This window comes from Polypterus senegalus, chromosome 2, assembly GCF_016835505.1.
Source record: "Polypterus senegalus isolate Bchr_013 chromosome 2, ASM1683550v1, whole genome shotgun sequence".
In the NCBI taxonomy this organism is placed as follows: Eukaryota; Metazoa; Chordata; class Cladistia; order Polypteriformes; family Polypteridae; genus Polypterus; species Polypterus senegalus.
Window position 1 is genome coordinate 132,122,036 of NC_053155.1, and position 72,089 is coordinate 132,194,124.

Consider the following 72,089-nt stretch of genomic DNA (forward strand, 5'->3'; position numbering starts at 1 on the left):
TTGAGAATAAACAATTAAAAGAGCCTGCAGAATTCTGGAAGAAGGTCTTCGACAGATGACAAAAAGATGAACCTCTATCATAGTGATGGCAAGAGCAAAGTGTGGAGATGAAAAGGAACTGCCCAAGATCCAAACCATACCACCTCATCTGTTAAACATGGGGATTGGGGTGTTCTGGCTTGGGCATGTGTGGCTGCTGATGGCAGCGTCACACTGAATTCTGAGGTGAACAGAAACATCTTATCTGCTCAAGTTCCAGTAAATGCCTCCAAACTCATTGGATGGCACTTCATCATACAAGATAATGATCCCAAACATACTGTTAAGGCAACACAGGATTTTTCTCAAAGCTAAAAAATTGAAAATTCTTGAATGGCTAAGCCAGTCACCAAATATGAATCCAATTGAGCATGCCTTCTATATGAGGAAAAGAAAACCTAAGGAGCTGAAGATGTCTGCATCAGAGGCTTTGCAGAGCATCTCCAGAGAAGAAACCTAGCACCTGGCGATGTTTATGAATTGCAGACTTAAAGCTGTCATTGCATGCAGTGGATATGCAACAAAGTACTAAATATGACTGCTTTAATATACCTGCCATTGCTATGTTCCAAACATTATGGTACTCTAAAATGGGAAGACCATATATAAAAAGTGCTGTCATTTCTGCTTGGTGTGACCAAAATTTATACAAATATCCTTAAAGTCTTGAATGTACGCTTTAGTCACGTCTGAATTGACTTATATTTTAAACTATGGAGCAGAGTGGTAAATCAAAGAAAAATTAGGTCTTTGTTCCAAACTTTATGGAGGTCACTGTTTACTGTATTGATATTGCATTATAGCTTATATTGTGTGTGTCTGTCTGTCTGGCCCAGAAGTGTGACTGTACAACATGAAGCGAGAAAAGAGAACCTCGCTTAGCCAATAATGCACAACCGATGCAACTGATTGATCGAAGTGCAAGGATCCATTATTTCTAGGACCCCAGGTGTTTTACAGCAACACAAACACATATACACACTGTTGGATGGCTTGGGTCCTTAAATGGCTGGGACACCCTCGTAAGAGAACATGCATGGGCCATTATCTAGCTGCAGTACTATATGGCAGACCCCCTTGGTTGCAGCAGTATCTTGGATTTTTTTCCATGACCTCTTACATGCCAGGACACCCCTCTGAGGGAAGGACTGAGGGAGACAGTATTTGTGAGGCACTACCTCCCATGGGATGGTAGAGGCATCACAGATTCCCACAGGGCACACTGGCAGTTGGAGTTTGGTGCAGCCCTGCTGGGATCTGTGGAGGCCACCAGAGGGAGCTGCACAGCCTCACCTTGAACTGCCATTACATCTGGGAGTGATTCCAGGTAACGCTAATGAACCACCTGGAGCACTCCCAGGAGACACATAAAAGGGGCCGTCTCCCTCCATCCGGAGGGCCTTAATCGGAAGGGAAGTAGATGAAGCTCAGGAAGGAGGAATGGAGGCGGAAGAACTGACTGTAGAAAGACAAGGGACGGTGTTGTGCTAAGTGCTTTGCCTTGTGTTTTGTGGAGTCTACAATTATAAATAAACCATGTGCTGTGTGGCAATTAGTGTCCAGCCTGTCTGCGTCGGGGTTAAGGCAGTAGTACATGACCCCGGGCTTCACAATGTGTACCAGCTATCATCTTGGTTATCTGTTTTGCTCCATCGACCTCCAATCCCCAGTTGTGGTGCTGAAAATGGAGTCACCTCTCACCCTTTCTTTTCGATCATGACACTTAATACATTCACAGAACTTCAAACCTGCTCATTTCCAAACTATAGATATTTTAACATTTGCTTTATCCCGTTTATCTGCTAAAGAAAAAGGCATACATTTCAAATTGCATAGTATCATAAATGACAGCACCCCTAGTGAGTATAAAAGTAGTAGATATACTCATATTTTGAATAGCATAGAATGGAAGACTGAAACAAAGTCATACAGTATGTACATCCATACATTGCCACAGCAGCATAATCCATATCAAGGTCATAGTGGGCCTGAGCACTATCTTGGCACTAGTGAAAGAGAGACAACCAATCAAGTGTGTGATTCAAATGCAGGATCTGTAAGGCAGCAGTGCTAACCTCTGTGCCAATGTGTTCCACAATAAATTCTTGTCTTTGCTTTACAATTCACAGATAGGAGTATATTAAACAAAACAGACACTAGTCTTTCATTTATTGTGTATATGGACAATAGAAATAATGTCCTTCTGTGTTTTTGTTTTTAAAATTACATGCATATTACTTCATACATATTTGAGTATGCATTTGTTTTTTATGCATATGAAGGATTTTTTTAAATATCATTAAAGAGTGTAGGCAAGGAGGAAATGTCAAGATTTATACTAGGTTAAATCATAGAATAAAATCAATTATGAAAAAAGTCACTGTTAAGGAAATAGCTGAAACAGTATGGATTAAAACAAAAGTACAACATTATCCACTCTCATAGTCTCCATGCTTTAAATAAGTACTGTACGCACAGTGAAGTACACATTTTCAGTGGGCTCAACTACAACCTGACAAGCAGTCATATCATGCATCTGAAATAACCCAGTTTCTTAACAAATATCACTGCAACTAAAAATTAACTATCACTGGAATAGCAGAATAAAAAATAATCATGAAACAGCAGCAAACACCACAAGGAGAAATGACTGCCCTACATCGAAGTGAAGGATAAAGGAAAAAAAATTGAAGATGAAGATGGAAATGGCTTGAGAAAATAATTTCAAAAACAAATATCAGATATAAAAACAAAAAAACAGGCAGCTGTTTAATTAATAATTTCTGTATTTATTTTTTATAAAACCAATTACAAAACTAAATGTATTTTTAAAAAAATAAGACAAAAGTCTTCACTGTTTCAACATCACTGTCAACAGATCTTTTAGCATAAATGTTTAACTTCAGTGTGAATTTCAGTTTTAAATATGAATTTTTGTGCCAATTATAAATTAACCACTTATAGGTGGAGGCCCATACAGCATACAGTACCATTTTCATATTAAACCAACACAAAGATTACATATTGTACAAAAAAAGCAACCTCTAGAAATAAAGATGTTCATTGTTCACAACCATTTGAAACGTTACTTTAAAGAAGTGTGCCTGATTAATGTAGACAGGCAGAGGTTATATATGTTTGTACTGATCAGTCAAAAATAACAGCTGCCTTTTCAAACCTCACTGTAATTGATAATGCATCGCAATATTATTTAAGGATTTTGAATAATAGGACAGCGATAAATATTTAAAACAATGCAGATTTACAGGCAATCACTTGTAATATTAATGTGAGGCAGTTAAGAGGTTATTTTAAAAACATGTCTCTCAAATCAGGAGGCAGAGGTCATTTTTTGTAAACTGAAGTTTCATATATGCAACTTGTTAAAAAAGAGAAAAAAAACAGTAAATGATCTATCTTGTCTGAGCACTTAAAGCACGTTATAGCTGTTTATTTATTTATTTTTTTTTTAAGTTGGTAAAAGACAAATTTTAATTTTACAAAGTTTTCCAGTTTAAAAAGCCATGCAGAAAATTATAAAAATCTATTTCAATAAAAACTAATACAAAATCAAATGTAATGTAAAATTATTCTCAATAGTTAATAACAATTTGAAAGAAATATTGCATAATTTTAGTATTTGTGAAACAAAAATGAAAAATTAAAGACTAAAAACAAAATCGAAAGCTGAAATTTGACATCCTTTCACAGAAAAAGTGCAAAACTGTGTTTCTTGCATGGCAAAAATTTATTGAGGTTTTAGATTTATAATTTCTAAAACTGGATTATTAGAAACATTCGCACTTAATTTGCAAGATGGGTAATTTAATGATATAATTGAAAGAAAAAAAAAAAAAGGATTTATTGCTTTTTTTGAGTACTCCAACGAGATCAGAAATTCCTAATAAACTGTGCCCTTGGGTTTATTTGGAGGCAACATAGGTGGGTGAGAACGCTCATGTTCTTCATCGGGTTGATCATCATGGGCTGTTTCACCATGTTCTGTTCTGAGCTTCTCTTCAACATTTTCATCTGGGTATCTACAATGGCAAAGCACATTATTAAAGACAACAATACAAAAATTACAGATAACACACAGAAATCACTCTCTTATGCTGGAAATAGAGAACATGGTGCCTTAGTACCAATTTCAGTCAGAACAGTCACAAACTAAAGTCAGTATACATTTCTGATATTCTCTAAGTCCACTGGCACTTGAAATGCATCAGACAGACAAAAATAGTAATATTTTACCTTTATGGCCAGTACTGTAATTTGAAACTTTGCAACATTAGTATTGCTCCATGAAAATACTTGCATTGCACAGCACAGGGAGAATAAAATGTGTGTAAAAGGTTATAAGCACAATTGCTGTGGAATTCCATTACTTACATGCTAGTTGCAAAGCCCTGCACATTTTACAGAAAAATGAATTTAATTGATACTTGTTACTTGTATAGAATATTACAAGAAAGGATAATATTAAAAAAGGTTATGAAACAATGTTTGTTCATACTCCATTTCATATTCTTCATCCTGGCCTTTGTCACGGCAACAGCAGCAGTAAGCTATAATTCCAATGATAATTAATCCACCCACGGCTAAGGCAATCATTCCTGCAGTAAATGCAATGTTCATGGAAGCTGGAAGACAAAATTTGTACAGAAACCGTTTAAACATTTTTGCAAATAATGCTGACTATGATATATAAAAAATAGATTTATTCTTTTATTTCTGAAACTGATATGAGACATCATTATGTTTCAAGTCTAAAAATTAAACTTTTAATTTCTTATGGAAAAATTAAGGATACATTTTAATTTTTCATTTTAAATTGGACAAGCAAATACGGACAATAAATGGGCATTTGAGTTATTACCATGAATCACTCAAGGCATTATTTTGAAAATAAATAATGGACAGAGGGATTAACTCATTCATTTATAATATAGAATTAACAATGGAAGATGTGTATAAATCAACCTTGAATAACTCAAAAAGAGGGTGTGAATGCTGAATGAAGTAGAAAAATAAAAATGTAAATATTTTATATACCAATTTTTTTAATGGCAAAAGATTACGTGAGACAGATGGAGAAAGAGACAACAGGATACTTTTTGACTACAAAGACTGCAGCTACTTTTGATAGATTCGGAAACTGAAAAGAAGAGCATGGCATACAACAGCAGAAAAAATCAAAACAAGCTTTTTATTATATAACTTAACATGCGGTTATTACTGTAAACATATTGTATTAGCTTTCCTTAGTGCAGACTGCAGTTGGTGCTGAAAACAATACTAATTTAGGCCTTGCAATAGTGTGCCCTATGAAGGTTGTGATATATCATACAAATTGCTTGATATTTGAAATCTACAAATTTCCACTCATATGGTAAAAGTTAACGAAATATTCTTGTCTTTTCTCAGTAGCAAAATTATACGTTATTATAACATGATCTTAAACTTGTTGAAATTTTTTCATCATTCTTCTTTCTTTAATATATAGTATCTGTGACTTACTTGGTACATTAATAATCTTAAAATATCTTGTAACTCCATCAAGAAATTACATTAAATTTGACAGGATGCAAGAGGAAGAAATATTTTGGTAAAGTTTTTACATTATTTAATACTTTCACCAAAATATATGTGTCGCTTTAAATATGTGTAACAAAACATTACTCAGTAAAACACTAGAACAGGACAAGTAAAGGAAAGGTTTGGGAAAATTGAGCATGTTACTCACGTGGGTATATCGCAACTGTCATATTACACATAGCAGATCGAATTTTATTTGCTGATGTGCACACAAAAAATCCAGATGTATCCATGGAAACATTCACAAGGGTCAGTGTTCCTGTATCTGCAAATGAACAATTCTTAAATTTTAATTATTCTTTATTAATAACAAAATGAAAAATGAAGATAAAAGTTTAGAGAATTATTAGCCATCTTCTTTCTTTAACCAACATCATCATAGGTAAAACTGTAATATTGTTACATGTCTTGTGCATCATACTTCTGTTTAAACCTCACATTAACAGCTCTGTTTTACATATGAAAGTTTTTTTGTGAAAACTGAGCAGATGTATAGATATATATATAAAGTTGATGTAGCAGCAGCTGCTTAGGATTATGCTGCAAGATAATTTGTACTGGTGCACAAACACATTTGTTCTGCTTGTTATTTATATGCATTTCCTCTTCTTAGAAATATGCAACAACCTCCCATTCAACACCAATATTTTTATCTGTCAACATCAAGTCACCCCCTATCTGACCTTGAATTTGCTAAAGGGTTTTATTTGACAAAGTTCATATTATTTTATTTTTTGGGCTAACATATTACTGAAATGATAAAATAAAAAAGGAGCAATACAACCTTAAGTAAAATCAAGAAGCTTGAATGATCATTGTTTTACTCAGTATTATTTCAAAGTCAGGGTTCTATGGTGCAGAGGCTAACGTTTTATATTTCTTATAATAAAATACAAAACGTATTTTTATAATTAATTGATGCATACATAACTTAATTATATAAGTTAACTTGGTTATTCTCTGGACTTGGAACTGCATTGTTTCCATCAGTGATAACCACATTTAACATGAGTGGAAATGCAAATGTTTTTTCTATTCACATATGTTTTAGTGTGCAAAATCTGCAATATTTTGTCACTATTTCCATTATATTGTGCTCAAACCAAACAAGATGAATTTTAATACAGGACACTTGCATGGGCAGTTTTAACATCAAAGCATCTTGTTTTCCTGAATTGCACTACTAAGCACAGTAACATCTGTTGCACCTAGGACTGAATTGGTTTACAGCTTAGGAAAGGAAAACATGCCGATGCTTCAAGCTGTATCTGATTACTTTATAAGCTGTAAACGGATGGGCAACTGTAACAAAAAAAAAAGCCAAATTGATTTTACAGTTTGGGAAAGGAAGTCATGCCACATGAAATCTTAAGATAAATATGCCTTGTCTGAAAGGCAACGTCAAAAGAAGGAAGAAGGAGAAACCGCGAAGAGAGCAGCATCAGAAGAGAGTGACAGTGATGTCAGAAGGAGAAGACGGAGCAACGGAGGAGAGGGTGCCAGCAATGTGTGACACTTTTCCTCTGATCATCAGCTAAAGCATTCCATGAATACCAATTGCTAAATCAACGCTGCCCTAGGACATTCATCTTTGACATCTTTAACTTTATCACAGGCTTTTCTAAAGACTATAACTTTTCTCTACTGGTGCTATTGTTCTTTAATGAATACTACGGCTTTTAACTTTATTTACTTTGTCTTCATATCTAGATTGATTGAAGTAATAAGGTCAATTTTTTTTAAAGTACCTGGAGCAATGAGGAAATGCCACATGATCCAAGCTGCAAAATTTATCGCGTGGAGGACGAAGAGCTCTGCCAAATAATTCATTAAAGTAAGACATTCATTGGTAGATAAATGGCCTATAGCCAAGGATGTTGAGCTTTGTATGTTCAAATATATTCTTGGAGACCAAAAGTAATTTAGGTCCGAGATAGATCTAAAACATTGCACGTTGTTTGTGCTCATGAGAAGTAAGTCTCTTGGAGTACTAGGGAAAGCGGACTGTGTATGTGCTATTCCACTGCCACATGCAAAAGTTCGCTGACAACACTGCTATTGTGGGCTGCATCAGGAGTGGGCAGGAGGAGAAGTATAGGAACCTAATCAAGGACTTTGTTAAATGGTGCGACTCAAACCACCTACAACTGAACACCAGCAAAACCAAGGAGCTGATGGTGGATTTTAGGAGGCCCAGGCCCCTCGTGACTGTGTGCAGAGAGTACAGACCTATAAATACCTGGGAGTGCAGCTGGATGATAAATTGGACTGGATTGCCAATACTGATGCTCTATGAAAGAGAGGACAGAGACGACTATACTTCCTTAGAAGGCTGGCGTCCTTCAACATCTGCAATAAGATGCTGCAGATCTTTTATCAGACGGTTGTGGTGAATGCCCTCTCCTACATGGTGGTGTGCTGGGGAGGCAGCATAAAGAAGAGGGTTACCTCATTCCTGGACAAATTGGTGAGGAAGGCAGGCTCTATTTTAGGCATGGAGCTGGACAGTTTGACATCCGTGGCAGAGCGACGGGCGCAGAGCAGGCTCCTGTCAATCATGGAGAATCCACTGCATCCACTGAACAGTATCATCTCCAGACAGAGGAGCAGCTTCAGCGACAGACTGCTGTCACCATCCTGTTCCACTGACAGATTGAGGAGATCGTTCCTCCCCCACACTATGCGACTCTTCAATTCAACCCAGGTTGGGGGGTAAACGTTAACACTACACAAGATTATTGACTGTTATACCTGCCTTGCACTCTCCACCTTGCATTTTTTAACTTGCACTGTATTTTTATCACTCTTTAATTAACATTGTTTTTATCAGTATGCTGCTGCTGGAGTATGTGAATTTCCCCTTGGGTTAATAAAGTATATATCTATCTATTCATGCTGTACTTATCTGTGTCAAAGTGCTAAGGAATAATGCACATGTGTATACATCTTTCATACAGTACTTTTCTGGTTAGGGTTTGTGTGTATGCATATATCTATGTGTGTGTGTGTGTTAATATTAAGGAGCAACATTAGACCAACCTGGCAATAGACTTGAGTGCACTTATCCCTGAAGAAAATTGGTAAAGGGTAAGTAGAGGGAAATATCAAGATAATACAACATAAAAAAAATCAAGTCAGAGGAAAAGACAAAAGAATAATGGAGGGTGGTGTCAGAAGTCAGGCAAGCGACAGAAGAGCAACCAGTTCTGAGACCTGAGCAGCTTTAAAAAAAATTAGCAGAGTGTAGTAGCAATACGAGTTGACTGACATCTCCATATTGAGACAAATCACATCTTTAATAGGCATCATGCTAAAACACTAAAGTTCTTAATGCAGTTTGGCATGTCATCTTCTTTTCACATTTTCTGATCAGGACATTACGAACTACAGATTTCTATTCTAACTTTCTGCAAAGCAATTCCTTGTTTTGCTGTCCCTTCTTCCTAAACCAAGTACTGGGTTGCTAGAATATGCAACATAAAGTGCGCAATGACTGTCAGTTTTCTCAAAGACCATATTTAACAATTATTTCATATATAGATTGTACCCAAGTATAATTTATCAAGATTACACTTAACTTACAACTACCATTAAAATTCTTCTTCAGTGTCTGTTACCTATAAACCCTCACTTTTCTAGTCGTGAGGGAGCCGTGACCCACTGAACTACTCTCCAGAACTTTCTATTGGATGTACAGCTGTACCTCCTCTTCTAGGCAGGCAGTGTGATGGCTTTGGAATTCAAATCCTGAGGTTGTGAGTACAAATCCTGCTACTGACACTGTGTGACCATGAGCAAGTCACATGACCTGCCTGTGTTTCAATTGGAAAACCAAACAAAATGTAACCAACTGTACCATAAATGTTGTAAGTCGCCTTCGATAAAGGAGTCAACTAAATAAGTAAATGTAATGTAATATCCTCTACTGTTGGTCTTCTGCTTGGTGTCTGGCTCTAGATCACACCACCACCATCATTGTTCACTTTTATACTCACCATGGAATCCACAGAATGTAATGACAACCTTGCCTCTCTGTTCTCCACAGACAAAAATCTAGACTGTACACCATTTCAACTTGCCTACCTTTCCAAAAGAAAAACTCCCACTCCAAACCTACTCTTTGATGTTTACTTTACTTGGTTAACAGGACACGACCTATTCTCCCGACTTCCATGATTTATATGACAAGCAGCTCTCCATTGTGCTCTCTGCCTTGCCATATCCAACAGTTGCACAAGCTTCCTTCATGCAGCCAGCAAAGAGGCTATATTATTTTGGATATTGATTGGGCAGACTGCTTTAAAAAGGCAAGTTTGACACCTCTGCTGTAGCTTGATTTTTGGTCATTTAAGTTTACTGCACCCCGCTTGAAAATCGCTAATCTAAACCATGAGTCTGCAAAGTCAGTCCTAGAGGACTGTGTGGGCTAACTAGAAGTCAATTATTGCTGTATACACACATATATACTCACTCATTCAATCAATATTGGTAATTAAACGCTGCTTAAATGTAAATATACATACCTATATATGTTTTAATCATTTTAAATCATTAATAGTACTACAGATTTTTGCTGTTAAAATATACATTTACTGTATTTATACAGGTGTTTTTTTCTTCAGTGTATTAACTAGACATTTCTGATAAAATACGGATTACCATTTTAATTATGTAGTATTTGTTTCTTACCAAAACATGTGCTCTGTAACACACAGCAACCAATAATAAACACAGTACAAATCTTCAAAACAAAAACAACCTACTGTTTAAGCAGCAATTTCAAATTCATCTTTTTCTTTTCTTTTTCCAATTAAAAGATTAAGCTGCTGCATTTTAAACAGGCAGGCTGTCCAGACTCAGATGGTGTCTGTTTTAAAGGACAAAATAAAGTTCTGAACTCCTTTAAGAAGCTTTTCTTGCCGTTTGCCTAGTTGCACAAGACAACTTCATCGACCCCTTTCTTTAATGTAAAGGCTAATATACCAATCCCCTCTCCTTCACTGATAAACAAGCTTCCATTTGCTTACACTGCAGGAACTTTGCTGCAAAAGAAAGAAAAAAATGCTTGCTGGCTCAACTGCCATAATACCATGCATAGAGGAGTACAAGTAAATTACCATAAAGCTTAATAAAGCAGGGGCTTTGTGATTAACATTTTTACCAAGTCTTATTTCAATTGGAGCATCTCTACTTCTATAAAAACAAGTCTGTTAGAACAGAGGAAAATACTACAATCAAAAGTATCCTGCTAATAAAACAATATCAACAGACCCCGTCAAAAGCCATTCATTCTTTCTTCAGCTTCAGGCCACAGAAATGGATCCACATCACACCTTAGTGTTTGTCTTTCAAGGCACAGGAGTAAAAATCTTTTAGCATGTTGCATCCACCCCATGACATGCTTCTGGTGCTATGCCTTCACACCCAGCCCTCATTACCTCTAGCAGTGACATTTGGTTATGGGGCTGGTGCTAATACACCTTCCACCTCCATGCAGAAAAACACTCCTTAATTAGGTTAAGGGTAAATATGGTGGCAGAAACAAGCGGAGTATCCTTGGATTACCATCAAATCAAGCTTGTATTCGAGTAGAGTTGCGCATTCTTAGTTGCCGGGTGCAACTATTCCTCACTCAATTCCAGGAATGACAGGACTGAATAACCCGTCATGACCAACAATTGTGGCATTCATTTCTGGACCTACTCTAGGGTTCCTTTGATCGATCTTCCCCTTTCTCTTCCCTGTCTCCCATGCCCTCCATGTGTTCTTGGACCCGTTGCACTCAACATACCTTGTTCCTGTGTGACAGCTTGTGAAACCATGAAGCACTACACACTGCAGTAACTCACAAAGAGGCAGACTATACTGTATGCATGAGAGTAAATTAGTCTGAGGACATGTACCTGTGAGAGAGGTTGGCAGCATGTGTTTTCACTGAGGAAATAACATTTACATTTCTTTGTCTAGGTTTCTTCTCAACAGCTTTGTCCTGTGTGAATGGATTATGCAAAAGCTGCATGTATGAATTGCTTTATATGATGTTATTTACAGTAATGAGCTGCTTCAAAGTGAGTGAATTGGCTTTTGAGTTGACTGATGAATGTTCTAACCATTATGAGGCGTTTCTTACAGTCAAATGAGAAATGCACTACATACGGAAGAACATGTTTAGAGTTATCCAATATGTGCCCCAGCACTTCCAATTTGTATAAAAAAAAGTGAAATGCGAGTGTGTTGTGACCACATGCATTGTTGCTGAGAGGATTTGGTGAACAGTTGTGAGAATGACGTTCTTGGTATAAGAAAAAATGTCAAATTGATTGAGAAAAAACAAGATAAATGACAGTAAAAGCAAACAATATGCAGTATTTTTCAACATAATCCCACTGAACACTAATACACTTGTTACAATGCTCACAAAGTGTCTCTGTAGCGCAAAACCAAAATATTTTTCCTGCCTTGTGCGACCACTGTTCCATAGCACACTTGCCACTAATGTCATGTGAGCAGGGGCACCATCATGAAGCAAAGGGGGGCGGGGGGGTGATTAGTTGACAGCTTTCTTTAATGCCGTCTCTGCACTGACTGTCATCCTACATTTACCCAGATCGTTGTAGACACAGATCACACATGAAATGCATATATTCCAAATAACATTATATTATTTACTCTGTACAACTCCAGAACTTAGCATGGAACTGATAAACATGTAAAAGATATGAACTCGGTGCATATGTGGTAAATGCTTGTGTGTCTTGGTGTCTTTGTGGTTACTATTGTTATGTTTTTGTCTTATTTAAAACTCTTGTTTCATCTTTGACTAGCAAAATACCCGCACTTCGCAGCGGTGAAGTACTGCCTTAAAATTTTTATTAAGAAGAAAAGTAAACCTTTTTAAACTGAGGGAAAAATATACCAATAATTATTTGTTAAGGATATCTTTGTATGCCACGTTGTCAGTTCGGCCCTCTTGTTGTAATATGACCAAGCTGTGCGCTGAGCTTACTCTTGAGCATGCAACGTACAGTTGGCCATGTGAAAAAGCAATCAAATCTCACAGCTTGGATTGCTGCCATCATAATCGGTTTGAGTTTCATGATTTGTTTCAATTAAGTTAGTATTTGCTGGACTTGTTGCGTTGAAGTGACAATCTGCATCTGTCAAGCGTTGTAAGCATACAACCGGTTTCATCGATAACTTTGCATCCAGCTTTTGAGAGTTTAAACATTCATAAACATCAAAGTGTCCACTACTCAAATCGTCACCTGTGAATCTAAGATGTTTAAGAGGCATTGGTGGCTGTCCAAAGGTGTAAAATATTTGGCCATTTGGTACACTTGAAAGCGACAACCAAACAATTCAACGGCAGCCTTCAACTCACATGCAGAACCATAGGTGAAGGGCTTAAGCATTTCACTCTTATAGTGCTCCTGTGTAGTATAATTATCTCCTGTACCGTCATCAGTCCACACCTTGAACCTGTCTCAGTCATTCAATACATAAGACACAATGTTCCTCCGAAGAGTGAGCCTGATATGGCCATGCAATATGTAACACAGAGAATGGAAAAGGCAGGCGCCATCTCCGGGCATGGAAACCACTTGGTAAGTGACAGTTTTTTGATCGATGGTGATCACCTCGATAGACATGTTAATGGGGGTACGGTTTGAACGATAAAGGAAATGGGTACCTGAACAATGTAAACTATGTCTAAAAATACCTATACAATAACTATAATCGTAATAAATGAACAATAAAACAGCAGAGAAGCCATGGATTAAATAAAAAGACTGCGGTTATCAGCCGGGAGACATGAATACTGTGGCGAAGTAAGGAAGGGAATGAAGAGACCGGAGTGACGGACGGCCTTATATAGGCTGACAGCCAACAACGTGGGAGGCGTGGTGATGGGGGACCCAACGCTGCCTCACATGGCGACCAAGCTGCAGGCTATGGACGTATATATGTACATAAGTAGGATTCAGTTAGCGTTGGGAACCCGCATACCAAATTTCTTGAAGATGGGCCCATAGGTAACAAAGACCATTGGAAAGTTCAATATGGAGGCCGACATTGGTGCCATACCACCGAAATAAGTATGTACATCGGTTTCGGTTAGTGCAGGGAAGCCGCCTACCAAATTTCGTGAAGATGGGGCCATAAATAAGAAAGTTTATCATGGCGGATGTTGTCGATCGTTATGACCGTTACGAGTAGGATTTCAAAATTAAACCTGCTTAGCTTTTATAAGTAAGCTGTAAGGAATGAGTCTGCCAAATTTCAGCCTTCTACCTACACAGGAAGTTGGAGAATTAGCTATGAGTGAGTCTGTGAGTTAGTGAAGGCAACAAAGACTGTTGGAAAGTTCAATATGGCGACCGACAGTGGCGTCATAACACCGAAATAAGTACTTACATCGGTTTCAGGTAGTGCAGGGAAGCAGCCTACCAAATTTCTTGAAGATGGGGCCATAAATAAGAAAGTTTAACATGGCGGATGTTGTCGCTGGCAGACATTGTCGACCGTTATGACCGTTACACGTAGAATTTCGAAATAAAACTTACTTAACTTTTGTAAGTAACCTGTAAGGAATGAGCCTGCCAAATTTCAGCCTTCTACCTACATGGGAAGTTGGAGAATTAGTGATGAGTGAGTGAGGGCTTTGCCTTTTATTAGTATAGACTAGCAAAATACTCGCGCTTCGCAGCAGCGAAGTACTGCATTAAAATTTTTATTAAGTAGAAAATTAAACCTTTTTAAACTGAGGGAAAATATGCCAATAATTATTTGTTAAGGATCTCTTTTTATACCATGTTGTCAGTTGGACCCTCCGGTTGTAACATGACCAAGCTGTGCGCTGAGCTTACTCTTAAACATGCAACTTACAGTTGGCCATGTGAACAGTAATCTTGTCTCAAATCTCACAGCTTGGATAGCTGCTTTCATAATCGGTTTGAGTTTCATGGTGTGTTTCAATTACGACAGTATTTGCAGGATTTGTTCTGTTGAAGTCATCTGTCAAACGTTGTAAGCACACAACCGGTTTCATCGATAAAATCACATCCCGCTTTTGAGAGTTTAAACATTCATAAACATCAAAGTGTCCACTACTGAAATCGTCACCTGTGAATCTAAGATGTTTAAGAGGCATTGGCGGTTGTCAAAAGGTGTAAAATATTTGGCCATTTCGGTAAACTTGAAAGCGACAACCGAACAATTCAGCGGCAGCCATCAACTCACATGCAGAACCATAGGTGACTGGCTTAAGCATTTCACTCTTATAGTGCTCCTGTGTAGTATAGTTATTTCCTGTACCGTCATCAGTCCACACCTTGAACCTGTCCCAGTCATTCAATACATAAGACACAATGTTCCTCTGGATATCAAGAGTGAGCCTGATATGGCCGTGCAATATGTAACAAAGAGAATGGAAAAGGTAGGTGCCATCTCCGGGCATGGAAACCACTCGGTAAGTGACAGTTCTTTGATCGATAGTGATCACCTCGATAGACATGGTAATGGGGGTTGGAATGATAAAGGAAATGGGTACCTGAGCAATGTAAAGTAAGTCTAAAATACCTATACAATAACTATAATTGTAATAAACAAACAATAAAACAGCGGAAAAGCCGTGGATTAAACAAAAAGGCTGTAGTTATCAGTAGGGAGACGTGAATCCCGTGGCGAAGCAAGGAAGGGAATGTAGAGACCAGAGTGACGGACGGTCTTATATAGGCAGGCAGCCAACAACGTGGGAGGCGTTGCTACAGGCTATGGACGTATATATATGTACGTAAGTAGGATTCAGTTAGCGTTGGGAACCCGTGTACCAAATTTCTTGAAGATGGGCCCTTAAGTAACAAAGACTGTTGAAAAGTCCAATATGGCGGCCGAAAGTGGCATCATACCACCGAAATAAGTACGTACATTGGTTTCAGTTATTGCAGGGAAGCCGCCTACCAAATATTGAGAAGATGGGGCCATAAATAAGAAAGTTCAACAAGGCGGACATTGTTGACCATTATGACCATTACACGTAGAATTTCGAAATGAAACCTGCTTAACTTTTGTAAGTAAGCTGTAAGGAATGAGCCTGCCAAACTTCAGCCTTCTACCTACACGGGAAGTTGGAGAATTAGTGACGCTGGAAAGTTCAATATGGCGGCCGACAGTGGTGTCATACCAATGAAACAAGTACGTACATCGGTTTCCGTTAAAAGTTCAATATGGCAGCCAACAGTGGCATCATACCACCGAAATAAGTACCAAATTTCAGCCTTCTACCTACACGGAAAGTTGGAGAATTAGTGATGAGTCAGTGAGTGAGTGAGTGAGTCAGTCAGTCAGTGAGGGCTTTGCCTTTTATTAGTATAGATATACATTTTTTTTATTATTTCTTACACTATTTTGGAGTTATGTGCTTTATATTGGGTGCATTTTGAAGTTTGAATTCTGTGTTGTCAGGGCTACTACCCAAGAAAGGGAATTAGCATTGAAGTTAGACTATATCTGTTTACCTTTTTGCTGACCCTTTAAAAATTGTCATTATACCAGTTGTGTGGGAAACCTTGTTTGTATTGAGGGGTTTGCTACAGTCTACCAGGTTTGTTCTGAATTCATGTTTTATTCTACAAGAAATTCTCCAAGATCCCAAGTTGAAAGACTTGAATGTGAACCTCCTAATGTGCAGTGGTCTTTTTTTTAAATATTCTTCCAATGTGTATGCCCTAATAACTGAAGACAGACTAGTGAACACAAAAACTGGTGACAGATGTCGAAAAATGATGGGTCTCTCACATTGTCAACATCAAAATTATTTTACAACTCTTCATCTGTACTAGACATAAAGCAAGATTTTCAGACCTCCTAAAGCAGTTGAATCATGCAAAACTGTGTGATATGTGGATGAAAATTTTCGAATTTGCAAAGTCTTCACAGTTTGGAACTGAAGATCCTGCGAGTCTGCCACTGTGGGGGGCTCTACAGCTAAAAAATGTGCCACTTGGATAAAGAATGAAGACCATCTTAAAACTGCTGCAGCTACAAGAGTCCAGGTTTTGTACTTTATGTAATGCTTCTGCTTATTGTACTGCATTTGTTTATAAGGAAACATAAGGAAAAATCTCTCTTCTGGGAATTAAGAACTAATTACTAATTCTACGACAGTAGAGATTAGAGTAGACATACTCAGTAGGGTCTGTGCATAGCATACTCTTAGGGGAAACAGCACCATATGAGCAAGGGTACACCTTAGAGGCTGAAGCCCCGACTGCTATGATCGACAATCATCGAATATGGTTAGCAGAAATATGAACATACAGGTTTTATAGTCATTCTGTAATCCTGGGTGAAACAGTATTATATGTAAAGACATATGAAGTCCCATCTGCCTAGTGGGCACACTGTGGCTTGACATGACAATCCTTACAATTTGAAGGTGCTATACAATACTACAGTTTGGAGTATATGCTCCCATATAGCAAAAAAACAGAGTGAAGAAGCTAAAGTTTAGGGTCATGGTGAAAAACAAATGCATTTTCCTACAACATTATATAGTGTATGTTTGCTTTTCTGCACTTTAGTCAGACGTTGTTGAAAAGTACAGGAGAGCGTTTTCAAATCTTTTTAAAGAGTTTGCACGTGTACCACAGTGGATTCCAACCAAAAACCAGGATTTTTTTTTTTTTTGGCTAAAGTATCATTTCTTCCATGCAGCAGGTAGTACCATGTGGTTTCACATTTTGTATAACTCATTTTAATCTTTTCAGGACAGAAATGGTGAGACATGAATACAGTGGACAGCACTGTTGTCTCACAGTATCCAGCACTCAGGTTAAAGTCCTATTTGGTCATTTTCTAGATGGACACTGCATTTTCATTCTATGTTAAGTGGAATGATTGGTGGATATGTGTAGGAATGCCATATAATGGGATCCCATGCTGTCCAGAGCTGGTTACTGCCTTGAGCCCCATATGCAGGAGGAATGGGCTGGCAATTTTAAATTGTGGCAATTCCAGTGAGGGCTGGCATGGATGAATGATTCCTGTAATATTTGTACACTGAACAAGTTGCAAAAAGGTAATTTTTTATAACACACGTAATAAGATTATATGGAGCAGTTGTGTTAACGATTTTTAATTTGCATGTCTTGCCACACTATTTCCCAGGACAGAGGTTCTCACTACAGAAGGATACAGATGGGAAACTATATGTGGACATACACATACTGTACCTCAACATGCCAAAATGAAGCTTGACAACATGTCACTCTATTTCAAAATGTCCCTTACACTAAGATGCTTAAGACTCATACATTAATATTATTTCATCCTCTGTCTTCTTCTATACTACCCTGTAGTGGCTCATATGTAGTGGCTCTTATGATTATTTTTATAAAACTTCACCTATTAATCTTGCATTTTTCACCTAGTTGACACAAATATTGCTTTGACCAGAATCATTTCAGGATGCGACTTGTTTTCCACCATTATGTTACTGGTTTTATTATACTGATTTTGGAGTCCACCCACCCTAACACTAATCTCACTTTTATAGATTTGCTTTCCATGTTTAATGAAGTTGGTTTCTTTTATTAATTGTGTGAAGATTTAATAAGTTTCTCTTTTCTTTAAGCCATGAAAGGTTTCTTGTGTTGGTTTCAGATTAGTTTAGTGGTGTTATGAACCATTAAAAGGTGAACAAAACAGTGTCCAGCACCTGCTAAGATATAACAAAGAATGAGCAACAGTTTCCAAGACTTTATATCCACCTTAATCTACCAATCTCGATTTGATCAACCACACACTTCGTCTTAATAACTGAAATGTGGTTTTGATCCAATTTTTCCCAGCCTTTGGCATTGCTCTTCTTTTTCACCAGGTTTGCCAGTCTCCATAGACACCTTTTACGTTTGTACCCAAATTTTCAGCAATATCTAGATGAAGACCCAATCTTGCAGTTTTCTACTTAGTCAGTAAAGAAAGAGACAAATTTCAAACCATTGGCAACCTTGATGTACAAAACTCTGGACCAATTGTAAACCAAAAGGTTAGATCTGTGTGCATTGAAAAAAGCAATGGCAAAATATCCATTACTTTCTTTACAACACATTGCAAGCACTGACTTTTTCCTCTCTGCCCAGCTTAACTTTCTGCTCTGCAGCAGATAGTCTTCGGTTTTTACAGTCTGACACATCCTAGGCAGAAGAGTATCTGTAACAGAGTTGGAAGTGTCATATTTAATCTAGCATTGCTAATGGGAAGCAACGTGTAGAAGCAAGAGGGACACTGTATGTAAAGCAATGTGTTCAGCCTGCTGAAGAAGGGAGTCAAACTGTAAACTGCATTACAGAACACAGTAACAAGGTAAGAGAAACTAAGAGAGTAAAAAGCATCTGGGATGAGAAAGAAAGACAAAGCACTCTGAACATACTACCATATCTGCCCAAGAAATTTTCTGTTGATCTTGAGGGAAAAGGCATCATTCCACCCATTGACAGCAACCAAACCATAAGGATACAGACTTTGATTCGAAAACCACAGCCTGTAATTTTATAGATCCGACAAAGCAAGGTAATTTTTTGTGGTTTTTAGTATTACTGCAACTAAACATAACCTGTGTGAAGGATAAGTCTTTAGCTAGCATAAGTTTCTCTTCATAAACTCGGTATGAATTTCAGAACAGCATCTCAAACACACAATCACAGAAGAGCCGTATCAAGTGTGTGGAGGCAATCATTGATTAAATCAACATCATCATTTAAATGCATGCACTAGAAACTTTATATCTAGCTTAGAACTTATCTGTTCAACTGGCTAAAAGACCAGAATTGTGTCAAAACCCTTTATAAGCCAGTCCTGAACAGTGTTTCTTGAATTAATGTTTATATAAGAATTAAGGAAATAGAATTCACAAATGTACTTTTTCTATAGGACAGAAAAGGACAGACTAACCCAACATACAGTACATTCATGTTGTTTTTTTGTCCTCTTTGTTTGTGTGTACAAGCATATAGAATATCCATTTTCTACTATCCTTATGTTACAAATAAACTATGGCTGGGCAAGTTAACATATTAATTAATTAACACCAACAATTATTTTATTGCGCATTAACACTGTTTTTGTTATTATTTTGAAAGCTCCGTCTCACTAGCAATCGATAAAGATCAGTGATCTTCTTGTTATAGATATGCATTTGTTAGAAAGAAAGTTCCCTTTGTTGATTTGACTTCGATTCTCTGCGCGTGCATGAGTAGCGAACAGCAAACAGCTTCTAAAATGGCATCTGGAGAGATTCCAAAGTGAATACTCAAAGCAAAACTTTTTTTGTGTTATCACTGAATTGAACTCTAATTTTTGATGCAAGTGATCTAGAGATGTAGGTCAAAAGCGAAAGTGAGATACCTGCATCAGCTGATCGGTCCCCAGCTGATCGTGGTGCTGAACATGTTCGTGTAGCTGATACACCTATGGCAACGTTTGCCTGGGAGGACAGACGCAATGACAGGAGGTGAAAACCATATTGTGTCTCACTGCAACTGCCACCCACCCACACCTGTCTCACAACAGCAGCCAGCCCACCGTGCATTCCTGCTGGCTGTCGATCCGCTGCTGCAGCAAACAGGCGCCAACAGCAGGCAAAACAAGCAGCAACAGATGTTTTATGTTGATTTATGTGTGAAAGTATTGCTTTGTGTGCTTTTCAGAAAACTGAGTTTTTTGGAAAAAATATTAGCCCTCAAAGAGTTGCTACTAACCATAGACTATTTATGCTACTCTCTGATAAAAAAAAATATATATGTTTCTGCTGGTATCTGTTCAGATAAAAAAAAAATCAGATTTAGAAACGTTAACTTGCTGTTGCCCGGAAGGTGCCTGTTACAATGTTATGATCGTGGCTCTGGACTCTGAGGGAAACTTGTTTTTCTGTAACAAACTAGATAAAAGTTAATGCCCTGGCAGTAGCAAATAACTTTGGTTTTATATTTGATTACATTAATGTTTAAGTTGAGATTTACAAGAAATATTTTAACTGCTACTAAGAGAATACTGCTATTAAAAAGCACCTTATTTGTTTAAAGTGTTTGCAAACCAGATACACTACTTTTGCACATAACAATATGATCAAAGTGACTGCAGACAATCATACGATTAATCAAGATTAAAAATTTTAATCATTGCCCAGCAATAAAATAAACCTTATTATTTTGTTTACTGCAGCAAACATGTTTAGGTTATTTGTTGATAAACAGTCTATTGCAATGTCCAAACCACAAACAGAGAAAAGTCAAAGCTAATTTGTGGTGAAGTTGAACAGATCTCTTCATAGTTCTAATTTCCTGGTCTGAAGATTAAACACAGATATCCCGCACAAGATATCTGCATTCACAGGATGATACTTAAGAAGGGGCTGTGTACAATACCCTACACAATACAACCTCTGCATGATTTACTTAACTGACAAATTGGTCACTTCTAATATACAGGACAATTATGTTATTTTTAAGAATAACATTTGACAAATTGAGACTAATAAATGGTACTTTCTTGGGAACAGATCATCACCATACATATAAGGAATTTCTAATGTTTTTGACAAGGTATATAATGGCATCTTACACAGTTGCCAATATTATTTTGCTGACTCAGTATCATCTTACAGGTATTGTTACACTTAAGAGGAATTATTTCATGATATTTTTTCTAACTTAAAAATGGATTATAGTTATGTGTGTTCAAGATATACACTTTGGAATTCCCACACTGCTTATTGTAACATATTAACATTAACCTGCCAAAGAAGTCTCATGGAAGAATCAATAGGACATTTCATCTAACCACAAACCAGTCTTGGTTCTCACTTTTTTGTTCATCAGAACATCTCTCAATTATTATGTATTACATATGTTTTATGCAATATGGAAAAAAAAAATCACAATGAAACAATAGGATGAAGAGCTATTAAATATATATCAAACCTATGGTTTACTTGCAGCTGACATAAAGCAATTTATTTCTGATATAAGTACATTCAAAATGATCTATTACCAAGATATAGCACATCTAAATAATAAAGCAAAATAACATTCCAAAACCTGCTAAATCTAGTTTAGAGTTGTGGGGACCAGAGTCTGACCCAACAGCAACAGCACAGGGGTAGCACTGAGAGCACATGTCCATCACAGGTCCCATTTCATCTCTCCTTCTCTCTAACACTCACACACAAAACCTTCAAAACCACAAGAGCACAAGTTGGAATTTTCAAATAAACCCAAATGAATTTGCTCATTATACTGTATGTAAAATGCAAATTCATTGTATTTTAGATGCAACGTATGCCACCTTCACTGGACGATGAAAGCTACTTGCTATTACGGTAAAACATCGAGGTATACCATTTTATTACAGCTTACTTTGGAGATGTGTTGTTTTTGATCACTTGGATTGCCAACTACTCCTTTACTTTGTTGGAAAAAAACAGTAAATAGAAAAGAAATCATTGCACATGTTAAAAAATGTTCACTGCATCTGTGATGGTAGTCTGATTTATTAATCACACAATGCATTTTTTTTTAAAGACTAAACATCATATCTACAAAGACCTTAACTCAGCCCTGCACTTTTACAACATGTTCACACTCACTCGAACTCAAACTCATTGAAAGGTATTTGTGAATATGAAATGGCTCTTTATCCGACATGAAACTTTAGCTAGCTCAGGGGAAATATGACTACTATATTCAATTCAAGTTAGGACTGCTTTTTCAACTTGTTCTAGCTTGTTTGTTTCTTAATAAATACGCACAAAACAAAATTACAATGATTCAGAAAGCAATAAAGACACAACAGAATTTTTATCAAACTGTATAATAAAATCTTGAATTCACTAGACTTGTGAAACATAAAAATCACAATTGAGCACAAAATAAAAACAAGAGCTGAACAAGGTGCCAATGCATTAAATGGCACATACCAACCCTCACTTATACTGGGTCACATGAGAACTATCTTGGTGTCTGGGGCAGGATTCATACCCATTCTTCTTGAGCCATTAACCAGCAGTGTTATTACTGTGCTACAGTGACCATGAAATTTTCTGTTGAAAGGTGAATAGAAGTTAAATAAAAGAATGAAATTAATTCATTCACTCTCTTTCAACCCACTCCATCTTGTTACAGCATGCCAAGCTGAAAATACCAGGCCACAGTATCCCTTGCAAGAGCTTTAGCCTACATTGGCAAATCACTAGATGTTCCCTTGACTAGCCAAGAGACTAAATCCCTCCAGCATGCCTTATGCCTTCCCCAGGGTCTTCTCTCACTGGGCTGTATAAGATGTATATGTAGAAACTTTGAAAACTAATTTCCACCTTAACATTTGGCTTGAAAAGTAGGTACACTGGGCTTACTACCAAAATGTGTACTTTGCAGAACATGAACTTTCTTGTTCGGTTTACTGAAGCAGTTAAGCAAACAGAGTAATTTACACAATCTGCATTTCTGAGTTCAAAAACTTACTTGCCCTCTGTAGTTCTTAGTGAATAACTCCCTCTTGGTCGGTCTTCTTGCTCTATATGTCATAATAGACTGCTGTTAAAAAAATGTTACTTGCCTTGTGTAGTTTTAGGGGGCAAATTTCTCATCTTGTTTTCAGCACTATAAGACTGCCAGGTATAAGTTGGTTCTGGAGATCCCTCTGCAGATTTGCACAACAAACGGATGTCTTGCCCATACTCAGGCTTTCCTTCCAGTGAACAGACTGGGGTTGAAGGAGCAACTGTGAACAACCAAAAAACAACACTTTTATATAATATATGTTTGCAATAGCTTTCCGAAAGATTCCATTAAATCTGTAAAGACTAAAGGTACTTCTATCAATAGTCTAATTATATAATAAATCTAAATATTAAACTATATCTGCAAAAATAGACATCAGTTTTGCCTGTTCATCACCTTCAGTGACACATGAAATGAGAGAATTCTAGCCAATTCTTTTAATTAAAATTAATTCAGATGTGTTAGGGGAAAGTATGTGTTATTAAAACTTAGACAATTTAAAAAAAAGTTATCAAACACTTTGCATTTCATTGCAAGTGTGGTACCTGTGGCAGGAATAAGAGATTCACTTAAGTGACATTCAAAGTTGCTACATTTGTACATGCATGCACTAACAAATAAATATGAATACACAAACATACAATACATATATGAACAGGGTCTATATATGTTGTATATATTCAAAGCAAAGAAGACTAATAAAGTATACATTTATAATAAAGCACATACTCTGAATAAAAATATAATGAAAATTCAGTCATAGCCAATTAAATAAATAAATAAAAAACAATCATTTTAACTTGCATGTCTTGGGATTGATGAGAGTAAAATAAAGTAACCAAGGAAAGCCCATGCAAACACATAAGGCACATGAGAGAACATGCAAACTCCAAACTGGTTAAGAATTCTGCAGGACTTAATTTTAAAAAGATTAAAAGCTTGTGCAAATTATCTGAGTTCAAATGGTGACAAACTTCAAAGTGTGTATCCCAAAAACTAATTCTGTATGAAAAAAGAGAGTATATTGAAAATTTTATGAAACACTCACCACAAAGCTCCAAATGTTTTAAAAATAGACAGAGAAAACACACACACAAACTTAGACAGACCAAAAAAACCAAAAAAAAAAAAACCAAAAAACACTGCCCTTGTAACATTCTAGTTGTTTTTTTAAATGGTGCATCACAATACTTCATATACTTCCCTGAAACAAATAGTATGTGGTATCTTTAAGGTAAATATTTTGCAATGTAATTAAATCAGACACTTAATATTTAATGCTCTTGCATTTGTAACGCCTGTTTACTGCCCCTTTGCTGGTTTCGTGGGAAGTGAAATCGCTGGCTGAGCCACAGGTGATATTAATAACTGATTAAGCCTCTGGGAGGGTCATGATGTATAAAAACCTGTTTTTTTCCTTTGGAGGGGAGTCGGGTTTTGTGTTTGTTTGTGTGATTTCTTTCCCCTCTTCTTAGCTTTTCCATTAATTACTCGCGCGTGTATAATTTTATTTTACACCCCTAGACGTCTAGTTTCGTTATGTAAACTTTTCTTATTTTGGGTAAATAAATGGAGTTTTCCCCAAGAATGTGGTGTTGTGCCAGTTTTATGTTGCGACTTACGAGCCAGCCGTAACACATTTCTATTCTAATAATATGCGTTTCAAGACAATTAATGGAAGTCAGCACTAATGTAAATAATATCTTCATGAATATGTGCAAAATGAGGGCTAACTCAACTCAAACTTGTATACTACACACATTTCTCTAGAATCTCACTATCCAAAGTATTGTATAATATAGTTAAAACCCTACTTTTGACACCTGTTGGCTGATACATTGATCACTTGATCATATTTGTCTTCAATCCTTTATTATCTCTATTTGGAACAACAGCCCAATGGAATCAGACATAGCACATATTTTAGGAGGAAAAAAAAAAGTTAATTTTGGAATATTAATTTAAACCCAAGACAGCAAACATAATGGTACACTAGTTTTATTACTGATGACTAGATTATGGACATTAAATATTTATTGAATCCTTTCAGTATGGCAGGGAAAAAAAGACAAAAAACAGACATTATATCTGAAATGTAACTTCGGCATGTCAGGAAAAGATAAAGAGCAAGGTAAATCCTTCTTGTGGCTCTTTCATATTTGTTTGGGAGTTTCAAAGAGACATGTGAATAGGTTGCAAGTATGAAAGTGTGAGCTTGGGACTTGAAAGTGGAAAATCTGTCGCTTATGCTTAAGGAGGAGAAGAGTTTATTGAAGTATAAAATTTTTAACAGAAAATATATTTTTGTCCAGGTCAGGATTAAGTTATTAAGGGGAATTTTGCTAAATATGTTTTTCTGAATGAAGTCCAGTTCCCATAACTCAGCTACCAGATAATTGCACCTGGATGACTGATAATCTTTACAGACATGTTTTTCTGAAGTAACACCGTTGTTTTTTGCTATAAGTAAACAAAAGGAGCAGAATAAAACATAAAATGTATGACTTGGGAAAACCGTTCAGAACAATATTATTCTGAAAAGGTACTCTCATCTCTGTTATATTTGTCTCTTTGGCTGTAAAAGGCTCTCTGCCTTCACTATCAATGTCAAAAATAATTGTCTCAAAACTTTCTAACTAAACTCAATGGTGCATGTTCACATCAAAATGAAAAAGGGTGTTTTAAAAAACATTATACATACCTAATACAACTAAACTTGTAATGTCCTGGATTTTCCCACTCACATCTTTTTTTATATTAACATTGCACTCAATAGTGCCATTATCAGCCATTGATATTCCACTGATGTTAACTGATGCAATACTCCTAGACATGTCTCCTGCGAAGACAGCTCGATTTTGATACTCATCTGCTATGTCAGTATCTTTGTCTGGCCAGTAGTACATTAAAATGAGTGCCTAAAAATAAATAAAAAGTAAATCTTTATGTGTTGTACCTTTATCATTTATATACAGTGGCTCTGAAGTGAAATGCACCAAAACAAATTGAATCGCGGAAAAAATAAATAATAAATAAATAAAAAAAATCGGAAAACGCAAAAGAAAAATAGCAAACAAAAACAAATCAAAAACTGTAACAACAAACTGAATGCACAAAAGCAAAAGGGAAAACATAACGTTTGATATTGGCATTTTTTCTATTGCATTACTGTGAATTTCCCCTTGGGATTAATAAAGTATCTATCTATCTATACATGCTACTGACGTGTTCTATTTAACATGAGCAATGTAGTGTTTGCATAACCCAGCCACAGTGGATGCACAAACCAGTGTTTCTTCGTGCCGGTCCCAAGCCCGTATAAATGGGGAGGGTTACGTCAGGAAGGGCATCCGGTGTAAAATTTTGCCAAATCAATATGTGGACAACAATACAAATTTCCATACCGGATCAGTCGAGCCCCGGGTTAACAACAACCGTCACCAGTACTGTTAGCAGACAGGGTGCTGGTGGAAATTGGGCTTGCTTTGGCCGAAGAAGGAGGAGGAGACGAAGAAGAGGGGGGAGACGTATCTGCAGGCAGGAGGAGAGAAGGAAAGTAAAGAGAGTGGAGCTGAGGGTAGGAACTTTGAATGTTGGCAGTATGACAGGTAAGGGGAGAGAGTTAGCAGATATGATGGAGAGAAGGAAGGCTAATATATTGTGCGTGCAAGAGACTAAATCAAAGTGGAGTAAGGCCAGGTGGATTGGAGGTGGATTCAAATTGTTCTATCATGGTGTGGATGGGAGGAAAAATGGAGTAGGAGTTATTCTGAAGGTACTGAGTGTCAAGAGTGTTTTGGAGATGAAGAGTGTCAGGCAGAGTAATGATTATAAAGCTGGAAATTGGAGGTGTGATGATGAATGTTGTTAGTGTATATGCACCGCAGGTTGGGTGTGCAATGGGTGAGAAAGAAGATTTTTGGAGTGAGTTGGATGAAGTGATGAACAGTGTACACAATGGACAGAAAGTGGTGATTGGACCAGATTTCAATGGGCATGCTGGTGAAGGAACAGTGGAGACGAGGAGGTGATGGGTAGGTATGGTGTCAAGGAGAGGAATGAAGAAGGTCAGAGGATAGTGGATTTTGCCAAAAGGATGGACATGGCTGTGGTGAATATGTATTTTAAGAAGAGGGAGGAACATAGGGTTATGTACAAGAGTGGAGGAAGATGCACACAGGTAGATTACATCCTATGCAGAAGAGTTGATCTGAAGGAGATTGAAGACTGCAAAGTGGTGGCAGGGGAAAGTGTAGTTAAGCAGCATAGGATGGTGGTCTGTAGGATGACGTTGGAGATCAAGAAGAGGAAGAGAGGGCGGCCAGCGCCAAGGCTCAAATGGTGGAAGTTGGAAAAAGGAAGATTGCAAGGTTGAGTTTAGGGAGGAGGTGAGACAGGCACTGGGTGGCAGTGAAGAGTTACCGGACAGCTGGGAAACTACAGCAGATGTAGTAAGGGTGACAGCAAGAAGGGTGCTTGGCGTGACATCTGGAAAGAGGAAGGAGGAAAAGGAAACCTGGTGGTGGAATGAGGAAATACAGGAGAGTATACAGAGGAAGAGGATGGCAAAGAAGAAGTGGGATAGTCAGAGAGATGCAGAAAGTAGACAAGAGTACAAAGAGATAAGGCGCAAGGGGAAGAAAGAGGTGGCGAAGGCTAAAGAAAAGCATATGATGAGTTGTATGAGAGGTTGGACACTAAGGAGGGAGAAAAGGACCTGTACCGATTGGCTAGACAGAGGGACCGAGCTGGGAAAGATGTGCAGCAGGTTAGGGTGATAAAGGATAAAGATGGAAACGTACTCACAAGCAAGGAGAGTGTGTTGAGCAGATGGAAAGAGTACTTTGAGAGGCTGATGAATGAAGAGAACAAGAGAGAGAAGAGGTTGGATGATGTGGAGATAGTGAATCAGGAAGTGCAACAGATTAGCAAGGAGGAAGTAAGGACAGCTATGAAGAGGATAGAAAATGGAAAGGACATTGGTCCAGATGACATACCTATGGAAGCATGGAAGTGTTTAGGAGAGATGGCAGTGGAGTTTTTAACCAGATTGTTTAATGGAATCTTGGAAAGTGAGAGGATGCCTGAGGAGTGGAGCAGAAGTGTACTGGTGCCGATACTTAAAAATAAGGGGGATGTGCAGGACTGCAGTAACTACAAAATAAAAATTGATGAGTCACAGCATGAAGTTATGTGAAAGAGTAGTGGAAGCTAGGTTAAGAAGTGAGGTGATGATTAGTGAGCAGCAGTATGGTTTCATGCCAAGAAAGAGCACCACAGATGCAATGTTTGCTCTGAGGATGTTGATGGAGAAGTTTAGAGAAGGCCAGAAGGAGTTGCATTGCATCTTTGTGGACCTGGAGAAAGCATATGACAGGGTGACTCGAGAGGAGCTGTGGTATTGTATGAGGAAGTCGGGAATGGCAGAGAAATATGTGCGTTGTACAGGATATATACGAGGGAAGTATGAGAGTGGTGAGGTCTGTGGTAGGAGCGATGGATGCATTCAACGTGGAGGCTGGATTATATCAGGGATCAGCTATGAGGCCTCTCTTATTTGCAATGGTGATGGACAGGCTGACAGACAAGATTAGACAGGAGTCCCCGTGGACTATGATATTTGCTGATGACATTGTGATCTGTAGCGATAGTAGGGAGCAGGTTGAGGAGACCCTGGAGAGGTGGAGATATGCTCTAGAGAGGAGAGGAATGAAGGTCAGTAGGAACAAGACAGAATACATGTGTGTAAATGAGAGGGAGGTCAGTGGAATGCGGAGGATGCAGGGAGTAGAGTTGGTGAAGGCTGAGGAGTTTAAATAGTTGGGATCAACAGTACAGAGTAATGGGGACTGTGGAAGAGAGGTGAAGAAGAGAGTGCTGGCAGGGTGGAATGGGTGGAGAAGAGTGTCAGGAGTGATTTGTGACAGACGGGTATCAGCAAGAGTGAAAGGGAAGGTCTAGAGGACGGTAGTGAGACCAGCTATGTTATATGTGTTGGAGATGGTGGCACTGACCAGAAAGCAAGAGACAGAGCTGGAGGTAGCAGAGTTAAAGATGCTAAGATTTGCACTGGGTGTGATGAGGATGGATAGGATTGGAAATGAGTAGATTAGAGGGTCAGCTCAAGTTGGACGGTTGGGAGACAAAGTCAGAGAGACGAGATTGCGCTGGTTTGGACATGTGCAGAGTAGAGATGCTGGGTATATTGGGAGAAGGATGCTAAGGATAGAGCTGCCAGGGAAGAGGAAAAGAGGAAGGCCTAAGCGAAGGTTTATGGGTGTGGCGAGAGAGGACATGTGGGTGATGGGTGTAACAGAACAAGATGCAGAGGACATAAAGATATGGAAGAAGATGATACACTGTGGCAACCCCTAACGGGAGCAGCCGAAAGAAGGAGAAAAAGAAGAATGTATTGTTTGCATGACAAGTTGTATTCCTAGCATTAATAACAACTTTTCATGTCAACACCACTGTATTATTAGGCGTCAGCCTAAAATGTACAACATACGACTTGGGGGGTGAGAGAGAGAAGAAGAAATAGAATCAGCTGCTTTAAGCCAGACTTGTTGGATGTGGCCTAATAAATAAAAATAAAAAAATTCACCATTAGCTTCTTCAGTTCATACGTGCCATCTGGTTCCGTGTCATTTTGCTTGTCCAGGGGTCAGAGGCAAACCCATACACCTCACTTTCTCCCAGTTCCATGAGCCAATCTAAGGCCAGGGTCAACGTAAAATACCCATCGGAGGCCAAGCATCACAATCGATGTGCTTTTGCTGCTGGGGGAAGCATGGTTGAAAGTGAAGTGTCTGCACCCCCTTGTACCTGCTACTCACGGGGCTGCTTTTATTGGCAGCTTCTCCAGGTATTTCTGCTCCTTCAGACAGTACATAACCACTGGTAAAGCGTGTCACTCTCGCATTCGGACCCGGGGCACTACAGCATTTTGATTACTGTGTATTTGTTGAAGAAATAAAACTGTTTTACTTTGTAGAGTCTCTCATAGCAGGTTGTTGCAAGAGCACTTTTGATCATTTCAGTCCTAAATCTAGTGCAATTCAGGTACTTTGCACTATACTTGTATATTTCACTTTCAGCATTTGATATCACCATATTTAGAAAACGAGTATGAAAAGAGACAGTCATTCCATTAAGTGTATGATAATTTTATGTTAAATCCCAATGTCTTTCATGTCTGGCTTCATATTTTAGTCTGGTCACTCTTTGAAATGTTACCACAAATGCCTGCATGCCAAAGGTTTTAAAATAAAAATTAAAAAAAGCTAGGTGGCAGTACGTCAAGTATTAATTACTGGGTCTTAACGGGTGGCGTGGTGGAAACAGTGACACCAAATGTCTGCAGTCCATTTAGCTATTTTTAATGATTGGACATTAAAACCTTTTGCATACCTGCCGGAGATCCATTTAAAGTATTACACATACAAGTTTTTCTGTCCTGTACTGACTGGTAGTAATGCTAAGAGCGTGACGGCCAGCACACATAACCAACCAAAAGCAATTATCTGTGACACATGCAACAACTGATCTTTTTAACACAATTTGTTAGTTGGCCGATGCATCTACTTCATTCTGCTATGCTTGCAGTAGACCTGACAGATTTCTACTGGATATAGACCAGTGAAAGGCAACCTTTGTCCAAAACTTTTCTTTCACGGCGCACCGGAGGGACTGCCCATAAATAAAGTCGTGACGACACAATCTATGGACAATCACTAATAAAAACAGTTAATTTTACAAGTTTGAAAGACATTTTATTAATAAAGGAATCAAAGGATAAATCTTAAATTTAATTAATGTGAACGTGAGTTTTTCAGCACATATGAGATTGATGCGAGGATCAATTTTCAAAAGGCAGACGCGCATTTCCTTGTCGATCATTTGAAGTCTCTTGAAGTTATAGAAATGTAATCTTTTCCTCTAAAGTATATAAAATACCTAAAAAAAACCCCAAAAAAACATATGAGGTCTCATTTACCTTTCAACATTCTCGCTTCTACCACACCACTCGCTGAGAAGCTGTGATTAAATCGTGATGTATGTTTAGCTCTCATTGTTTTTTCTGCTTCGATTTGTGTTATGCGCTGCTCTTTTGGTTTTCATGCTTTTCAATTTGTTTGCACAGTCTGTTTTGTTTGCATGCTGCTCCATTTCCATTTTTTGTTCCTGATTTGTTGTTGCGTATTCAGTTTGCTTTTGTGCATTTAATTTGTTTCAGTTTTCTGATTTGTTTTGGCTTTTCTAATTTGTTTTTGCACATTTTGATTTACTTTTGCATATTCAATTTCTTTTTGCGCATTCGATTTAGTTTTAGAGTTTTTTAATTTCTTTTTCCGATTTGTTTTTGCATATTGCACTTTAGGGCCTCTGTAATTATACAATATGAAAAATACAAAAAAGGATACTATAAATAAGACTATTACCTCTTGAATGACTCATACATTTATTATGCACGTACTAGATTAAGAGGAAAGATAGATTTTTTTTTTATACTAAACTAATACAAAACTACACTATTATAAAAATGTACAACATATGTTTATTTTACATTATCAAAGACTTTTCTTAGACAGGACCATAAAGTAGCATACAGATTGTGAAGCAAGTAAATAGCAAACAATACAAAAGAAAGTAAAACAACAGTGTATAAATGGCTACATAAGATAAGAGAAAGGATATTTAAACCTTAGTGCCATCTTTCGAAATACGTGACCACTCAACAGTGGCTGTAGTCACCACAGGTAAAGCTGATTGGAAAGTACAAGGTATTGTTATATTGTCTCCTCTAGCCACATCATAGGAAGCTGCAGGGATGTCCACTTTAATAGACCAAGAAAAATATAATACTGGGAAAAGAAAAATACAAAAAACAGTTACTTTACATCATGACTGTATGCTCCCAGAAAAAAAAACCACATTCATACACATGTAATACTGGTAAATTGAACAATTATATTGTTATATTCACATTATTACCTTGTTTTTATTATTTCTGGGGATAGTTAGCTTACCTCTTAAACATCAAAACAAGAAATATAAGAAATAAATGGAAAGATTGACTGTGAAATAAGTACAGCATAAAATAAACTACACAAGGCCCTAATAGTAAATTAATAAAGTGAAAACAAGAAACTATAAAACCTCTCCTTTTGCATTCACAATAGAAAAGCTTGATCATTAAGGCTATTCATTCAATTTGGACGGTAACAGACTAGGATGAAAAGGCCATTAAACACCATATCGATGCAATACTTTCACTTTAGTGCTGTTTTTGCTAATCAGAGACTTTATCTAGGTAACATAAGGTAAGAGTGCAGAGCTCCAATGGTGTTGTAAGACATTGACAGGACTGATTCAACTGAACCATAAAAATACATAAATCAATAGATTTTAGTCAAGGATATGGCCTTGGAATAATTCTGTGTGATGATCTGCAAAAACACTTCTACAAATGTAAGCAACTTTACATGCTTTGAGGCACTCATCTTCTTTCGGCTGCCACAGCAAATTATCTTCTTCCATATCGTCCTGTCTTCTGCATCTTGCTCTTTTACACCCACCAACTGCATGTCCTCTCTCAACACATCCATAAACCTTCACTTAGGCCTTCCTCTTTTCCTCTTGTCTGGCAGCTCTATCGTTAACATCCTTTTCCCAATATACCCAGCATCTCTCCTCTGCACATGTCAAAACCAACGCAATTTCACCTCTCTGACTTTGTCTCCCAACCGTCCAACCTGAGCTGACCCTCTAATGTCTTCATTTCTAAACCTGTCCATACTCGTCACACCAAATGCAATCTTAGCATCTTTAACTCTGCCACCTCCAGCTCTGTCTCCTGCTTTCTGGTCAGTGCCACCGTCTCCAGCCCACACAACATAACTGGTCTCACTACCATCCTGTAGACCTTGCGGATACCCGTCACAAATTACTCCTGACACTCTTCTTCACCCATTCCACCTTGCCTGCACTCTCTTTTTCACCTCTCTTCCACAATCCCCATTGTTCTGTACCGTTGATCCCAAGTATTTCAACTCATCCACCTTTGCCAACTCTACTTCCTGTATCCTCCGCATTCCACTGACCTCCCTCTCATTTACACACATGTATTCTGTCTTGTTCCTACTGACCTTCATTCCTCTCCTCTCTAGAGCATATCTCCACCTCTCCAGGGTCTCCTCAACCTGCTCCCTACTATCGCTACAGATCACAATGTCATCAGCAAACATCATAGTCCTCAGGGACACCTGTCTAATCTTGTCCGTCAACCTGTCCATCACCATTGCAAATAAGAAAGGGCTTAGAGCCGATCCCTGATGTAATCCCACCTCCACATTGAATGCATCTGTCATTCCTACTGCAGTTCTCACCATTGTCACACTTTCCTCGTACATATCCTGTACAACTCTTACATACTTCTCTGCCATATTCATTGTTCATGGCGGAATTTGGCAGCAATGCATCTAATTATGATCAAATAGTGCTGATGGGAAACTTTAATAGACATGAAACTGAAACTCTTACAAAATGATCTGTTAAGCACAGTAGAAGTTTTTCCCGATTGCTCATTGTTAAAATCACACATTAGATCAAATTGTTTTTATCATTGAAAATTTAAATATTTTATTAAAAGAAGTTCTCTCTTATCATTGCTAAATTACATTTGGTTTGGTTTTGCCTTTAACAATATAATTAGATTAAAACGAGCACAGTATAAACCAGTGTAACACTGCATCAAAATATGTACATATTTTGAGAAAAATAAAAAATAATTTTGGACAAAATCTAGATCAGCTAACATCTTATTATAATACAACAGCTCTCCTTAAAATAAAAGTGATTAAACTCCTTAGAAACACTCTGGTTTAATGAGCACTTATACTCTTAAATTACCATGTACAGTGACAAAAATTGCAGTGCAGGTGGAGAGCACAACAGTTCCCTATGACTACTAATGTAGATTATTGGATGACAACCTGGAATAATTCTCATGTTTAGAACAAATGTTAGTCTAACAAATGGAATATTGAAAAACAGTGGAAAATGCCTACAACGATGAACAGTGCAGATTTTACCTTCTTCAACATAAAATTGACAATATAAAGATCCCAAATTTCAGCATCACATCACGTTCCATGGCAAATAGGCTACTTGCATAAAAGACAAGCCTATTTCATACCCATCTGTAAACAAACAGATGGGAGCTGCAACCCTACTGTGAAAGGCAACATGAAAGATGGTCAAAGAGGCAAATACCAACAAAGTTCAGAAGCAATGAGAGAATGAACACACAAAAAAAAAAGTACCACCATATAGTGTGCAGGAGTCGCTCACAGACTGCAACACAATAATGCAGACTGCTGATGTGGACAGTATTATAATAAGTTCATCATGCTGCTTGTTGTTTTCCTACATACAGTATTCCACATGTAAATAATGATGTAGTTTTTACAAATGATTTACATTAAAAAAAAAAATCACTTTTTCTTCATCATTATTATATTTTGAGTTGATTAAAAGGTGTTATTTTGATTTTTATGATTAAATATTAAAGTGATTTAATGCCTAACAGCATCACTACTATGGAAACCACTCATGTCACAGCAATCATTTTGCTCCCACTAGAACGAAATAGTGCAATGTGTGAAGATGTATGCACAATAAAAGAAAACTTTGTAAAGTACACTGTAAAGATAAACTTTAACTTAGATTTAACAGTTTTCACTATTTACTAATGAGCAAAAAGCTGATACTTAAGTATTTGCAGCCTTTCAGCATTTAGTGTTGTGAAACTGGTGAGAACAAAAACATTTAAGCCAAACTGAGTTGACAGTACCGAGTTTGAGAACTACTGTTATATTAAATAAATTTACCCAACTTTAACAGCTAATTGACTGGAATTCATATCATGTAAGCATCAAAAACATCACTCTGTCAAAACCACCTTTTCCACGCTCTGAAACATACACAGTTTTTATTGTCTAAAAAACATTCAGGATTAAATCACTTCGAGATCTGTACATAGACAAAGTCTTTGCATTCTATGAACAATTACACTCTAAATTTAACTTTCTAGCAACACATTTCTTTCACTACCTTCAAATTAGAAACTTTGTTAAACAAAACCTACCCAATTTCTCACACCTCTCACCTGCCTCTATTCCGGAAGAAATATTGATCAGTCTTGAGGACTCAGACAGCATTTCCGTAATATATAAAAACATCTTAAAGTCCCTCTCGGTCAAAGATCCCAGAGTACAGTGGGAAAGGATCTCTCACTCAACATCTCAGAAAAGGAGTGGAGGTAGCAATGCACAGAATTCACTCAAGCTCCATATGCGCAAAACATACAATTATTCAACTTAAAAATTATATATCGAGCACATCCGTCTCATTTAAAATTGTGCAAAATATTTCCAGGGAAAATCCAAGCCTCACCGAGCCATATGTTTCGGCCATGCACCAAATTAACATAATTCTGGACTAAAATCTTTAAATGCCCTTCAGACAGTAACATTTTAGAATAAGCATTTAAATTGAGGAAGCAGATTCTCTCCCTCTATTTATTTATTTATTTACATATTTTTACTATTATTAAAGTTTTACTCTGCTGACCTAGCTCTCTTTCTCATTGGTGGGGGTCGATTTGTTTCGAAACTAGTTTTGTTAAACTTGACTTGCTTGTATGGAATGTTATTTGATTTTAAGAAAATTAATAAAATGTTAAAAAAAGGTCTTTTATTGTTTATATCAGTTTACTAAAATATTGCAAATTGTTTAGTTATAGAATGCTTTACTTTTGGAATATGAGAAAAAAAGTTAAATGAGGTTTATCAGACCTTTATGATAATGCATGGATTCCAGAAGAGATGCTGGGTATATTGGTAAAGGAAGCTAAGGATAAAGCTGCCAGGCAAGAAGAAAAGAGGAACGCCTAAAAACGAACGTTTATGGATGTGGTGAGAGGACATGCAGGTAAAGGGTGTGTGCACGCTGGCCCCGGCACAGACAGACGGACAGCATATTTTCAATCCACACACTGTTTATTATGTACACTATTTACAAGTTCGTGCTCACGTGCACCCCCAGTGCCTTCTCGCACCGATTTCCCCAAAGTCCAGGCCCACAGTCTCTTGTGCCTTCCTGGCCGCCTCCAGTCCTTCCTCTCGCTCAGTCCACTTCCTCCCGACTTCCACCAATGACTGGAGGGAGGGGGCCCCTTATATAATGCTCCCGGATGAGCCCCAGGTGTTTCCGCATCTGCTCCTTAGCCACGCCCAGCTGGCGGAAGTGTCGGCTGCCTTCCTGGCAGCTCTCCGGGCGCCACATAAAGTCTTCCACCCGGCACTTCCTGGTGTGGCGGAAGTGCCAGGCTCCCGGGATAATTAGGCACTGGGGCGCCGCCTGGCGGTGGCCACGGGTCCCTACAGGGCTGGGCTTCCATGCCCTGTACCCGAGGCCCCCTGCCTAACCAGGACGGACACCCCCACTCTGTCCGGAGGAGGCACTCGCCTCCTCTGGTCCTCCAAGGCGCCCCGCCGGCGACTGCATCGGATAAACCGGCATCGGGCGCCGCCTGGCGGTGACCACGGGCCCCTACAGGGCTGGGCTTCCATGCCTCGACCCGTGGCTCCCAACAGAACCAGGACGGACGCCTCGCGGTCTGGAGGAGGCACAAGCCCTCCTCACGCCCTCCAAGCGCCCCGCCAGGCTCCAGCCCCAGCCGAGGACCCCATGGGATAAACCGCATCGGCGCCGCCTGGCGGTGACCACGGCCCTACAGGGTAGGGCTTCCATGCCCTCACCCGTGGTCCCCAACAGAACCAGGACGGACGCCTCGTGTGTGGAGGAGGCACGAGCCCTCCTCACGCCCTCCAAGCGCCCCGCCAGGCTCCAGCCCCAGCCGAGGACCCCATGGGATAAACCGGCATCGGGGCGCCCCCTGGCGGTGGCCACGGGCCCCTACAGGGCTGGGCTTCCAAGCCCTCCACCCGTGGTTCCCAACAGAACCAGGACGGACGTCCCCTCGCGGTCTGGAGGAGGCACAAGCCCCCTCCTCTCGCCCCCTCCTCCAGCCGGCCGGAACAGAGCAAGATGCAGAGGACAGGACAGGAAGATATGGAAAAAGATGATCTGCTGTGTCGACTCCTAACAGGAACAGCTGAAAGAAGAAGATTGTACTACACTTGTTACTAGGGCTGTGCGATATGACCAAAATCTTATATCCCGATATTTCATTTCATATCCCGATATCACGATATAGTACATTTTCTTTGTATTCAGTGAATAGTTTATATAATCACCACTCCTTTTTTTTTCATTTAAATTAAAAAAAATCAAAAATGAGAAGTACTCAACTTGTAATTATTTCTGTTCTTTTATTTAGAACATTTGAGCAAATGTTTGACTTAGAATGTAAACATAAAATGTTAATGTATAAAATATAAAACACTTTTCAAAAACAAATTACTAAAGGCCCAATATAAAATACTGCTATATAAAATGCCTGACATAAACAAAATGTGAACTGTAGCAGCAATAACTCTCACAACATATATTAAATATAAAAGGATCAAAGCACTAACAACTAAACTATATAAGGCCAATAAACCCTTTAAACAAAATAAATACAAGTCTAACATTAACTGTCAAAACCAAATGTAAACATTGTACTTCAAACTGTAGCAGCAATAAGGCTTACTTACAAAAATATATTAAATATATAATATTAAATATAATATTTTTTAGGCTACATTCTAGTAAAATGTTAATTTGCACATTAGGTGGCAAATCTCGCTAATGAGTTACAGCTGATCGCCCGCGCGTGGACTGGACGGCGCTTAACGTGTTGATGCCGCCCAGCCCCAAGCACGGGCATCCGCGTAACTCGTTAACGGAGATTTGCCGGTTAATGCAGTTGTGGCAAACGTAATTTTAACAAGATTAACGCTGACAGCAAACGCTGCAGGGAAAATTATGCCTTAAGCAAATTGTTTTGGTAGCAATTAATCTTCCAAGCATTTAACATGCTCGTTTAAATAGTACCTTTACAACTGTAATATCCTACGTGGCCTGCCTCTCAGTTGTAAACTCTCTGCATGCTCGCTCACGTGCTTTTTGCGGAGGTGTAGAAGAGGTTTGTCGTGTTGGAGTCTGTGGTAGCGATCGGTCTGCAGCATAATTTGCACAGTACCGTTTTCTGGTCCGTGTCAGAATTTTCAAATCCAAACCATCTCCATACTACAGAGGTAGCCCCTCGTTTAGGAACAAGGTCCTTCTGTGTGGAGCTACCTGGTGTTGCCTCGTCTTCATCAGCCATGCTAGTGTGTCTGCATCCATGTGGTGGCCATCAAAACCATGAAAAAAATATTGCCGTAAACAGTTTATTTTGCGACACCACGAAAACAAACGATAGCGTAATGTGCAGCGATAGACGTTTTCATATTGTCATCCGATATATATCGTTATATCGAACAGCCCTACTTGTTACTATTTAGTAATGCTGTGTGAAACCCATGGAGTTTGCTTCACCATTAGTTTGGTGAAATCACAAAAAATTTTTGGGAACTTTGCCAAACCATGAAAAATGCATTGAAGTCAATGGGAAAGGCAGAACTGAACTACTGTAATTTTGAGTGGATTAAAATGGTGAAATTGTCTTTTAAGTGTCCTTGAGGGCTAGAGAAGTGCTTGCAAACAATTACTTTATCCAAAACTATGATCTGCACTGCGAAAATCAGTGCTAATCACTGTGCCTCAAACAAAAGATACAGATGAATACCACAAACAAAATATAATTAAATGGCCACAAACTAGCAATAAGAAAATACAGTACAGTAATCCCTCGCTATATTGCGCTTCGACTTTCGCGGCTTCACTCTATCGCGGATTTTAAATGTAAGCATATCTAAATATATATCATGGATTTTTCGCTGGTTCGCGGATTTCTCCGGACAATAGGTCTTTTAATTTAAAGTACATGCTTCCTCAGTTTGTTTGCCCAGTTGATTTCATACAAGGGACGCTATTGGCAGATGGCTGAGAAGCTACCCAATCAGACCACGTATTACATATTAACTAAAACTCCTCAATGATATACGATGTGCTTCCCCGAGCGGATTGTTTGCTTTTCTCTGTCTTTCTCTGACATTCTCTGCGCCTGACGGAGGGGGTGTGAGCAGAGGGGCTTTTTGCCTAGAGGACATGGACACTCCTCTAAGAAATGAAAGCACATATTGATTTTTTGATTGTTTGCTTTAATCTTGCACGCTCTCTCTCTCTCTGACGTTCTCTGCGCCTGACGGAGGGGGTGTGAGCAGAGGGGCTGTTTGCACAGAGGCTGTTTGTTTAGAAGATACGGAGGCTACTCTAAAAATGCTGAAAGACTTACCTTCACATTGCTCCCTTCTTTGCGGCTGCTTTATCGCGGTGCTCATACTTAAAAGCCCAACAGCACGTATTGATTTTTTGATTGTTTGTTTTTCTGTCACTCTCTATCTCTCTGACATTCTCTGCTCCTGACGGCGCTCGCTTGAAGTGAAGATATGTTTGCATTCTTTTAATTGTGAGAAAGAACTGTCATCTCTGTCTTGTCATGGAGCACAGTTGAAACTTTTGACTAAAGGGTGCTATTTCATGTCTAGAGGGCTCTAATAATGTTAAAAGTGTGGGTGAGTTTATAAGGGCTTAAAATATATAAAAATAACCATACAAACATGTGGTTTCTACTTCGCGGATTTTCATCTATCGCGGGTGGTTCTGGAACACAACCCGCAAGATCGAGGAGGGATTACTGTATACATAAACTATATACAGTGATCCCTTGCTGTATCGGGCTTTGACTTTCGCGGTTTTGCTCTATCGCGGATTTTATATGTAAGCATATGTAAATGTATATTGCGGATTTTTCGCTGATTCATGGATTTCAAGGACAATGGGTCTTTTAATTTATGGTACATGCTTCCTCAGTTTGTTTGCCCAGTTGATTTCATACAAGGGACGCTTATTGGCGGATGGCTTAGAAGCTACCCAATCAGAGCACGTATTACATATTAACTAAAACTCCTCAATGCTATAAGATATGCCTCCTGCGCGGTGCTCGATTGTTTGCTTGTCTCTGCCTCTATCTCACCCTCTCTGACATTCTCTGCGCCTGACGGAGGGGTGTGAGCAGAGGTGCTGCTTGCACAGAAGCTGTTTGCCTAGTGAATACGGACGCTCCTCTAAGAAATGCCGCTTATCGAGGTGCGCCCAAAAGCACACTTATTGATTTTTTGATTGTTTGCTTTAATCTCGCGCTCTCTCTCTCTTTGACGTTCTCTGCGCTTGACGGAGGAGATGTGAACAGAGGGGCTTTTTGCACAGAGGCTGTTTGCTTAGAAGATACGGACGCTCCTGTAAAAAATGCTGAAAGGCTACCTTCACATTGATCCTTCATTGCCGCTGCTTTATCGCGGTGCTTGCATACTTAAAAGCGCAACAGCCCTATTGATTTTTCATTGTTTACTTTACTCTCTCTCTGACATTCTCCGCTCCTTACGCGCACTTTGAAGAGGAAGATATGTTTGCATTCTTTTAATTGTGAGAAAGGACTGTCATCTCTGTCTTGTCATGGAGCACAGTTTAAACTTTTAACTAAAGGGTGTTATTTCATGTCTAGAGGGCTCTAATAATGTTAAAAAACGTATTTAGAAGGTCGTAAACAGGTTTTCTATGCTCTAACTGCGAAAATATTAGATTTATAAATAAAGAATCCTACTTCGTGGAAATTCATTTATCTGTCTGGAGCGGATTAACCGCGATAAACAAGGGTTTACTGTATAACTGTGCGGAGAATATTTATAAACAGTGTGGGAGAGTTTCTAAGGGCTTAAAATATATAAAAATAATCATGCAAACATATGGTTTCTACTTCGCGGATTTTCACCTATCGCAGGGGGTTCTGGAACGCAACCCCCGCGATCGAGGAGGGATTACTGTATGTTGTGTTCACAGAATTCCAATCATGATGCACACATTGGCCATGACCAGAAGAGATAGTGTGGGTCTCTGTCTTTGCATTGCTTGAAGCTCCAGGCACCGCTTCCCACATCAGTATCTGTACAGATGTTTCACACTTTTTCTTCCATCAAGTAGAAAGAAACATCTTTTAAAATAGTAATAAATCATTATTTTTATTTAATGGGGTCTCATTCTGACAATAGAAGGTGAAGGATTCCTTTAAGGCAGAAGTAAGCAACATTGGTCCTGGAGGGTTGCAGAGGCTGGAGGTTTCGGTTCCAACCCAATTTCTTAATGAGAAGTTAGTTATTGCTGAGGAAGCACTTACTGCTGAAGCAACATTTTTATTCTTCACTTTACTTGTCTAGCTTGTTTGGGTTTCTCACTCTAAATCTCTTCTTTTAGTGTTTTAATAGCCACATTCACTACTTTTAATTGGTCCTTATTAACATTAAAATGGAGGTGACAAAGTAACCAACAGGTTTAATTTAACCTGTTTCTATTTATATCTGTATTAACTATGACCTATTTGGTTTAATCAAGTATTTGGAGAAAAAACTGAAGAGAAAAAAGTGAAAGACTTATCTATTTTATACTTCAAATCATTTGAATAGTATCCATGGGAAAGGAAAAAAAAAAATCTACAATACAACAACCTAACCTTGCAGAGATAAAACAATAACAATCCGTACAAGTAAATATCAGTTATTGTCAAGGATTAGTTTCTAATTAAGCAACTGGGTTGGGACAAAAACCTGCAGTCTTTGCTCATCCCTGCTTTAATAAGGTTTGTTTTGAGATAGTAGTTGGGTACATGGCTAATTATGCATGCGAATTAGACATGCAGAGCAGCTGCTAGGGTTAGTGTTCTACTGTATACCCTGTGGCAGTACTCAAATATTCTAATTATGGTCAGATAATGCAGGGTTTTTCTCAACCATTATGGTCCTACAATCCAGTTTCGCCTTTTTAAATTCATAAACAACCTTTTATTAGAATATTTGAGTATGCCACTGGATATAGAACAATTCAAACCACCCCTTGGTGAAATGGACATGGTTGGAACAGCCAGGGTATGGGTCCTCCTTCGTGAAACAAACCCACTGAGAAACGAGGAAACATATTGTACAATAATGTTAATTGCTTAGGGGACCCACCGCTCCCCACTCCCAAACCTAGAGCAGCAGCCTGCAACCCCAGTGTCTGAGAAAGACTGAGCTAATGTACCCTTCAAATTTATTTATTTTTTAAATATAAACACAAACCAGATGTAAATCCAGCTGGAGTGCTGATCCGATTGCAGGACTCAAATATTTGGCAAACAAGGTTACCGATGAGCACAGCATACACGTTGCGAAAAACACTTTGGCAAATTTCAGCAATCAACACTGCTTTTTAGATCTACCTTTGATTTATTGTACTAGTTCTTTTACACTGTACTAATAAGTAATTTCTAATCCTTGAGGTATAATAATAAATATGAATTTTACTGAAGCAGTAGTTGTTTCTTAATCTTATTCTGCAGGACACAGAAATAATGAACAGTACAAACCCTTTTTATTTCTTTTGCACAAAACTGTTGACTACTTTAATAAAATGTCTATTTGTAGAGCAGAGTGTTCAATCAGTAGAACTGTGTTAGTGAGTTATAGGGGAAGTAATGTTTTACTCTTACTGTAAGTGCACTGCACAAGATGCATTTGATAACAGGAAAAGACCGTCTCATTTTGTATGTCATCATTACGACAAGTAACAGATGCAGCTTTTTTTGTATGTGCTTTTGACACATCGCTCATCAGATACTAACAGTTAAAAAACACAAAAACAGCTATTTTCTGTATGCAATAGTGCCTCTTTTCTGTCTTGTCTTTTTCTGAACAGTGTACAGTAGAGCAAAACCAAGTCCACTGGCAGAATAATAACAATTCTTGAATCGCCACAGGTTGACCACATTTTTCACAGTCAGAAATAAATTTAGTATTGTGAAAACTGGCATCAGCAAAACAAGGACCTGTGAGTCTGTAAGCCTGAACTGTATTTTCAAAAATCATACAGTACAAGAATGGTCAACCCCGATATCTGTGCAGCCTTAAAAATGAGCACAGTGACATCTTGCTATTTCTCGATATTCTTCATGAGACCATCATATCTTTCTCATTGTGTTAAAACACCAATGTTCTGAATGGCAGTGTGGCATGTCATCTTACTTTCACATTTTCTTCTGTTGGGTCATTAGGAACAATTTCTTGCCTTTTGAGAAAACCAACCCATCATCATGGACCATATGTAATATGTTTTGATATGGATAACAGGGGCTGTATTAAAATGATCTGGTCCATGACACCTCCACTCCAAGTGCTAATGATATTCACTTTTTTGAAATCAGAAACTTCATTTTACATACACAACATTTTATAATTTAATTTGATTTGTCCTTTAACCAAGATTACAAGAAATAAAAGCATAACTAATGTGAATATCCAATATTATTTTGGGATTTTAAAATGCGGTCCATTAAACATTCACTCATTATGAAACAGGAAGTAAATGGTATTTATTTCTTTGAATGATTTTACTTAAAAAGTGTGATACTTGCTCTGTCACTGAAAGAAAAAAGATACAGCTGTTATTCTTAAACTGGGAGCTTGACCTTGTTTTTTTTTTATCTAATTTGGTAACTCACAGAGATGTTTCTCTCCTACACCTTCTGTGATTTTATTAAGTGCAGTAATACTTTTTAAATGTTGTCAAGGTTCCCACTTTGGATACATTGTCTGTAGTTTGTTTTAGATTATCACTATCCTTACTGTGAAGGCATGACTCTCTTTAAATTTTCAATGGAGTCCTCAAGTATGTGATTTACTGTATAAATGAAATAATTCTACTTCTTCAGATTTGTTAAAGTCTTTGAGAATTGTAAAGATTTAAATTAAGTAAAACTACTCTACTAAGAATAGGAGCCCTTTAGTCCAGAAAGGCACCAAATAAGTAAAACAAAAAAAAGAAATTGAAAAAACAAACAGATGCAGATTTTCAAAATAGATTTATAGCGATTGTGTGTTGTGAATAAAACAAGTTATGGTTTAGGACAGTATTAATGAAAGACATCAACATACTGTACTGAAAAGCATGAGGTGTTCCTGGCTGAGAAAATGTATGTTTTTTTACCTAATTACAATTAATCCAACACAGCACATTCTTACTATAACATAACAGACGGGGTCAGCGAGCAAAATTGGGTTCCTACTTAGTTGTGAAGTAAAGATTATCATGTTTGGGTGCTCATAAAGCAATGGTGCTCTAGCTGGTATTAAACTTGAATCCCTGAAGCCTATGAAATTCCTTTGCACCTCTCCATCACCATATTTGTTTTGCAAATATTCAATCAGCTCAAGCAGCCTGCTATCTCATCTCCGACACAGTTGAAGTTCTTCCAGCTCAGGTCGGTTTATCTGGGTATAAGGTGCCTGGAGTTGTATAAGGTAAAAACGAGGAACCGGCAATCTTTTGGTTATAATGCAGCAGCCCTTACCACTGCACCATCCAAGAAGACACGTCAACTTTGTCGATTGATATTTGAGCTTGGGTTTTTTACTCATTGACAGAAACATGTAAACTGAATGTGTTTTTTTTCCCCTTTGGTTATATTCTTGAATAAAAGTGCACGTTTATTTGATATTTGGACTAAAGTCTTCACACATTATACACTTCATGTCATTATTACTATAACATGGAAAAAGTTTCTGTTATACAGTGGTGTGAAAAACTATTTGCCCCCTTCCTGATTTCTTATTCTTTTTGCATGTTTATCACACAAAATGTTTCTGATCATCAAACACATTTAACCATTAGTCAAATATAACACAAGTAAACACAAAATGCAGTTTTTAAATGATGGTTTTTATTTTTTTGGGAGAAAAAATCCAAACCTACATGGCCCTGTGTGAAAAAGTAATTGCCCCCTGAACCTAATAACTGGTTGGGCCACCCTTAGCAGCAATAACTGCAATCAAGCATTTGCGATAACTTGCAATGAGTCTTTACAGCTCTGGAGGAATTTTGTCCCACTCATCTTTGCAGAATTGTTGTAATTCAGCTTTATTTGAGGGTTTTCTAGCATGAACCGCCTTTTTAAGGTCATGCCATAGCATATCAATTGGATTCAGGTCAGGACTTTGACTAGGCCACTCCAAAGTCTTCATTTTGTTTTTCTTCAGCCATTCACAGGTGGATTTGCTGGTGTGTTTTGGGTCATTGTCCTGTTGCAGCACCCAAGATCGCTTCAGCTTGAGTTGACAAACAGATGGCCGGACATTCTCCTTCAGGATTTTTGGTAGACAGTAGAATTCATGGTTCCATCTATCACAGCAAGCCTTCCAGGTCCTGAAGCAGCAAAACAACCCCAGACCATCACACTACCACCACCATATTTTACTGTTGGTATGATGTTCTTTTTCTGAAATGCTGTGTTCCTTTTACGCCAGATGTAACAGAGCATTTGCCTTCCAAAAAGTTCAACTTTTGTCTCATCAGTCCATAAGGTATTTTCCCAAAAGTCTTGGCAATCATTGAGATGTTTCTTAGCAAAATTGAGACGAGCCCTAATGTTCTTTTTGCTTAACAGTGGTTTGCGTCTTGGAAATCTGCCATGCAGGCCGTTTCTGCCCAGTCTCTTTCTTATGGTGGAGTCGTGAACACTGACCTTAATTGAGGCAAGTGAGGCCTGCAGTTCTTTAAAACGTTGTCCTGGGGTCTTTTGTGACCTCTCGGATGAGTCATCTCTGCACTCTTGGGGTAATTTTGGTTGGCCGGCCACTCCTGGGAAGGTTCACCACTGTTCCATGTTTTTGCCATTTGTGGATAATGGCACTCACTGTGGTTCGCTGGAGTCCCAAAGCTTTAGAAATGGCTTTATAACCTTTACCAGACTGATAGATCTTAATTACTATGTTCTCATTTGTTCCCGAATTTCTTTGGATCTTGGCATGATGTCTAGCTTTTGGTCTACTTCTCTGTGTCAGGCAGCTCCTATTTAAGTGATTTCTTGATTGAAACAGGTGTGGCAGTAATCAGGCCTGGGGGTGGCTACGGAAATTGCTCAGGTGTGATACACCACAGTTAGGTTATTTTTTAACAAGGGGGCAATTGCTTTTTCACACAAGGCCATGTAGGTTTGGATTTTTTCTCCCTAAATAATAAAAACCATCATTTAAAAACTGCATTTTGTGTTTACTTGTGTTATATTTGACTAATGGTTAAATGTGTTTGATGCTCAGAAATGTTTTGTGTGACAAACAAGCAAAAGAATAAGAAATCAGGAAGGGGGCAAATAGTTTTTCACACCACTGTAGGTATGTGTTCAGCATTTCTTTCCTCACATTTCCTGTCATCCTGCATTTACCTAGATTGTTGTAGACACAAAACACACATGAAATGAATGTATTCCAAATAACGATATATTATTTACCCTATACAATTCCAGGCACCTCACACCCAGATAAACAGACTTGAGCTGGGAAAATTTCAGCTGAGTCAGTGGGGGATGGGATAGCAGGCCGCTTGCTGCTTGTAATGATTGACACATTTGCAAAACAAAGACGCTGATGGAGAGATGTGAAAGAATTTTACATGGCCCAGGATTGCAACTTTTTTCGTAGGCTTCAGGGATTCTAAAGATTCTGTTAAAAGATAATTCTTATGGTGAACTCAAAGCTGATTAATAACCAAGCAAAAACTGTAGTCCAGTACACTTGCATTGCCATAAATATTTTCTGGGAAATTTTAAATGCAGGTAGTCCCCATGTTACGGACAACCGACCTACAACATACGAACGGGGCAGCAGCTGCGATGCATGCACCTCAGTAACTGCCGCTCCGTCATCTTCAGCCTGGGGACCTGGGAGGTGGGCAATTTCGCTGCTTGCGAAGTGTAGTGTGCCTCGGGCGGAGGCCACTGAGGGTGAACAGGGCGGCGCGGGGTAGCATTGCAGTGTGCCTCGGATGGCTGCGTGTTGAATGGGGGCAGTGGTGTTGCAGGCAGCATACTGTAGTGGAGGGGACTGTGAGGTGGGCTGGTGATGAACTGCTGGTACTGTTACACACATAGCAGGAAGTTGTCTCTTGTCAGTACAGTGTGGCCCAGATCTAATTATGCAGATCCAGATCGTTTTGGATGACTTTGATTTATGCAGGGACGATTCCAGTTCGGTGCCAAGACAATTTCTTCATGTTATCAGTTCGCACACTTCTCGATGGTCCGGGATTTTTCGGGCGATTTTCTACGTAATAAACTGAATAAGTTATAGCGTAATGAAAATTGCATAATTATATTTGGACCACCCTATACATCAGACGTGTTGATGACTATGATATGAAAAAATGGAATTCTGTTTTTAATTGGTCACCTTTATGATTGGCCATTTAGAAAATATTCTATTATTGTTCTGGCTGGCTACATTGTGTGCTAAATATCTCAAATAATGTTTGCTGTATTCATTTGCATAAAATATTGTGTAACAGTGATTCAAATTCAACCCAGCCACATGGGATTCACAAACCAGTGTGTTTCTTTGTGCCAATCCCGGATAAACGGGGAGGCGTTATGTCAGAAAGGGCATCCAGTGTAAAATTTTGCCAAATCAATATGCTGACAACAATACAAATTTCCATACCGAATCAGTCAAGCCCCGGGTTAACAACAACCACCACCAGTACTGTTAGCCTAAAGGGTGCTGTCAGAAATTGGGCTACTGTTGGCCAAAGGAGGAGAAGAGGGGGCAGACGTGTCCAGAGGCAGGAGGAGAGGAGGAAGGTAAAGAGAGTGGAACTGAGCATAGGAAATTTGAATGCTGGCAGTATGGCTGGGAAGGGGAGAGAGTGAGGGCAGAGCCAAGGATCAAATGATGGAAGTTGAAAAAGGAAGACTGCAAGGTTGAGTTTAGGGAGGCGGTAAGACAGGCACTGGGTGGCAGTGAAGAGTTACCAGAGAGCTGGGAAACTACAGCAGATGTAGTAAGGGTGACAGTAAGAAGGGTGCTTGGCATGACATCTGGAAAGAGGAAGGAGGAAAAGGAAACCTGGTGGTGGAATGAGGAAATACAGGACAGTATACAGATGAAGAGGATGGCAAAGAAGAAGTGGGATAGTCAGAAAGATGCAGAAAGTAGACAAGAGTACAAGGAGATAAGGCGCAAGGTGAAGTGAGAGGTGGCGAAGGTTAAGGAAAAGGAGTATGATGAGTTGTAGGAGAGGTTGGACACTAAGGAGGGAGAAAAGGACCTGTACTATTTGGCTAGTGAGAGGGACCAAGCTGGGAAAGATGTGCAGCAGGTTAGGGTGATAAAGGATAAAGATGGAAACATACTCACAAGCGAGGAGAGTGTGTTGAAAAGATGGAAAAAGTACTTTGAGAGGCTGATGAATGAAGAGAACGAGAAAGAGAGAAGACGTTGGATGACATGGAGATAGTAAATCAGGAAGTGCAACAGATTAGCAAGGAGGAAATTAGGGCAGCTATGAAGAGGATCAAAAATGGAAAGGCCGTTGGTCCAGATGACATGCCCGTGGAAGCATGGGGGTGTTTAGGAGAGATGGCAGTGTAGTTTTTAACCAGATTGTTTAATGGAGTCTTGGAAAATGAGAGGATGCCTGAGGAGAGGAGAAGAAGTGTACTGGTGCCGATATTTAAGAATAAGGTCAATGTGCAGGACTGCAGTAACTACAGGGGGATAAAATTGATGAGCCACAGCATGAAGTTATGTAGAAAGAGTAGTGCAAGCTAGGTTAAGAAGTGAGGTGATGATTAATGAGCAGCAGTATGGTTTCATGCTAAGAAGGAGTAACACAGATGCAATGTTTGCTCTGAGGGGGTTAATGGAGAAGTATAGAGAAGGCTAGAAGGAGTTGCATTGCATCTTTGTGGACCTGGAGAAAGCGTATGGCAGTATGCCTCAAGAGGAGTTGTGGTATTGTATGAGGAAGTCGGGAGTGGCACAGAAGTATGCAAGAGTTGAACAGGATATGTACAAGGGAAATGTGACCGTGGTGAGGTCTGCGGTAAGAGTGACGGATGCATTGAAGGTGGAGGTGGAATTACATTAGGAATTAGCTCTAAACCATTTCTCATTTGCAATGGTGATGGACAGGCTGACAGACAAGATTAGACTGGAGTCCCCATGGACTATGATGTTTGCTGATGACATTGTGATCTGTAGCGATAGTAGGGAGCAGGTTGAGGAGACCCTGGAGAGGTGGAGATATGCTCTAGAGAGGAGAGGAATGAAGGTCAGTAGGAACAAGACAGAATACATGTGTGTAAATGAGAGGGAGGTCAGAGGAATGGTGAGGATGCAAGGAGTAGAGTTGTCGAAGGTGGATGAGTTTAAATACTTGGGATCAACAGTACACAGTAATGGGGATTGTGGAACAGAGGTGAAAGAGAGAGTGCAGGCAGAGTGGAATGGGTAGAGAAGAGTGTCAGGAGTAATTTGTGACAGACGGATATCAGCAAGAACCAAAGGGAAGGTCTACAGGATGGTAGTGAAACCAGCGATGTTTATATGGGTTGGAGACGGTGGCAATGACCAGAAAGCAGGAGACAGAGCTGGAGGTAGCAGAGTTAAAGATGCTAAGATTTGCATTGGGTGTGACAAGGACAGATAAGATTAGAAATGAGTACATTAGAGGATCAGCTCAAGTTGGACGGTTGGGAGACAAAGTCAGAGAGGTGAGGTGCATAGTATATTGAGAGAAGGATGCCAAGGATAGAGCTGTCAGGCAAGAGAAAAAGAGGACGGCCTAAGAGAATGTCGATGGATGTGGTGAGAGAGGACATGCAGGTGATGAGTGTAACAGAAGATAAATAGGACAGAAAGATATGGAAGAAGATGATCCGCTGTGGCGACCCCTAACGGGAGCAGCTGAAAGAAAAAGAACTGAAGTAAAAAACGTAATACATTAGAATTAACGGATAAAAACCAGAGCAAAAACAAACATGCAGCTAAGATCAATGCCTGACAATTAACACTAGAATTACCAGAGTCTACGAAAAAACTCGTAGATCCGGCACCTCTCCACCACCGTCTTTTGTCTTCTAAATGTACCGATTAAGATGAGCAGCAAGCAGCCGGCTATTCCATCCCCCACCATCACAGAACATTCACTAAGTTTTCCCAGCTCATGCCTTGTTTGATTATCTGGGAGTGACTCAACTGCTGGAGTTTTAGAGAGGAAATAAGAGTTGGGGAAGAAGGGCCTTAGTCAGGGAGGTGACCAAGAACCCGATGGTCACTCTGTCAGAGCTCCAGAGGTCCTCTGTGGAGAGAGGAGAACCTTCCAGAAGGACAACCATTTCTGCAGCAATCCACCAATCAGGTCTGTATGGTAAAGTGGCCAGACGGAAGCCACTCCTTAGTAAAAGGCATATGGCAGCCTGCCTGGAGTTTGCCAAAAGGCACCTGAAGTACTCTCAGACCATGAGAAACAAAATTCTCTGGTCTGATGTGACAAAGATTGAACTCTTTGGTGTGAATGCCAGGTGTCACGTTTGGAGGAAACCAGGCACCGCTCATCACCAGGCCAATACTATCCCTACAGTGAAGCATGGTGTTGGCAGCATCATGCTGTGGGGATGTTTTTCAGCAGCAGGAACTGGGAGACTAGTCAGGATAAAGGGAAAGATGATTGCAGCAATGTACAGAGACATCCTGGATGAAAACCTGCTCCAGAGCGCTCTTGACCTCAGACTGGGGCGACGGTTCATCTTTCAGCAGGACAACGACCCTAAGCACACAACCAAAATTTCAAAGGAGTGGCTTCAGGACAACTCTATGAATGTCCTTGAGTGGCTCAGCCAGAGCCCAGCCTTGAATCCGAATGAACATCTCTGGAGAGATCTTAAAATGGCTGTGCACCGACGCTTCCCATCCAACCTGATGGAGCTTGAGAGGTGCTGCAAAGAGGAATGGGCGAAACTGGCAAAGGATAGGTATGCCAAGCTTGTGGCATCATATTCAAAAAGACTTGAGGCTGTAATTGCTGCCAAAGGTGCATCGACAAAGTATTGAGCAAAGGCTGTGAATACAGTACTTATGTACACGTGATTTCTGTTTTTTTTAAATAAATTTGCAAAAACCTCAAGTAAACTTTTTTCACGTTGTCATTTTGCAGTGTTGTGTGTAGAATTCTGAGGAAAAAAATGAATTTAATCCATTTTGGAATAAGGCTGTAACATAACAAAATGTGGAAAAAGTGATGCGCTGTGAATACTTTCCAGAGGCACTCTATATTGTTAAAGCAGACTGTCAATGTGGCTTTAAAAACAAGCTTTTTATTAAGTTACAGCTGAATTGAGTAAAGATGTTTTTAATAGAACTTGACAATATCAGGTACAGTACTGTAGTCAAAAACTGAACCAGGAAATGGAGAGCAAATTCTAATTTAAGTGATGTATAAATTATATAACTTAATGTACTACTGTTAGTTCCTGAGAATCTATAGATAATTGTAGTTCATATTTCAGGATGTACCCAATTGAGATTTCAAGTTTTTGTTGAAGTCTCAAGCTAACTATGATGGATAGTAGTGCATAATGCAGCAGTGATTTTGCTTTCAGTGTAGCAAATACTGAGTACATGTCTGTTTACTGTATGCAACATACTGAACCATAATTAGAGAGCTTGTTTCCCCTTTAAGTTAGCTTGCTTCAACATTTAACTTTAGAGTAAAGATGATATGACAGAGGTTTGCACAAGGTGGCATGCCCACTGTAGGAAACACTCACAGGCAAACACAGGCATACGCTGCCATTGCACACAAGTCTCTCGAAGAGGAAATTTGAAAAAGAAAACTACACTCTTAAAAATAAAGGTGCCAAAGATGATCTTCAGAGAAATGAGGGCAGGGGTGTCCAACTTTGATCCTGAAGGGCTACTGTGGCTGCAGGTTTTCATTCTAACCACTTTCTTACTTAGTGACCAGTTTTTGCAGGTAATTAACTTCTTTTGCCTCAATTGTAACTAACTTGCTATTAAGACTTGGAACCTCACTTGTTTCTTTACTCTTTAATTAACAGCCAAATAATAATGAAACACAAAACGAGCCAACACATGACCAGCTAACCTGTGTCCATCATGCAATATCTAAAAATAAAGGTGAAGATTTTAGTAATGCTGATCTGCTTAAGTCCACAAAAAAAAATTCACAATGCTCTTATAAAAAAGAAAAACAGCTGTTTTTGAAATTTCTGCTGTGGCAGAATGAAAGCACCAACAAGCTATGAAATTAAATAATGGGTTTAGTTATTTGGCTTCTCATTAAGAAACTGGATGGATTTTTAAGCTCCAATTTAGCTGGTCATCCGTTGGCTCATGACACATGTCATATAAGTGAAGAAAAAAAAAAGTTGCACCAAATATTTCACTGTTTTAAAACAGACAAGGATGAAAACTCGTCAATGCTTTTCAGTGTGAGGTTTTACAATTTAAAACATATATAAAACATGCTGTATTCAACATATTGTATCTCAACAAAAATGGAGCCATTTTAATCAATTTCATTGAAGAATAAGACACACTTCAAAAAAAAAAAGGAACCAAGCTATTACATGTGACCAGACAGACATCATTAGGACTACAGTAAGTGCTTTTGACATTATATGTGAAAGTACATACAGTAAAACATGGAAATCTTAAACTTGGGGTAATTAGACTTTTCATAAAATGTTGATAATTTACATAAGAACAAAATTTCTTTACTTATTCAAAAGCCATTTAAAGTTGCTTCTTTGTTTATGGATAGACTGCACTTTATATTTTTATTACGGTTTAGAATGCAGACATTTATAACAATACAGTACATTAAATAATTTGAGTATAAAGAAAGGCAATTATATTTTTCAAAATAAAAATGTGAAATAGAAAAACTGATTCCATTTGATACCCACTTAAAAACACAAACCTTGTTAAATTTAAACAACAAAAATATGAATTTTGAGTTAAAGGTGACCATGAAATAGGGACTAATATTATACGACCATTTATGTACCTTTGGAATAAAGACTGCATTGTAAATAAACGAAACATTATTTTTAACAATGCAAAAATGTTTGTTGCAACACAAAATAATGAATTGTTAAACATTCCCATTAATTAAAACCATATTTGTTTTAAATGACATATTAATTACATATTATCATATTTGATTTAAATTACAATTGAAAGTACACATTAAAAGGTTTCAGTTATTGATACCAATCAAAAAATATGTACAATTGTTAATAATACATTTTCAGTTTTTAAAATGTAATCTTCTGTTATTCTGTGGTTAAAAAGCAGGATAACTATTTTAATCATTATTTCACTGTAGACAATTGGTCCTAAATAATGTATTAGATGTATTAAGACTGTCTTGACCTTATTTTATATTAGAAAGGAACACAAAAAACTTTGATAACATGGAAGGACCTCTAAATCCAGGGAAAAGGAGTGAGAAACCCTTATTATAGGCAGCAATGTCAAACTTGTTTATGCCCAACATAATATTTAAACGTGTATCTGCAGAGTATGTTTAATGATAATTTCTTATTGTTTTCAGTTAGAATATTCTTTACCATTTCAACAATTATATGAATAGATCAACATCTTAATGGCAAAATGATGCAAAATTACCTACTGTATGACTTTTAAAAGTGTAAAATAACATTAGCACTTTATAACAGAGAAGGAAATTACATATTTGGCCAAGTTACTTTGAAGAATATAAAAAAAACTATATAAAAAGTATGTATGTAATATTTTTCAACATGTTCAAAATTATCAAAGTTTTCAAAACTAACTTTTCTCCCGAACATTTATTAGTTAATAGTTAGCAAGTATGCTACCTACCAAGTAGATTGTTTTCTGTAAAAACGACGAAGATTGTTTGTATTTATTTACAACAACTGCAGCCTTCTGTCGATTTTTAAAAAGACGTTTTTAAACGTTTACATCTAAACAATTATTAGCCTATGATTTAACATAAATGAATAATGTTTACTGAAAGATAGGATCTCAAACTTGGTTCCTGCAGGTGTCACTCTTAAAGATAAAGGTGCCATTGTGGTGAATTATTCCATTTTTGTTTCCCTAAAGAACCATCCATATCTAAGTTCCAAAAAGACCCTTTACTTATTAGGCCATGAATAGATAATAGCAGAAATATAAAATACTGCTGGGTTCCTGACTTTAAAAGTACTCTTACTACATACAATCCCACAGGCCAAGCTCACTTTTTCTTGATCTGTTGCATCCTGCTAGTAGGCCCACTATACGTTACTTTAACTTTTTTCACATATTAGGAACCTTTACAACGCCCAAAGAAACAATTTCATATGCAAAGAACCCTTAATAGGATGAAACGATTCTTTATCGAATCATGGTTCAGTAAAGAACCACACAAACCAATACAGTGTAATTTTAGAACCTTTAATTTTAAGAGTGTATTACGGGTTTTCATTTTAGCCACAGTAATAAATAAGCTTGTTACTACTAATACAGTATGTTTATCCAGGGTAGGTCTATATTAGCTTGATTTTACAGACTTCCTTTTTCTTTAAGCAACTGCTACTTAGTGAGATGCAAAGAAGCCACCAGCTACCCATTTTAAACTTGCTAGAATACTAAAAAGTCAATTAATTAAATAGCACGTTTCATCAACAATTACCCTTCTCTTAAGAAATGATTGGAGCGAAATCATGGACTGAAAGGCACCACGAGTATGAGGGCTTCTGAACTGGACCAATTCAACTTTGACTGAATTATGCGTCACCTCATTCCGTGTATCAAAGAAACCTTTAAAATGCAAGTGTCCATTTAGTTCAACCATCTTGCAACATGTCATTACATGTTGCAGTGAATGGAAGGCATAACACGTCAATTTATAAAAGCAATAAAAACACAGCACTAAAATATATCAGACAGTACCAAAACCTGTATTATCCGATTCCGATTATTATCCGAATATACTGCAGCTCTCATTAAAACCCCGCGTGGTCTGTCCGACAGTGCCTGATCCGTAACGCTTCACTATCTTTCTAAAAAGCAAGACGTCCGCTTCTGCAATTGAGCTGCTCACTCGATTAACAAGAATAGAATAAAGAAAGTAGAATTTTACGGAGAAATACTGATCAAACATAGATACTCGCTTTACATGTCGTTTAAAACAATGAATTTCAATTAACTTGCTTGTAATATACTTTAAAAAATCTGTAAAGATGTCTTCTAGGTGTGTCGGCTTCCTGTTTTTTTACTCAGGTATGACCATCAATACAAACAAAGTAAGCAAACATACCTGCGGAGAATACGAGTAAAAATCCAACAGCCATTCCACGAAGACAACTTCTTTAATTATGAACAGAAACTTTTTTTGGTAAATATTTACAAAATATAATAGAAGTACATCCAATTCCTTTCAATTAGTAAAATCTACCGCCGCTCCTGCTTAGAGAAAACGCAGAAACTGGGCGCGGGCGGCACAGGTGAACTGAGGACCCTTCCTAAACCCTCCCCCTCCTGAGTGACAATTCTCTGAATCAATGACAGTGGCGCTTTCGTCATAGCGAAACTTTTATTCGAGAGGGCAACAGGTATTTCGGTTAGTCCATACTTGTATACATTTTTAAATACATAAATTATATACATATTTTTGTATATAGTTTTAAATAGAAAATGTAGTTTTAATTCTAATGTTTGCAATTTTTGTTCGTTGATGTATGATGTATGCGTGTTAGACAGTTGCTTACAGAATTTCTAAGTTGTACTTAAAACGTTCACTAGAAGGATCTGAAGCACAGTAGCAGCGTACACCGAGCACATTGACTTTTCTTCCAGTTTGCAAAATATGCTTAAGTTGAGCATGCCTATACTGTATATATGATTCTTATTGATCTCGGTTATTGTAGCAAGGGCCGAAGTATATCCTGGCAACATCGGACACAAAGCAAGAATTAACACACAAATAAATAAATAACGAGGGAGAATCTGCAAGCTGGACACAGAATGTGAGCTGGGATGGGGGTTCTAACACCATCATTATGTTTTGCGGATGACACAGTAGTAGTGGGTCTTTTCAGCAATGGGGATGAGTCAGCTTACCTAATGGAGATTCAATGATTGGCAGACTGGGGCAAGTGCAACAATCCATCTCTTAATGTGGACAAGACTAAACAGATAATTGTTGACTTCAGGACGGCCCATGCTGTCCACATCTCAAGAGCACTGCTGTGGAATTGGTCAAGTGTACGAAATTCTTGGATGTGCACCAGACAGCCAAAATTATTTGGTCATTTAACACCACCTCCATAACCATGGAAGCACTGCAGCATCTCCACTTCCTTCTATGGCTGAATAAGGCTTGCCTCCCTCTCCCCATTCTCACCACATTCTACAGTGGCACCATGACAATATCCTGACCAGCTGCATCATTATTTGGTTTGGGACCCACAATGTCTCTGACCAAAAGGTCCTACAATGGTTAGTGCACAGAGCAGAAAAGATCACTCTCTGTCCTCTATTAAAGACATGTTTATAAAGTGTTGCATCTGCAAAGCCTTTAGCGCTATGAAGGACCACTCCCAGCTTTCCCACGGTCTCCTTGTCCCACTTCCATCTGGCATAAGGTACTGTAGCATCTGAACCAGATTTGCCACGTTTTGCAATAACTTCTACTCTTTGGCTGTCTGGTCTCAGAACTCTATGCTGTCTTCCTACCATCAAATCAATCAATCAATCAATCTATAAGAATTATTATCTATCTATCTATCTGTTTTATATACTACCTTTCATGCCTATCTATCTGTCTATCTATCTACTGTATTTATAGTGTAGTTTTTTTACATGTCTTGAATTTGTTCTTTGTTTATGTATGTTTTACCGTGGTCCAATAAAGCCACTTGTCTTTATAATGAGTGTTTCTATTTTACTGGCATACCCTCAGTTACAAAACTGTTTGCATTTTTAATATCTTACTTTTGAAAAAAAAAGAACAATTATAGAAATAATAAAGATGTTATGTCTATTTAATTAATTAAGTGTGCAATTGAATCTATTTAATGTATGTAACTCTTAATTATTTTACAATGGTGTAAGAGAATGAGAAGACCATGATAAAGAGTTGAGGGTACTAATCTTCTGATAATCCTGTGTAATTGATGGAATGAAAAGAAAAGAAAAACACGTAACAATTGGAGAAAGGTCTTTTCAGACATGAGTTTAGGACAGAACCGATCTAAGATGGTGGATCTTACAGCTTTGGGGGACTTTTGTCAGGAAGAAGCAGGTCTAGGTGAACTGACACCAGAAGTGACATCAGTGGTGGTAAAGCTGTCAGTCATCCTGTCTGCAGAGGGGGGAAAAGAAGAGACATTAGTACACAGTGCCAACCCCAGGAGGCGGCAGGTTACCATTACCAGAGCTCATCAGCTATCCCCTAAGCACACGCACGTGACAATATACACACAGGTACTGTCATGACTTCTATCCAAAATGACAAAGGTGTTTCTTTCAATTCATTATTTTGTCTTTGGAGTACGCAAGGACAACAGAACACCAGGGTTGATCCTAGAAGTTCTTAAAGTGTGGCATTTTTTCTTGTATTTTAAGCGTCATTGCTATTTTAGTGTTAGGGGGTTACTGACTTAGAATTGGTACAATATTATGAATGACAATTTCAACATTATGGAAAAAGCTGTAACATGCTTTTTATTATTTTAACTTTTCCTTTTGTCTCTCACTGACAAAAAGGAGCAATGGGCATGAATGGTATAAACATTTAAATGTGATATATCATTAATTCTTATAATTTTTTAATAAACACTGTGGCTTTCAATATTTTACAATTTTGCAGTGAATATCAGATTAATTTAAGCAATAGTGTAGCTAACAGTGCAGCAGCAATAAATATACAAAAATATCCTGTCACTGACAAAAAGTTGGCAATAACATAGTTTAAGTGTAATTTATTTTCAATTGATAGTTTAGGTTGTAATGCGTTATCATCTTGTAATGACCATGTAAGATTAATTTAAACAAGAATTCAGCAAAGTCAGATGTGATAAAAAATCACTGCAAACTTTCTCAGATGTTTTGCTTCCCATTGGGCAGGGATTTTGTGAACTTTTAATTAATAACACTCCACTAAACCTCATCTTTAGCTTGGTACAGACCAGACTAAAACCTGATGCTTCATTGCTTTGGTTACCAAACACAATTTGCCTTAATCCTCTTTGGTAGAAGTGAAACAGGCTCAGATAAGTCCAGTGTTTCAGTTTAAATGAGGTTCACTCACTGAGTGCACTTTGTGGAATACCCCTTCAGATACTAACCTAATGAATAATGAGCTTATCTCTGCATTCGATTTAGTCAGTATATAAGCTGAGTTTCAGTACTTTAACAATGCCAGCTTTATTCAGCTTGAAACAGCAACAGCGCGGTTATTAATTGAAGCGGGATCATTATAATGTTCCTTGTATCACCCATCGACAGCAGGAGCTTATAGCATGGCCGCAATCTTTTTGGATACGCTTATATGGCGAACCGCTACAGCACTGGGAGACTGCGATTGCTTTGAGACGCTCTTCCACGTGTTGTCCCGTTGGGTGGAATCCCACAAGAATTTAGAAACTCACTCACACCAGCCATGATTCTTTTTAAAGGTAAAGTGCAGGTTAATTTGTTTTATGTATTTTTACTTTATATTTTGTATTAATCATTTTTATATGAATAGTTTTGGGTTGTGGAACGAATCATCTGAGTTTCTATTACTTCTTATGGGGAAATTCACTTTGATATACGAGTGCTTTGGACTGCAAACACGTTTCCGGAACGAATTATGCTCGCAAACCGAGGTTCCACTATATATATTGTGGTACATGGCCCAGACACAGACAGACGGACATCGTTAGTTCACCCAACACACCCTTTATTTACAATATTTACAAGTTCAGTCAGTGCACTTCCCAGTGCCTCCAGCACCGATCCCCCAAAGTCCAGTCCTCACAGTCCTTTGTGCCTTTCTCCTGGCCGCCTCCAGTCCTCTCTCCAGCTCCGTCCTCTTCCACCCGACTTCCGCTACTGAATGAAGGGAGGCGGCCCCTTATATAGGAACCTGGATGGGCTCCAGCTGCTTCCCGGCATTCCTCCGCAGACACGCCCCAGTGTGGCGGAAGTGCTGGCTGCGCACCCGGAAGTCCTCTGGGTGTCCCCTGTCTTCTTCCTGGTGTGGTGGAAGTGCTGGGCTTCAGGTTTCTACAGGCACCAGGGCACCGCCTGGCGGTGGCCATGGGTCCCTACAGGGCTGGGCTTCCACGCCCTCTACCAGTGGCCCCCAGTACAACCAGGGCGGTCGCCCCCTCGCGGTCTGGAAGAGGTACAAGCCCTCCTCCGTTCCTCCTGGGAATATATAAAAGCCAAGTATAGCCAATAAAAGGTGTCATTTTGCTTAAGTTAGCCAATAAAAGGTGTCATTTTGCTTGGCTTTTCTCAACATTCATAATGGCTAACACTGTACAACACCCTAGTACTACACACATATATATACTGTATATAGTTCTTGGTAATGGTTTTTTGAATCTTAATCTTGGATTATTTTAAATGCCCTCTCTGTTGTTTGAAATTTTACAGTGCTTTTTAATGCTCACTGCTATATACTTTGTACAAACTTGAATCATTGTTTGGTTTTGCCTGTGTTGCGATGTGAAATTTTGCATACAAGTTGATAAATATTTTGTATGTCTTTATTTGTATCTTAGACAAAGAAATGTAATATTAGTGTTACATTAGTGATAATAACAGCAATGGTTTAAGAACCCCTTCCCCCCTTTTAGGAATGAGTCTCTTTGTAATTTTACAACAGGGTTGGGGGAAGTGCCTCAGACAAGTTTGGCTAAATTTTCTCTGCTGAAGTCTGTCAGTCAACCCCCACAGGAAAGCTAGGCTGCCTAACTGCCAAGCTTCACAAAGGCAGGTGTGAAGGTGTTCCCTCCCCCATTAGTCTGAAGTATGGCTGTTTGGAACTGGCTTGTATCAAAAGCCTTTAAGTCCCACGATGTCCTATTGGATCTAGGGGTTGGACAGAAAAACCTATAAATTTGCTTCCTTTACCTCACCCTCTCTCTCTCTTACCAAACTGATGAAAGACCATCTCAAACCATGAACTGAAAAAAACAACAAAATGAAGACCACAACTCGGCAGCCATATTGAGACAGGCATGCGGCCTGTTCTGAAGAAAGTTGACCACAAAATGATGCCTTAACTAGAGAAATTTTAAGTAACTAACAAGTCTGTGTGTCGCCTGAAACTACACGTCACCATTTATCAGTTTGTATGGTTACCAATATTCAAATGTACTTTGTGTATTGTTATTATTTATGAATATTTGAGGCATTCTGACAAAGGTTACATATTAATAATACATAAGAGGAAAGTAGAGTAATATACAGTATTATTCTACAAAGACAAAACAGCCTGCTTTTTTAGTGTAACATCTTAGTTTATAATCTTTCAGATACATGACATTTCAACTTGGAACAATAAAAATGAAAATTGATTTGAGTTCTACATTCTTTATCTCATGGTACTTCTACATTTTGATACCAGCCAGTTCTCTAATCAGATGTCAGTTACTGAGTTTCTCTAAATGAATCTCTTACTTCTTTAGTAGAAATGTCACTGTATCCAGCAAATCTCCAACCCATTTAAATTCATGCTAATTATGTGTTTTTAAATGTTTATTTTCAATGGATAGATTAGATGATATTGATTTACCACTTTGTAATAAAAATGTAAGATTAATTTAAACAAAGAATTCCATACTATTAAATATGCTATAAAAAATATGGAACCTTTCTCCATGGTTTTGTCTCTTATTGAGTGGGAATTTCACAAACTCTTAATCCACAGTACTCTGCTAAACTGGTATGGAGCAGGCTAAGACATGGCTTAGGGCTCGTTTATACTTCCCAGACCACAATGCAAAGAGTGCACGCAGTCAGCGACCAATTCATTCATTCACACTTGCTGCAGTTCATTCAATCAGCAGATTGATATTCACCAAATCAATATTTGACAGGTTTTGGTAAGTGTTGTATACAAATCAATTTCACAGCTGACAAAGTGAGATGCTGCTAATAAAAGAAGAGTTGTGCTTGTGAAAAGAAGGTTGAATGTCCAAAAGTGTTGAAGGAAGGGCGAGCATCATATTCTCGTGAATGGGAGACATACATGATGAACAGATGCACTTCAAATATTTTTGCAGGTCTGTCTTGCACTTTGATAGCCTGTTCTGTCATATTCAGCCCTACCTTCATCATTCTGGTGCCAATGTAACTGGCGTCTTATCCAAATTAACCACTTTCGATACACGGCACCATGTCTGCATCACAGTGTAGTTAGAAAAAATTCAAAAATTCAGTGCATAGGGTATGGCAAAAACCAAATGCCCATGGATGTGCCTGGATATCTGACATCATTTTTGCTGCGCAGCCCACATGCCCAACACAGGTGCGTCTAGTATAAACCAGCCTTTAGTTACCAAGAGTGACACATCCTAATCCTCTTAGGTGGAACTGAAACCAGCTCAGATAAGCCAAGCATCTCGATTTAAATGAGGTTTACTTCCTAAGCAAACTTCGTGGAATCCCCCCATATTTTTGCTCAAGCCATATATTTGTGTTTCATTTTTGTTTACTCACTTGTTTAAATTCACAACCCTTAATTTCTTCTTTTAGCCTTAAACAGCTGCACTTTGTAATCAATGGGACCAGCCATTTACCATCTGACTTTTCCAAATTAGTGTATTCAGCTGTGTATTCATCATGAAGCATCTGTTTTAAGAAAAAAACATAGAAAAAAATGGAAGTGAAAAAGTGAAGAACTTAGAATTACTAATCTAGGATGTTTCTTTAAAAAGCTTCATATTATTAAGTACTTAAAATCTTTCATTAATTAGCGAATGTTTCCCAAAAACCTTTGTAACTGAAGAAGTATGTACTTTCATTTACAAATTAATGGGTAAACTGACCCACTTGTTATTTTCTATGTTTTCTTTTATTTGGGTTATTGTCTGTGATACTGTCACAGAGAGACAGAGGCTACCATAAATAGATCACAAAAACATACTGACACTTATCTGGATGACATAATAGTAACAATAATAATAGGTTGATGTTGCAATACAAATATAATATTATAATGTAGGCTATAAATTAGTGCAAAAGGTGCTCTTTGTGGCTTTAACACCTGTAGACAATTTGAGCACATAATGAGTTAACCAATCAGGCTCTCTATGTAATTAGTCATATCTTTTAAAGTGGGAAGGTAAACCACCCATTAGTACCAGCAATGACAATAGCAGCTATCCAGAGAATTGTGCAATTCAACCTGTTATGTTGTTTTTAAACTGCAGCCAAGTCACTGATCTAAATGCTGTTTTACGGGCAGACATGAACTCCTTCAACCATCTTGGTAATCAGCAATTAACAGAGAAATACGGACTGCTCAGGGATGAAATTTCAACCATTCTTGATCTGGCGCAGATGAATTGGAAAGAGTTGCCTTGGTTCCAACAGTGCAACTTCTTAAAGCTTTCCATTTCTGTGCCACCTCCATACCTTCAGTGATCCACATGCCCTTAACAAGAAAACTATTTCCAAATCTGTGCATGTAGTGATGAGGTTACTATTACACCATACACATAACTATATACATTTTCCAGTTGGGAAGAGACGTCTTGCATGACACTGAAATTGGTTTTCAAGACACTGCAGGCATACCTGACATTGTAGATGCAATGGATGGAATGCTCATTCCTATTCATACTCGCATCTACACCTGTCAAAGCATTCTTGGTGCTGAACTCCAAGTGATATGCAGCATTCATGGACTTTTACCAGATTTTGTGGACAAGCAGAATGTGAGTATATCTGGTCCAACTCTGGAGTGTGTTAGATGGCAAGTGATGGCATGTTTGCTGGAGGCAAGTTACTAGGGGACAGTGGATATCCTCTTCGCAAATACCTGCTAATTCCAGTGCTGAATCCCCACAACTGTGGTTGAGGAGAGGTGTAACGTTGCACACCAAAGCACATAAACTATTGCAGAGGATGCTCTGTAAATACAGTTGTTGTGCTGGCACAAATCCTCAGGGGCATAAATAAACCTTGAAAAACTCCTTATTTCCCACCTATAATATAAGTTGTTTTAACTCCTCTTTTGTGAAGTTTTGCTGCCTTTTAATATTAGTGCTTGCCATTGTTATTTTCTTATTTTAATAGATTTTTTACATTTCCACATGTCCTGTATGGCAATGTAACATACATTTGACCATTGAAATACATGGTATTGATGTTCACATTAAAGATACAGTATTTTGTGCTTTTCTGATGTGGATGCTGGGGAAAATCAAACAAAGAAGTACTTTAAACTAATTTGTTAAAAGCTGTATAATGAATAGTTTTGGGAAACGCTTTTAAAACCCACTCATTCATTATCTACACATTTGTTATCTTGTTTGATATTCACTAAGATAGATTATTCTTGTCAAACGCATTCCTGCCCCATGCAACAAATCTTTTGGATGATTTTCTCGGGAAAAGAAACATATACAATATAAAACTTTCATGAAGCAACAGAGTGAAAGCACTAAACAGTCAGAAATGTAAATAATAATTTTCATTATCAAGAAAGAATTAAGAAATAGGGCTGGACATCTGGAATTAAACCTGAGGATGTCCGTGTTATTCAAACATCAGTTTACCAAATTCATTACGTGTTTTAGTTAGTATGTCCGAAATAAATAGAAAACATTATATGTTTAGCAGATTCGTGTAATTACATAAGAATTGCTGTATGTCTCCTTCTTAGCTGCCCAAAGCCATGGATTCATTTCAGCTTATATATTGCTCAAATAAATCCATGGATATTCAAACACCTTGATCCTATATACAGTACTGGCCTATCCAGACAAAGAATTATGTGCAAATACTGTTTGCAGACTATAGTTCAGCATTTAACACAACAAACCCTGTGAGCTCATCACCAAGCTCAGGGACCTGGGTCTGAACACTCCTCTGCAGATTTTTAACTTCTTCACAGGCAGATCCCAGGTGGTTCAAGTGGATGTTTACACGTCATCATCACTCTCCTTCAAGGCTATATTCTGAGTTGTCTGCTCTACTCACTGTAACATTTGGCTGAATGGCAACACATGATTTATTGTCAGATTTGCCGACAATACCACTGTGGTAGGCCTGATCTCTAAAAGCAATAAGCAGGCATACCTGGATGAAGTGGAGAATATGTCAAACTGGCGTCACATTAATATTTTACACAGACAACTATAGACATTACTCAGAGAACCATAGACACTTGGAATAAGCTACCAAGTAGCATGGTAGAGATTAAGGGACTTTCAAAACTAAACTTGATGTTTTGATAGAAGCATTAAGTGGATAGGACTGTAAAGCTTTTTTGGTGTGAATGGCCTGTTCTTATCTAGATTATTCTAATATTCAAACGTTCTAGGAGTCTCCTCCTGAATGTCATCATGTGGCAAAACAAATCCCAGTGTTGTTTTACTGAATTAATTTATTATTGGTGTAGCTGCAGGAGTTTAAGGAGAGTTCAAGCACGGGTTCAAGAAATCTCTCAGTCCAAAGTTCGTTTTAAAATATTTAGTGAAAATTCAAAGCAAATAATCCGCACAAGAATAAAGAAAATAGGTTGTTACACACATAGAATAAAAGGCAAAAAGTATTTTCTTTAAGCTTAACTTTTCTTGTCAAACTTTAGTTGTTTCTAAACTTAAAGATGCTTTTCTTCTTCTTCTGTATGCTTTAAACGTACTTCCCTGTACATTCAATAACGTACGTTGTCTTTCATGTTACTTGGCACTAAATGCATGCAAGGCACACAAGGCATGGTGTAAAACGATGTGCCCTCAACGCCTTACACATGGCAAGGCAGGTCACTAACTGAGTATAATGTGTAGTCAGAGAGGATAGAAATAGTTACAATATACCAATTCAATTCAACTTATAGGGGTTGTAGGAACCTCCCGTAGACTATGCACTAATATTCAGGCAAACATTTATATAACTTAAATAACTAGCAAATGGCTCTTATAATTGGTTTTAATGTTTCTTAAGCATGGCCTGGTGGCTTAAAAATAATAATAATAATAATAATAAAAATAATAATAATAATGCATTTTATTTATATAGTGCTATTCCCAACCAGCAACAACTGGTGTACATGTGAATGCGTGCAATCACTCGGTTTTAGTTATGTACGAAGCAGTGGTGTAATTTACGAGTGTCATCTGCAGTTGCCACAAAACAGAAGGGAGGTGTGTTAATGCTTTGGTAAAATTAAAAACAAAGAGACAGCGAAAGAATGAAAGAATAAGTGATCACTTTTTGGACATTTGGCTTGATGAGTATTCCAAAATGAAAGTACAGGACAGGTAGCATTGGCTCTTTTGAGCATTGTAAAGGGAGCAGGACCAATGGCTGTGGCTGGAGTGGACGTTCTAGGGTATGGTGTAGGGAATCCAAATGAAACTGCTGTAATTCCCGGTAAACCGGGAACGGCCAAGTTCTCATATATGTAAAAGTGTAAAAATCGATCAAGAAATAACAGAGTTATAGTTGAAAACTGAAGACTTCATTGACGTCTGTCAGACAAGAGCTTTGAACAGCAACCTGAAATTGCAATGCGTCAGTCTGTTGCATCCGCATTATCTGTGCCAAGAAACTTGCCATCACAGAATGATGACAAGAAACTGGATGCATCAGTAACAGCTGAAATGGCGGTTTTTCACAGCAACAGCAAGCGCAGGCGTTGTTTAGAACAAGTGTATCTTTATCTGATGACTGTGCTGCCTATTTCAGTGGAGGCAAAGCGTGCTTTCTCAGCAGCTGGCGTACTGTGCATGAAGTACTCTCTCGCCTGGACGAGCGCACGCTGGACAAATTATGCTTTATACGCTCTTATTACTGCAACTAACTAGATCAGGGGTGCCCACAGTTTTTCGGCTTGTGAGCTACTTTTAAGATGACCAGGTCGAAATGATCTACCTACATTAAAAAGTATATAGGCACATATATATATACAGTAATCCCTCCTTGATCGCGGGGGTTGCGTTCCAGACCCCCCGCGATAGGTGAAAATCCGCAAAGTAGAAATCATATGTTTGTATGGTTATTTTATATACAGTGGTGTGAAAAACTATTTGCCCCCTTCCTGATTTCTTATTCTTTTGCATGTTTGTCACACAAAATGTTTCTGATCATCAAACACATTTAACCATTAGTCAAATATAACACAAGTAAACACAAAATGCAGTTTTTAATTATGATTATCATGAACTGCCTTTTTAAGGTCATGCCATAGCATCTCAATTAGATTCAGGTCAGGACTTTGACAAGGCCACTCCAAATTTTTAATTTTGTTTTTCTTCAGCCATTCAGAGGTGGATTTGCTGGTGTGTTTTGGGTCATTGTCCTGTTGCAGCACCCAAGATCGCTTCAGCTTGAGTTGACGCACAGATGGCCGGACATTCTCCTTCAGGATTTTTTGGTAGACAGTAGAATTCACGGTTCCATCTATCACAGCAAGTCTTCCAGGTCCTGAAGCAGCAAAACAACCCCAGACCATCACACTGCCACCACCATATTTTACTGTTGGTATGATGTTCTTTTTCTGAAATGCTGTGTTCCTTTTACGCCAGATGTAGCGGGACATTTGCCTTCCAAAAAGTTCAACTTTTGTCTCATCAGTCCACAAGGTATTTTCCCAAAAGTCTTGGCAATCATTGTGATGTTTCTTAGCAAAATTGAGACAAGCCCTGATGTTCTTTTGCTTAACAGTGGTTTGCGTCTTGGAAATCTGCCATGCAGGCCATTTTTGCCCAGTCTCTTTCTTATGGTGGAGTCGTGAACACTGACCTTAATTGAGGCAAGTGAGGCCTGCAGTTCTTTAGACGTTGCCCTGGGGTCTTTTGTGACCTCTCGGATGAGTCGTCTCTGCGCTCTTGGGGTAATTTTGGTCGGCCGGCCACTCCTGGGAAGGTTCACCACTGTTCCATGTTTTTGCCATTTGTGGATAATGGCTCTCACTGTGGTTCGCTGGAGTCCCAAAGCTTTAGAAATGGCTTTATAACCTTTACCAGACTGATAGATCTCAATTACTTCTGTTCTCATTTGTTCCTGAATTTCTTTGGATCTTGGCATGATGTCTAGCTTTTGAGGTGCTTTTGGTCTACTTCTCTGTGTCAGGCAGCTCCTATTTAAGTGTTTTCTTGACTGAAACAGGTGTGGCAGTAATCAGGCCTGGGGGTGGCTACGGAAATTGAACTCAGGTGTGATACACCACAGTTAGGTTATTTTTTAACAAGGGGACAATTACTTTTTCACACAGGGCCATGTAGGTTTGGATTTTTTTTCTCCCTAAATAATAAAAACCATCATTTAAAAACTGCATTTTGTGTTACTTGTGTTATATTTGACTAATGGTTAAATGTGTTTGATGATCAGAAACATTTTGTGTGACAAACATGCAAAAGAATAAGAAATCAGGAAGGGGGCAAATAGTTTTTCACACCACTGTATTTTAAGCCCTTAGAAACTCTCCCACACTGTTTATAAATATTCTCTGCACAGTTATACAGTAAACCCTTATTTATCGCGTTAATCCGCCCAGACAGATAAATGAATTTCCATTGAAGTAGGATTCTTTATTTATAAATCTTTATTTATAAATATTTTCGCAGTTAGAGCATAGAAAACCTGTTTACGACTGTCTAAATACGATTTTAACATTATTTGAGCCCTCTAGACATGAAATAACACCCTTTAATCAAAAGTTTAAACTGTGCTCCATGACAAGACAGAGATGACAGTTCTTTCTTACAATTAAAAGAATGCAAACATATCTTCTCTTCAAAGGAGCACCGTCAGGAGCAGAGAATATCAGAGAGAGAGAAAAGTAAACAAAAATCAATAGGGCCGTTGTGCTTTTAAGTAAACGAAGCACCGCGATAAAGCCACGGCAATGAAGGGATCAATGTGAAGGTAGTCTTATCAGCATTTTTTAGAGGAGCGTCCGTATCTTCTAAGCAAACAGCCTCTGTGCAAACAGCCCCTCTGCTTACACCCCCTCCGGTCAGGCGCAGAGAAAAGCAAACAATCAAAAATCAATACGGGCTGTTAGAGCTTTGAAATGTGCTAACAATATGTAATACGTGCTCTGATGGGGTAGCTTCTCAGCCATCCGACAATAGTGTCCCTTGTATGAAATCATCTGGGCAAACAAACTGAGGAAGCGTGTACCATAAATTAAAAGACCCATTGTCCGCAGAAATCCGCGAACCAGCAAAAAATCCGTGATATGTATTTAGATATGCTTACATTTAAAATCCGCGATAGAGTGAAGCCGCGAAAGTCGAAGCGCGATATAGCGAGGGATTACTATCTATATATATATGTATTTATATATATACTTTTTACACACACAAACATACACTGAGTATACTTTATACATAAAATATATGTTGTCGTACCTTGAATCATACCTGAATAACTTTATGGCACAATAACAATTCATTACATTTATGGTCACTACAGTATTTGGATATAATAATCTTCACGTGCAAGGCTGACTCGCATAAATAAGTAGAGCCCAATAATGCAGTCAAGGAGCTTTTGAATTCAGCTGATTGAAAAATGACGGCTGTCCGATTAACTGCGATTTTAGTTCCCTCTCTTTTCTCTTTCTCAGATCGCTTTTCGGAAGGAAGTCAGTTTCGTAGTTTTTATGAACAGTTCGAAAGTGCCTTTTCACATTTTCTTTCTTTGGAATAGCAATGAAAGATTGACAGATCAGACAAACGCACTTCGATTGTGACATTGTGAGAGAACACAATCCTCTTCTAATTCCACATAAAGCCCATAGCCTACCTTCCTCAAACAATTTTTTTAAATCCCTTCTTTAGTCGATATAAATTGGAAGGCTAACAAGATCACAGCTGGAGTTTTGCAGTAGCTCGCACGTTTGACCAGTGTCTTAGAAGAAAGGAGATCTCAGACTGGCCTGTATGTCAATCAAGTGGCCAATGCCATAGGGAGGATATATGATAGACTAACGTTTAAAAAATTTTTTTTTGAATGCAACGCGATCTACCTGCACTACCTTTGCGATCTAACGGTCGATCGCGATCGACGCATTGGGCACCCCTGAACTAGATACATGTACTTATAGGACAGCATGAACTGCTTGTAGATAAGGTTAGTCTTTTATTGGTGTGAACATACTGCAGTAGTTTTATTAAAAATAAGTGTCGGTCGTTTTAAAACCATCCACATGTTAGATGCCCGTGCACTGTGTCATCCCGGGAAGCCCGGGATTCCCGAGATTCCCGAGAATGACATGCGGGATTCCAGAATTCCCGGGAATAGATAAACCCGTCCGGGAATGGACTGCCTAGTGTGATGCTGTTCAAGTCTGCTGAGCAGTGGAGTATATGAAGGTGCAGAGACGTGCCAGGTGGAGAGATGTGCCAATAGGCAGTTCCACAGTGTGATGATATTAATTTAGAGGATAAGGTCCCCTGGAGAGCTTTGGTTTACATCGGTGGGTACCAGCAAAGGTGGCAGGTGGTGGTCCACTCGAGGAGGATTCATTATGATGTCCTGATGAGGAAAGAAGAGAATACTTTGTGAAAGATTGGGAAGATTTATAAGTATTTATTTATGGGAGTACTTTAAAAGGCATGATTCGGTTTTTAAAGAAGGATTATTGATTGAAGCACCTTGTCACTTTGAACACATAAATTGTATTTTTAGCCATTTTTTTTACACTTTTGAAGTAAAGGTCTTGCCTGTGTTCTAACCCATCCTGATTCATCCTGGTATATGACTACAAAGGGTCCCGAGAGCAGGGTGTGCCCTTGTTGTGGGCACCAGGACATCACACACCAAGACAAAAAAGTTGACTGTTTACTCTGGGAAAAAGCAGCAGTGGTATTACCACCCCCTCAGAATTAAAAGAATTCAGGTGGAAAGGGTGGACTAGTTTAGATACCTCGGTTTCCACATCACAGAGGACCAAACCTGGTCCAAGCACACTAACACGTTTCTGAAGAAGGCACAACAATGTCTTTACCATCTCAAATTATTCTGGGGTTTTAGGCTACCCTTCCAGATTTTAAAAAAAATTCTACATATCCACCATTGAAAACATCTTGTTTGGACACAGCATGTAGCAGGACCACAAGGCTCTGCAGGAAGTGATGCAGTCAGATATCAACAACAATTTATTTTTATATAGCCCAAAATCACACAAAAGAATGTTTTATTGGGCTTTAACAGGCCCTATTTAATTGAGAGTCCATGAGCCTTGGCTGTCTAAGAAGAGAAGACAAAACTCCCAAAAAACCTTGCAGGAGAAAAGGAAGAAATCCTGGGAAGGGCAATTCAAGAAGGTTCCCTTCCAGGTGGGTTTGGCATTCAATGAGTGTCAAAAATAGAGTAAAATACATGATAGAAAACAGAATAAAAGTAGTCCTCTTCTTAGAGTTACAAGGCTGGTTTACTTATTGGTCTCATATTAAATGAATATATCAAACTACCTAGTCTAGGTAGGATAGATCTGCAGCAGTGACATTTTCATAATGGAAATGAGAACTAGAACTAAAAATATTGTTTTTCGTTTTACAAGAGCGAGAAATGAAATTAAGGCTAACAGAGAAACTAAAACTAAATAAAAAAAAAATTTGTGATATATCAACGAACTAAAACGAGAACGAAAATTGATTAAAAACACTGTTTTTTTGGTCTCGTCCGATGCGAGAGATGGACGTCTGAAGTGGAGCTCCGCTAGCAGTGGTGCTATTTTTCATATTATTTGCTTATTATTCTGAGATATCCTGTATTTATTCAACCCGAGAGGGACCGCTACAGTATATGTAAACACATATAAACATGGCCAACAAGAAGGGGGGTCCGAAAGAATCGAAGACGAAAGCTACATCCAAGCTGCGATCAGCAAGCCCTAGTTCGAGATACGGCCTCTCAGAGACAGACCTGGATCAGATGGGCGAAAGTACAGACTCCTCGGGACCACGGTCCGCTACATCGTCGCCGGCTGAGAGCGAAAAGGGGAGCGAAGGTGCGATCGTGAGTGCAGATGTGGATAGCTCGCCGATTGGAGAGGATTACCTGAAACTGGAAAAGGCCGGGAGGTCCGCGGCTTCAGTTACGCAATTACGCGGGACTGGAGCAGCGGGACACCGGCTTCAGCAGAGTCTGCTGCTTCATCTACGGCACAAGAAGGCACATTTCAGCTATCTGAACTGAAAGTGTTGCTCGCTGAGCTCAGGCAAGATATAAAGAAAAGCGAGAAGGCTAATGAGAAAGCAACGGCAAAGGCACATGAGAGACTGAAACAGGAATTAAAACAGGAAATCCAACAGGCAAATGAAAGGCTGCGCCAAGAGGTACAACTTGAACTTCGACAGGTGCTGGGTAAAATCGAAGAGCGCATTGAGAAAAACTCAGTTAAACTGAGCACGCTTGCTGATCGATTGGAGCATCTTAGTGAGACATTCACGAATCGGATCGAAATAGCCGAACATCTAGCTGCCAGTGCCGAGGAAAGAGCAGTAAATGTCAGTTCGGAATGTAAAAAACTCGGAGAAAAACTTGGAGACAGACTGGCTGCTTTAGAAGATGGGAATAGAAGGTATAATGTCAGAATTGAAGGCCTGCCGGAGAATCGAGAAAGTTTAAACCCGGTGAAATTCGCAACTGAACTTTTTTCTAAAATAATCGGGGGCGACTTTAAAGCAGA

At 38.6% G+C, this 72,089-nt stretch overlaps 1 protein-coding gene across 1 annotated transcript; it reads right to left on the reverse strand.

The window, feature by feature from the left end:
• Positions 1-3,907: 3,907 nt before the first annotated feature.
• On the reverse strand, positions 3,908-55,722 carry gpa33a (glycoprotein A33 (transmembrane), paralog a). Its single transcript, XM_039744627.1, has 7 exons — positions 55,539-55,722; positions 31,899-32,059; positions 25,897-26,113; positions 23,251-23,415; positions 5,786-5,902; positions 4,556-4,682; positions 3,908-4,079 (listed from the first exon to the last, which is right to left on the reverse strand). The coding sequence occupies exons 1-7, from the start codon at positions 55,570-55,572 to the stop codon at positions 3,941-3,943; spliced, it is 960 nt and encodes a 319-aa protein (XP_039600561.1). The 5' UTR covers positions 55,573-55,722; the 3' UTR covers positions 3,908-3,940.
• Between the last annotated feature and the right edge of the window lie 16,367 nt (positions 55,723-72,089).

What these genes read in the sequence shown, in the direction of transcription:
- gpa33a (XM_039744627.1), bottom strand. Translation starts at nt 55,572, where the DNA reads ATGGCTGTTGGATTTTTACTCGTATTCTCCGCAG. An exon ending in TACAAGTTTAGTTGTATTAG is followed by an intron (nt 23,416 to 25,896) that starts GTATGTATAATG and finishes GGTTGTTCACAG; the next exon opens with TTGCTCCTTCAACCCCAGTC. An exon ending in GACAGTTGCGATATACCCAC is followed by an intron (nt 4,683 to 5,785) that starts GTGAGTAACATG and finishes TTTGTCTTCCAG; the next exon opens with CTTCCATGAACATTGCATTT.